General features: G+C 40.0%; 1 protein-coding gene across 4 annotated transcripts; it reads right to left on the bottom strand.

Moving 5' to 3' along the window:
• Positions 1-240: 240 nt before the first annotated feature.
• LOC140187099 (transmembrane channel-like protein 7) lies at positions 241-54,416 on the bottom strand. Of its 4 annotated transcripts, XM_072242047.1 has the most exons (18): positions 54,255-54,416; positions 46,830-47,082; positions 46,221-46,289; positions 42,193-42,341; positions 39,874-40,035; positions 38,123-38,217; positions 36,056-36,195; positions 33,460-33,607; positions 31,485-31,658; positions 27,731-27,894; positions 17,293-17,416; positions 15,537-15,634; positions 14,204-14,387; positions 13,452-13,582; positions 10,002-10,157; positions 3,534-3,612; positions 3,156-3,255; positions 241-798 (listed from the first exon to the last, which is right to left on the bottom strand). In XM_072242047.1, the coding sequence occupies exons 1-18, from the start codon at positions 54,292-54,294 to the stop codon at positions 743-745; spliced, it is 2,322 nt and encodes a 773-aa protein (XP_072098148.1). In that variant the 5' UTR covers positions 54,295-54,416; the 3' UTR covers positions 241-742. The 4 variants fall into 4 exon arrangements, with proteins under 4 accessions (XP_072098148.1, XP_072098149.1, XP_072098150.1 ...); XM_072242048.1 differs by lacking the exon at positions 46,221-46,289; XM_072242049.1 differs by lacking the exons at positions 46,221-46,289; positions 54,255-54,416 and adding an exon at positions 43,256-43,308 and having other exon boundaries at positions 46,830-46,903.
• Between the last annotated feature and the right edge of the window lie 246 nt (positions 54,417-54,662).

Below are 54,662 nucleotides of genomic sequence, written 5' to 3'. Positions count from 1 at the left end.
ATTCAGCACTGACATGGTGGGTCAAAAGACCTGTTCTTGTGCTGTGCTGTTCCATGTCAACTATATTGACTACTGATCCTGCTTTGCCTTAACTGGGGTTGTTACACCTTCCAACTCTATTTACCTGCATTAACTACTCAGGCCTCTAGATCAAAGCATCTTTCTGCACTAATCATGCCTTCCTCTGCTCAGTGACACAAGGTGTATGGTTTTTCTCAACCTAACCACTTCAAAAGTTCAAAGTTCGAAAGTACATTTATTATCAAAGTACGTATACATTATACAACCTAGAGATTTGGCTCCTTACAGGCAGCCACTAGACAAAGAAGACCAGAAGGACCCATAAAAAATGAGGACACCCAATGTTCAGAGAGAAAAAAAAATTGTGCAAACTATAAAAGTAAGCAAATAGTATTCAGAATGAGAGTGAGTCCACAGGCACAAAGCCCAGAGCAGGTCATGGCCTCTGTTCATTGCAGAGCTGAGTAAACATCACGGAGCAGCAAGCAAAACTTCCTGCTGCTTAAGTCGTCCAAGCACTGGTTTGTTCCTCGATCCAGGACCTGGGCCCTGTCGCTTTGATATGCTTTAGGCCTGGACCCTGCCGCCTGGTTTCCGCCCATTCCAGACCTTTCCAAATCAGCATGGCGCTTAGATCAACCAGGCCTCGGGTCTTTCCTCGCTCTCAGTTTTGGTGGACGGGCCTTGAACCTGCCTCGTCTCCGCTCAGCTCAACTCTGCCTCACACTTCCTCGCTCCTCGACTCTTCCTTGCCTCTGCTTGCTTCAGCCCTCGACTCTGCAGTGAGAGTTTATCAGAAGAAGTGTTATTAATAAAGCATTTATGTTGTATTCTTTGTTTTGTTTGCCACTGACAAGTTATTGCTGGGCTTCAGCAATCATTTTCTTGTCCGTGGGTCTTTCACCCTCCCCTTTCACATTGGTTATTTTAACAGGTTCTAATGTCTTCCATTATTAATGATAAATTAGTTGAAATGTTCACACACCACATTGTACAGATACTGTCCCTAACTTAATGAGTGGCTCCAGACTTCTCTGTTTCTATTAAAGAAATGAAATCAGCTAGTTACTTGTTTCAATAACACAAGAGGTTCTGCAGGTGCTGGAAGTCTTGAGCAACGTACACAAAATACTAGAGGAACTCAGCAAGTCAGGCAACATCTAAAGAAAGGAATAAACAGTCGATGTTTTAGCCGAGGCCCTTCATCAGGACATTAGTTACCTGACTCACAGAGTTCCTCCACCATTTTGTTTGTGGTGCTATTTATTTCAATTCTTTTCAGGGTATGACTTCAGTGAGTACAATTCAAAAGAAACCCTTTAGCTATATAATAGCTTTGGAGAGACCGTGGACATTCCAGACCTCTTTTAACAAGATACCTTCATATATTAACTTGAAGATTTAAAACCTTTAATTCTTAAGAAAAATTCTCGGAAAATCAGTCAGAAAGTATGATTATAAATTGCATTTTATTTCAGGAAGCCAATCACTTTAAACATAAATTAGATAGAAATGGAAAAAATTGACAAGTATTTAAAATAAGGTTCTAAATCAGGGGTTCCTAACCTTTTTTTATGCCATGGACCCCTACCATTAACTGAAGGGTCTGTGGACCTCAGGTTGGGAGCCCCTGCTCCAAATTTATATAAAAATGAAATACTTATTTTACATAAGAAAATTCATACTCCATAAAACAAAAGTAAAACTATACAGCAGAATCTGATAGATGAAAAGGGTTGGGAGGAGGATTTGGTTTTGACACTGCATGTTCTTGATGGCTGGGGAAGAAATAGAAAACAATACAGTGGTAGATCTCCAAATATTCATTTGCGATTGAAAGAAGTTGAGTAAGATGAATCTCCCCAGCAAAAGGTATTTAAGGATAAGGCCCTAATGCAGGTAAATGTGACTTGTGTAGCTGGGTAAAATGGTCAGCATTGATGTGATGCACCAAAGGGCCCATTTAGAGTCACAGAGTACTACAGCACAGAAGCAGGTCCTTCGGCCCATCTCGTCCATTCTCCTCGATCTACTACCTATACCTGCACCCAAACCCCTTTCATCCATGTACTTAACTAAACTTCTCTTAAATGTTACAATTGCGCCCACACCTACCACTTCCACTGGCAGCTCATTCCACATTCTCAACACCCTCTGAGTGATGACACTTCCCTTTAATTATTTCGTGTTTCACTTTAAACCTATGATCTGTAGTTCAGGTTTCACCCAACTTGAGGGGAAAATGTCAGCATGCATGCACCCTATCTATTAGACCTGCGGGGGCAGGCACCTTCCAGTCTCCAGCTAGCAAACAGGAGTCACCTGCCATTCGTTTCCAACTCATTACGTGCAGCCTATTCAAACTGAGCATCGGCAGTCCATGTTCACCCATCAAACCAGCGAGGCACAACCAGTTGTTCCTAGCTATCAGTTACCTAGTTGCTGGAGTCATGTTAAGTATCTGTTCTCTCTTGTTTTGTGGCCCCTTGTGGTTTGTTAATTTGCAGTTTATTATTAAAGTGTTTGCTCACCGCTAAATTGTTTCCACTGCTCTGCGTTTGGGTCAGGCCTACATTTCTTGACACGATCTATATGCCCCGTAATGTTGTACACCCCTATAAGATCTTCCCTCATTCTCCTGCACTCCAGAGAATAAAGTCCTAACCTAACCTGTGCAACCTTTCCTTATAACTCAAGTCCTCCAGTCCCAGCAAAACCCTTGGAAATTTTCTCTGAACTCTTTCAAACTTTCTGTACTGTACAACTCCATTTCATATCCAAAACAAGATTTCAGAAACACTTTTCATGAAATTCTGTTGTCACACATACTATTCTGGATTTATTTTTAAAATCCTGCTTCTCCCTAGTTTTTTGCTATCCAACTTTATTAACAAAATAGCACATAACGAAGAATAACAAAGGAAATATATTGTGCTTAATGATGTATAGAATATGCAAGGCTAATTTTTCAACAAAGGTAAATGTGTATCTGGCAAACATCATCATTCTTTAAGGAATAAGGAAGGACAGAGCAATTTTTTTCCTTCTCTCATTTATGCTCACAACAGATCATTAAGTGATTTGATCCTTGAAAGAATTCCATTGTGATAAGGTTTACGTGTAGTTGTTGGTACCTTGAGTGCTGTTGGAAGAACTGTCTTGAAAATGAACACGTCTTTGATGCTGAGAACGTGTGGATAGTTTTTTCACCAAATACTGCTTATCTTGTCTTGCCTAGAGGAACAAGTAGTTCACAATTAATGAATATTTGAAATAACATTAGAAGTTTTGTATCCTCTGTGTCTGTGCAAGTACTTTTCACTAAAGATGTTCGTAGTAAAATAAAACAAGCAGAATATTTAATGCAGCAGATCTGGCATTTAAAAGCATCTCTGATCTACTTCTAATTCATTCACATGCTTTCTCAAATAAGGAGAGCAATACAACACACAGCACTCCAGAAATGGTCTCACTAATGCAGCGTATGATTGAAGCACAACTTCTTCACTTACCAGACTTAAATGCCATTTCAGCTGGGTGATAGTCCTTCTGTTAGCTCGAACCAACACAACACATGTTGTCAGTACCACACTGTTAACAAGAAAGAATTTGAGAAATATGATTACATTGTTTATGTACAATAAATATATTATTATTATTCACATGTAATGCCCAAGAATGTTATTAGCTCTTAATGTACTGTGTATATATTGGTAAGTCCAATAGGGAAACACCCAAGAATGTAATGGAGAATGACTGAGCTCAGATCCTGTGGGACTTCTGAATATAGACTGATAAGCAGGTACTGGCCAACCAACAGACATAGTAATACTGGACAAGGAACAGAGGAAAGCAATAGCTGTGGCAATCCAGGATGACAGTAACATCAGGAAGAACGATTATGAGAAGCTGGAGAAATACCAGGGTTTGAAAGAGCAGATAGAAAGGATGTGGAAGGTTAAAGCCAGAGTAATCCCGGTGGTGAAAGGAGCACTCGAAGCTGTGACACCTGGACCGGGAGAGTGACTCCAACAAAATCTGAGATCTCAGTCCAGAAGACCACAGTACTAGGAACATCAAGGACACTGTGCCAAACCCTCACGCTCCCAGGCCTCTGGTAGAGGACCTGAGATTGAGGGAAAAATACTCTACATACCAACCATAAAGGTCGAGAAAAAAAAAATATATGTAAGCAAAGGGTTTGAAGACTGACATTTCAATATATCATTCAAATAATATTCATGAAGAAGAGGATATTGGAAACTACACGACCAATTCACTTCTTGCTCACAGAAAACATGGGAAGTATATGGCAATAGTGACACCGTTTTCAGTTTCCACCTCTACATTGAATTTAAAAATAAAAACCATACATATTTCTATTTTAAAAGGATTCATCATCTCACAAATAAACAGTTGTGGCAGATGCCATCAATAATTTAATTGCAACCACCTTTGTTCTAAAAGGTTTACACCATCTTTTCTCTATGATAGGCAAATAATTGTAAATGATACAGTTGCCTACGCCAACAGCAATAGAAATAATTAGAATAAAAGGTGAACTAAATGGGGCTTGGTCAGTCTTCGTTTCACAATTATTATGTTCCTTTAATTTCTACATCTGGTTTGTCCATGAGCAAAGCTACCAAAAGATACACTTAAGTGAGGAAAGAATGCTGTAATCTAAACTTAATTCTTAGCCAATGGTTCATGCAAGCAGTATTCTGCAAGTTCATTGTTTCTTTTTGTTTAAACATTCATAACAAATAATTCACACTAATTTGTGTGGTTTCCTCTAGGCAAACCTGTAAGCTTCAGTACCACCCTGTAACTGGCTCCTCGACTTCCTTATCAGGAGACAACAGTCAGTGCAGATTGGTAATAACATCTGCTTCTCACTGACAATCAATATAGGTGCACCTCGAGGAAGCATGCCTAGCCCACTGCTCTACTCTCCCTATACTCATAAGTGTCTGGTTAGGTCTATTAATTCACCGATGGTATCACTGTTAACAGAATTTCAGATGGCAATGAGCAGGCATGCAGCAGTGAAATAGATCAGCTGGAGGAATGGTTTTTGCAACCAGAACCTCACGCTCAGGATCAGCAAGACCAAGGAATTGATTGTGGACTTCATGAAGGTGGAGTCAGGCATACACTGACTCCTCCAGTCCTAATCAGTGGTGGAAAGGGTGAGCAGCTTCAAATTCCTGGGCATTAACATCTCAGAGGATGTAGCCTGGGCCCGACATACTGATTCAATCATGTAGAAGGCACACAAGTGGCTCTAGGAGTTTGAACAAACATTAGGAGTTTGCGGAAACTTGGTAGGTCACCAAAGATTTCTGAAATTGTTACAATGCACAGTGGAGAGCATTAGACTGGCTGCATCACAGCCTGGTACAGAGGCTCTAATGCACAGGATGGCAAGAAGCTCCAGAGGGCTGTAGACCCAGCCATCTCCATCAGGGGCACAAGCCTCCCCACCATCGAGGACATCTTTAACAGGTGGTACCTCAAGAAGGCGACATCCATCATTAAAGACTCTCACCATCTGGGATATGTCCTCTTCACATCACTACCATTGAGGAGGATGTACAGGAACCTGAAGACCCACAGACAATACTTTAGGAACAGCTTCTTCCTGTCTGCCATCAGGTTTCCCGAATAGACCACGAACTTATGAACACCACCTCGTTTGAAAGGGAGAAGCTATCCTGTGCAGTGTATATAGGGAGTTAGGGAAAAGGCTGAAGAGCAGGACCTATATGGTGATAATCTCTAGATTACTCCTGTGGCCATGTGTTAGTCCGGGCAGGAATGGGATGATAATACAGATGAATGAATGGCTGAGGAATTGGTGCAGGGGGTAGGGTTTCCAATTTCAGGATCATTGGGATCTCTTCTGGAGAAGATATGACCTGCACAAAGAGGACAGGTTACACCTGAACCCAATGGGGACCAATATCCTTGCCAGCAGGTTTGCTAGGTTGGTGAGGGTTTAAACTAATTTTTCAGGGGATGGGAACTGGAGTAAGGATGGAGTAGTTGGTATACAAGTCGATACAGTGTATAGTGAGACTGTGAGGAAGAACAGGCTTACGATAGGGTAAAATTGCCCTCAGTGGGTTGGGTTGAAGATTGAAAAGGGTGACATTTAAATGCACACGATATACGGAATAGGGTAGATGATCCTGCAGTGCAGTTAGAGATTGGCAAGTATGACATCGTGGGCGTCACTGAGTTGTGCTGTGGCTGAAAGAAGATCATAGTTACAAGTGTAACGTCCGAGGATACGCATTGTATCGATAGGACAGGCAGGTAGCAGAGGGGCTGGAGTGGTTCTTTGGGTAAAAAATGAAATCAAATTCTTGGAAAGACGTGACATAGGATCGGAACTCGGAAGATATAGAATTCTTGTGGGTAAAGTTAAGAAAACGCAAGGTTAACAAGACCCTGATGGGAGTTATATATAGGCCTCTGTGGGAGCCAGATGTGGGATACAAATTACAATGGAAAATAGAAAAGGCATGTAAAAAGGGCAATGTTATGATAGTCATGTGGCATTTCAATAGGTATGGTAGATTGGGAAAATCAAGTTAGAGCTGGATCCCAGAAGAGGGAATTTTTAGATTGTCTGCAAACACCCTTGGGAGACAGTGATCATAATATGATAGAATTCACCCTGCAGTTTGAGAAAGAGAAGATAAAGTCAGATTTATCATAATTAGAGTGAAGTAAGGGAATTTCAGAGGAGTGGACAAAGTTGATTGGAAGGGGACACTAGCAGAGATAATTGTAGAACAGCGTTGGCTAGAGCTTCTGGGGAGAATTCGGAAGGTACAGAATAGATACACCCCAAAGATAAAGAAGTATTCTCAAGGGATTATGATGCGACTGTGGCTGACGTAAAGGTGCATATATCACGATGCTCTCTATCAACTACAGCTTGGAATTCAATATTATCACCCCCTCAAAACTAATCAATAAGGTTCAAGATGTGGGTCTTAATACCTCCTTGTGCAATTGGATCCTCAATTTCCTCACTTGCAGATCCTCACTCATCTTCACCTGCCCCATGATTGGAATGTTCCCATAACCTGTGGACTGGCTTTCAAGGACTCTTCATCTCATATTCTCAATATTTATTGCACATTTATTTATTATTTCCTATTTTTAAAGTAGTATATGCACAGTTCATTTTCTTTTCTACACTGGTTGTCCACCCCACTGGGTGCAATCATTCTATGATTCTGTTATGGTTCTTGGATTCATTAAGTGTGTTGCAAGAAAATGAACCTCAGGGTTGATAAGAAATTTACTTTGAACTTTAAATAAGGTAAGTCAAAGACAGCATAAAACCAAAAAGAGGGCATAAATTATAGCAAAATCAGTTGGAAGTTAGAAGATTGAGAAACTTTTAAAAACCAACAGAAGGCAACTAAAAAAGCCATAAGGGGACAAAAGATAAAGTATTGCAGACATTTAAAGAGTAAAAGAGAGGAGAGAATGGATACTGGACTGCTGGAAAATGATGTTGGAGAGGTAGTAATGGGGGAACAAAGAAATGGCAGACAAAATGAGTAAGTATTTTATGTCAGTCATCACTGTGGAAGACACTAGCAGTATGCCAGAAATTTGAGAGTGCAAAGGGCAGAGGTGAGTGTTGTTGCTATTACTAAGGGGAAGACGCTTAGGAAGGTGTAAGGTCCGAAGTTAGATGTCACCAGGGCCAGATGGACTCAATCCCAGGATTATGAAAGAGGTAGCTGAAGAGATTGTGGAGGTATTAGCAATGATCCTTCAAGAATTTTAGATTCTGGAATGGTTCCTGAGAACTGGAAAATTGCAAATGTCACTTCACTTTTTAAGAAGGGAGGGAGGCTGAAGAAAGGAAGTTACAGCAGTTAGTTGACTGGTGGTTGACAAGGTGTTGGAGTCCATTATTAAAGATGAGGTTTTGGGGTACTTGGAGGTGCATGAAAAAGTAGGTCAAAGTCAGCACTGTTTCCCCAAGGAAAAACATTCCCTGACAACTCTGTTGGAATCCTTTGCAGGAATAAAAGGCAGGATAGACAAAGGAGAGTCAGGGCATGTTGTGTAATAGGATTTTCAGAAGGCCTTTGACAAGGTACCACACATGAGGCCTTTGACAAGGCCTTTGACAAGGTACCACACATGAGGCCTTTGACAAGGCCTTTGACAAGGTACCACACATGAGGCTGCTTATCAAGAGCCCATGGTATTACAGAAAGACTCTAGCTTGGGTAGAAGATTAGCTGACTAGCAGGAGGCAAAGAGTGGGGTAAAAGAGGCCTATTCTGTTTGGCTGCCTGGGACTAATGGTTCCACAGGGGTTGGTATTGGGACCGCTTCTTTTCATGTTAAATGTCAATGATTTGGATGACAGAATCGATGGCTTTGAGGCAAATTTTGTAGGTGATACAAAAATAGGTGAAGGGGCAGGTATCACTGAGGAAGCATAGACTCTACAAAATGATTTAAACAGATTGGGAGAATAGGCAAAAAGTGGCAGATGGAATATAGTGTAGGGAAGTTTATGGTCCTGCACTTTGGTAAAATGTATAAAGGCGTAGACTATTTTCTAAATGGGGTTCAAAGAGACTTGGGATTTTTTGTGCAGGATTTCCTAAAGGTTAACTTGCAAGTTGAGTCAATGGTAAGGAAGGCAAATGCAATGTTGGCATTTATTTCAGGAGGACTAGAATATAAGAGCAAGGATGTGATGCTGAGGCCACACTTGGAGTACTGTGAGCAGTTTAGGGCACATTATCAAAGAAAAGATGTGCTGTCATTGGAGAGGGTCCAGAGGAGGTGCACAAGAATGATTCTGGGAATGAAAGGGTTAATGTATGTGGAGCATTTGCTGTCTCCTAGCCTGTACTCGCTGGAGTTTAGAAAAATAAGGGGCGATCTCATTTAAACTTATTGAATATTGAAAAGCCTGCACAGGGTGGATCTAGAGAACCTGTTTCTTACAGTGGCTGAGTCTAGGACAAGAGGGCACAACCTCAGAATAGAGGGACATCCATCTAGAACAGGGGTGAGGAGGAGTTTCTTTGGCCAGAGGGTGGTGAATCTGTGGAATTCATTGTGTTGGGCGGCTGTGGAGGCCAAGTCATTGAATATATTTAAAGCAGAACTTGAAATGTTCCTTATGAGTCAGGGCATCAAAGATGATGGGGTGAAAGCAGGAGACTGGGGTTGAGAGGGATAATAAGTCAACCATGATGGAATGGTAGAGCAGAGTGGCCTAACTGTGTACCTATGTCTTCTGGTCTTACTAAATATATCCTTATTATTATTAATGTACCCTATTATCCCAAAGTAGGGAAATCACTTTCTCTTTTAGACCGGTCATTAAACCCTCCCACCATGAGCACAACTACAAGGAGCACTGTCGCAGGAAAGCAACATCCATCATCAGAGACCCCCACCATTCAGGCCATGGTCTTCTCTTGCTAATGCCATCAGGAAGGAGGTAAAGGAGCCTTAGGTCCTGCACCACCAGGTTCAGAAACAGTTGCTACCCAATTCTCAGGTTCCTGAACCTAGCATGGATAACTTCACTCACCCCCAACACTGAACTAATTCCACAACCTATGGATTCACTTTCAAGGACTCAACAACTCTTGATCTCAGTATTTGTTACTTAAGTATTTATTATTATTATTTTGATTTTTCTTTTTTTTTGTATTTGCACAATTTGTTGTCTTTTGCGCATTGACTGTCCACCTTTGTGTGCAGTTGTTTGTTGATTCTATTGTGTTTCTTTGATTTACTGTGACTGCCTGCAAGAAAATGAATCTCAGTGTAGTATATGGTAACATATGTATATGTAAGCAAATTAATAATAAACTTACCTTGAACTTTGAACTTTATTCTATTTAACATTTAAATGTCACACTGTTCGCCTTATTTCTCAATCCTAATTTTTGATCATCTGTTGCTATTCTTACCTTAAAAGAGTAATCAACATCAACAAGAAGACTTCGGACTTAATGTAGATAAAAAAGTTCTGTGCCTTCCGTGGAAGTCTTGCAACAACCTCTGGTACAATATCCCAAACTGAATTATAATATCGAAACGGACCACATGCTTTGGATGGATGAACCCTGAAGAGAAAACATTTGGAATTATCACTTGCATGATCTTACCCCAAGATTTGAACTAACATTATCTGCAGAAATAATTCATGTGAAAACCGATGAAAATAACATTAAACTCAATTAACCTTTCAACATACACATCAACATTCAAAGGATATACACAAAGGATAATAGCAGAGATAATGCAAAAAAGAACTGGTAACATATACATACACACACACACACACACACACATTTTGTATATATATACATAAACAGTACTGTGCAAAAGTCTATGTATAACGAGATACAGTACTACTCTCCTTATTTAAGAAAAGTTGCTGAGATGTTGGAAGAAGATTTACTTACACTTCAGAAAGGAAGATAGTGCTGAAAAATTGGAGAGCTCGGGCTTGCATCCACTGTAGTTCAGAAGAGCAGAGAGAAGAGAAGATTATCCCTTTCCCCTTATGGCATTCTCCCTCAAACAAAGGAAAGGATTTTGTAGAAAATAGCAGACAAACAATATCTGCTATTCACCTCCCCTTTAGCTACCTCCATTACAGCTTTTGAACAGAGACCTTCTCAAATCCAACACTTGATGCATTGCGGCACCCTTTACATTGTAGAGTGTAAGCAGACTAAACAGGCCATTGAATCCCCAAGCTGAAGAATCCTGTCTGAGCTATGCAGTTTGAATCAGGGAATATAAAGCAGGAAATCAGTACAGAAATAGTTAACTTGGAAAGAAAAATGGGATCACCCAAGTGCGATAAAAGATGCAAGCAGTGGAAGTAAAACATGTTTTAAATCTACTGCAATTATTAACTTCTGAAAGCTTGAATACAAGTCAAGTCACTTTTTATTGTCATTTCAACCATAACTGCTGGTACAGGACATAGTAAAAATGAGACAACGTTTTCCAGTACCATGGTGCTGCATGAAACAATACAAAAACGACACTGAACTACGTAAGAAAAAACACAAAAACTACACTGGACTACAGACCTATCCAGGACTGCATAAAGTGCACAAAACAGTGCAGGCATTACAATAAATAATAATAAATACATTTGATAGTAAATGATACTTACTATTAAAAATTCAGTTATCTTTGATTGAATTACCAATTTTGTTCAGACTCGTTTAGTAGTTAACTAGTGAGTTCCGTGCATTATCTTTAATTCATTTTTGAGGTATGGGCAACAATGCCATTTCTGACCCCTTATTTCCTTTAAGAAGCTGCTGTTGATCTACAGAGTGATAGGGGATGAAATTCTCAGACCCAGGAATGATGAAGGACAGCAATATGGGTCCAAATTAGAAAGGTGTGTAACTTGTTGGAGAAGCTATTAAAATATTCATCTTGTCACCCCTTGCCTGGGGAAATAACTGCACTGTATTCTAGGCTGCTTTATCCTGGGCGCCAGTGAGCTCCTTCAGAATTGTTGGTACTGCAATGATCCAGGCAAGTAGAGAGAATTCTACCACACCCCTGATTTCACGTTTACTGATGTTGGGGTGGTCTTGTCCTGTTAGGAGATGAGTTACTTCTCACAGGATACCCAGCCTCTCAACTCGATGATGTTGCAATTGTTACATACGAACATAAGAAATAGGAGCAGGAGTCGGCCATCTGGCCCATCGAACCTGCTTCGCCATTCAATAAGATAATGGCTGATCTGGCCATGGACTCATCTCCACCTGCCTGCCTTTTCCCCATAACCCTTAGTTCCCCTACTATGCAAAAATCTATCGAACCTTGTCTTAAATATATTTACTGAGGTAGCCTCCATTGCTTCAATGGGCAGAGAATTCCACAGATTCACCACTCTCTGGGAAAAGCAGTTCCTCCTCATCTCCATACTAAATCTACTCCCCTGAATCTTGAGGCTATGTCCCCTAGTTCTAGTCTCGCCTACCAGTGGAAACAACTTTCCTGCCTCTATCTTATCTATCCTTTTCATACTTTTATATGTTTCTATAAGATCTCCTCTCATTCTTCTGAATTCCGGCGCGTACAGTCCCAATCCTCATAGTCTAACGCCACCTCCCCCCCCCCCCCCATCTCTGGAATCAACCTGGTGAACCTCCTCTGTACCGCTTCCAAAGCCAGTATATCCAGCCTCAAGTAAGAGGACCAGAAATGCATGTAGTACTCCAGGTGCAGCCTCATCAGTACCCTGTACAGTTGCAACATAATCTCCCTGCTGTTAAATTCAAGCCTGCGAGCAATGAAGGCCAACATTCCATTTACCTTTTTGATAGCCTGCTGCAGCTGCAAACCAACATTTTGTGATTCATGCACAAGCACTCCCAAGTCTCTCTGCACAGCAGCATGCTGAAATTTTTTCATCAAGTAATAATGTGGTCTTCCATTTTTCCTTCCAAAGTGGATGACCTCGCATTTACCAACATTGTACTCCAACTGCCAGACCCTTGCCCACTCACTTAACCTATCTTTATCTCTCTGCAGACTCTCTGTATCTTCTGCACAATTTGCTTTTCCACTCAATTTGTTATCCTCAGCAAACTTAGATACACTACACTTGGTTCTCTCTGCCGAATCGTGAACAGTTGCAGGCTCAGCACCAGCCCCTGTAGCACACTGCTCACCACTGATTGCCAAACAGAGTAACACCCATGTATATCAGTTAACCAATCCTCTATACATCACCCCCGACTCTATGCATCCTTATTTTATGGATAAGTCTTTTATGCAGCACCTTATTGAACACCTTCTGGAAATCCAAGTAAATAACGTCCATCTGTTCTCCTCTGTCCACTGCATTCATTATATCCTAAAAAAAAACTCAGTAAGCCCATCAAATAGGACCTGCCTTTGCTGAATCCATGCTGCGTCTGCCTGATGGATCCGTTTCTTTCCAGATGCCTCACTATTTCTTCTTTCATGCCAAATCCATTGGTATAGAGCTTATAGCTGTCCTTGGGAGGTGTAAATGCAATTTCTGTATTTTTAGCAACACACATCAAAGTTGCTGGTGAAGGCAGCAGGCCAGGCAGCATCTCTACGAAGAGGTATAATCGACGTTACGGGCCGAGACCCAAGGGCCTGAAACGTCGACTGTACCTCTTCCTATAGATGCCGCCTGGCCTGCTGCCTACACCAGCAACTTTGACGTGTGTTGCTTGGAATTCCAGCATCTGCAGATTTCCTCGTGTTTGCATTTTGTATTTTTAGGTTTATCAGTGCACCGAAATTGCTATCTATCTCCTTGCAAGACCATGCAACTGCTTCCTGATGATTATTGATACAAAATCTAGTTGAATACGAGGCATCCTGCTAAGAATTATACTTACATAAATAGATTAACAGCAATCGGGATCAATGCTAAAGACAATCCAAACAATAGCGTCAACTGAAAGAAAATCTTCGAGCTGGATGCTCGAAACAACCTTCTAGCAGGACGGCAGTAATTATATAGACTGTGCTGTGGATAAGATCATATAAAAGAGAACATAAAAAGATAAGGCTTTAAAACAATTATCTTTTCATAATCAAATCGGCATTTTACGGCCATGCCAATTATAATCATTGAGACTATAAAGACAATAAAGTCTGCTGTTCACTAAATTAAAAAAATTTAAGTATTTATTCTGTCACCTGCAACCTAAAAATGCATAAACCCAACTCCCTATGGCTTTGGATAAAAAGTCCAAAATGACAATTAGTTTTTTCCACCGAGTCATGGCCAAAAAAAAACACACCGCAATCGTTATTGCTTGGTTCCCCTGCCATCATTTTCATCATGAATGGTATCATCTCAATCCTATTTCTGGTTGGGTCCCTGATTAGAATCAGTCTAGACTCCTGATATGATTGTGAATTTGTACATGAACTACTGGTTGGGCTGTGCTGTGAAGATCATCTTACAGTTGTGCACAGCTTTTCTGCAGGCAAGTTGTTGTCAACCAGAAAGTTTCCTTAGAATTACCAGAATCTTAATTTCACAGTTAGAAGATTGCTTTGAGGTCCGATCTACACAACTACTGGTGATTGTGTTTAACTTCAAACCAACTTTTAGCTGCAGTGACGATGTTCTTTCCTCTACCTTTCTCATGTAGAATGTGATTATGCATTTGATGGCATTGAAAACCGGCAGCAATGGAGAATAAAACATTCCAATCCAGACGATAGTTTGTCCATTAACAATATTTAGTATATTTTCCGTAATGATGAATGGCGGCCTTTGCAATATCTTGGGTAACTGAAAGGAAGCATGATCTTCCAGAAATCTAAACATTGAAGGAAAACTATGTGAATATTTTCTTGCAGAAACACTGTTCATTCATTTATTGAATGGATAGGCATGTAAACAAATTCATGAGCAACATACTTAATGAAATATAACATGCAAGGATATCAATCTGAACTGAGTAAATGCATACACTCAGTAGCCACTTTATTAGATACACCTGTAAACCTTTTTTTAATGAAAATATCTAATCAACCAATAATATGGCAGCAACTCAATATAGAAAAGCATGCAGGCATGGTCAAGAGGTTTAGTTCTTCAGACCAGACATCAGAATGGGGAGAAATGTGGTGTAATTGACTTTGTGCCAAACGGGGTGGTTTCAGCGTCTCAGAAACTGCCGATCTCCTGGGATTTTCATGCATGATAGAAGTTACAGAGAAGGGTGTGAGAAATAAAAAAAACATCCAGTGAGAGGCAGCTCTGTGGGTGAAAACACCTTGCTAATGAGAGAGGTCAGAGGAGAATGGCCAGACTGGTTCAAGCTGAGAGGAAGGTAATAGTAACTTAAATAACCCTGTGTTACAACAGTGATGTGCAGAAGAGCATCTCTAAACACACAACACATCAAACCTTGAGTGGATGGGCAGAAGATCATACTGGATTGCACTTCTGTACCTAATAAAGCGGTCTCTGAGTGTATATTAAATTGTAGATTGCATCAGTTTTGAATAAATCTGGAGGTATATCAGAACCTACTTTTACAAAAAGGAACATTTACCTATCATTTCAAATAAGCATGTCTTCCAAACGTGTTGCTCCTATCTCCTACATTCAGCCAAAATAAATCAGCATGAAGCTGAAATTTATAACCTTTTATATCATTTTATGGTGATAAAATTATAGATCAGATTTCTAATGGTTCATCCCAAACTTACAGCTTGCTTGCGTATTAAACTGCTTTATACATTATGGACAATTATACAATGTTACTGTTTGTACAAACTTCGATTAAAAGGAATATTTTAAAAAGTGAAAATAATCTTTTTGTGAATTCATTCTAATCTGAATCATCCAGTAGAAGTAATCTGTTATCTTTTTAAAGTACTCTTCTAATTTGAGAACATCTATTATGTCCCCCAATCTCAGTCTGAAAGCATATGAAATGTTCTTTTTTGAGATTGCTTACTTTCTTGGAAGTTCCAAACAAAATATGACACCAACACTGGCTAGAAAATCAAACAAAAAGAGCTTGTACATTTCTTGTCCAATCTTCGTCTCCCAACACTAGAGAATCAAACATAAATTATCTTAGTCAACTTGTTACAAAGCACTGTGAAATAAATGTCAGCTTGATGTTGAGAAATTGCACAAAAGGACAATCGATCCTTAAATTACACATATCATTTTAAAGCAAAATGTTTTTGTTTCAATCTTTCTGCTTCTGAATACTTTTTCAAGTATTGTTTTTGAACAAGGGTTCCAACAAGAGCTGGAACATTGCCTTGCAACTAAACGCAGCTTCAAGCAACTGAAGTTTGGCTTCGCTACAGTGCGCGAAATGCTCAAACTGAGATCGCAATTTTGATGCAATCCATTGACTCATCAAGAATAAATTCATTGTTACACCGGCACCCTACAATTCAGATTACTTCTCTACAGATTTCTTCTCACAGTCTATGTATGGGAATTTAAACTTGGAGAACTGCTTTGAACAGACACATACAGTATAACATGTGTGTTTATCAATGTGTGCGCCCGCAGTGAGTTCAGTGATTATTGGAGGGAAAGTGATACAGTGCATCTGAGATTCACTCAGAACAGATCAGCAACAAAATTGATTTATTTTGTATGCTGATGCAGAATTTTGACCCAAAATATTAGTTATTGCTTTTCTCCCACAGATACTGCTTGACCCTCCAAGCAGCTCCAGCAGATTGCTTGTTGCTTCAGATTGCAGCATCTGTAGTCTCTTGGTGAGGCCCTCTGTTGGTCAGGGTCAACCATGGATATTGTGTCCGAGCTGTCTACGTGATACGCAAGCCAGGCAGTACAATATGGAGGGCAAGCTGTTGCCCGTGCAGCAGGCTCCCCCTCGTTGTGCAGCTGCTGAACCCAAAGGAACACCAGAGACCGATACCGTTTGGCAGCAGCTGCGTTGCAGAAGTTGCCAGTCGGCATTGAACTCAACGTAGGACTGCTTTAGTGACTGCAGCTCCAGATTTTTCCTTGAGAATATCCTTTATTTTTATATAAAGGATATATCTTTTGTGGCCATTATTTGTCACCTTTCTACTGTTTCATCCCAAATGTATAGACTGGTTAGGTTGATTGTGGTCATGTCAATAATTCAGTTGATGGACCCTAAGATTTTTAGCACACAATCTAGAATAACGCATCAGTGCAGACTAAAGGAGCAGAATTATTGGACCTCATGCCTTTGAGGTAAAGGAGCACTTTATGCCTTTGAGGTAGTTTCACCCCCCCCCCCCCATTTCAGTGGGGGAAAAGCATCCAAAAACATCATTTAAAGAACAATGGAGTATTATCACACATAATAGACAGCAACTCCCTCTTAAGGAGTGCCCCCTTTATCCATCTCTGTTGCTTATGGGACAGTTGGTTAGCATGATAAAGGTAATTGATTCAAAATGGAATCATTCCTTACAAACCAATTTTGCATTTCTTGATGATGCGACATGATGATATGCCAAAGCAATTTATGCCTTAAACTCTCAGGTCAGTGGTAATGACCTTGATTCCACCAGTTCCACAAAAGAGTTTACCAGAGAGAATGAATGCCACATGTGAACTTTTACTTTCTGTCCACTACATCACTAATCAAATCAGAAATGTAAAGTGGACTTCGTCCAGGAGTGCCTGATCAGACCTGTAACGCACCACTAAATTCTCTATTAATTCACTATTCATGCCTTCTTATTCACCTGGTAATGTATGTTGTAACCACAGGCTTCACAATCCTTTTCACTTCTCCCATCTGAGCAGGTGACCTGCTGCCACAGAGAGAACACCAACATGCTCAGGTTGGTCAGCCTTAAAAATATACACCTAGAGGGAATAAAAGAATTAAAAGTTTCAACAAGGCAGAAGTTATCAGTTCCTTATTGGATGGCCATTTATTTTTGCCTTTCCTCTTGTGGTCCTGCTAAATACAATCTCCTGTTGCTGGGTAATATTATAAACCACTGGTCCGATATTAATGTAACAAGATGTTTTAAGTATAAAAGGGTGTTGGGGGTTTGATGTTGTTGTCACTGTTTTTTGTTGTAGGGCAGTGGGGTTCTAGCTGCCGTATTCCGGGTGAGTGATCTGTTGTTTTTTTGTGTGAGCGAGAAGGTTGGGGGCTCGGGGTTTGATGTTCTAGCTGCTGTTTTCCATATGGGTGATTTTTTTTGAGGGGGGGGGATTGGGGTGTGCGAATTTTGTTTCTTTTTCCTTTTCATATGGTGGAGGGGGAGGGGTTGATGTCTTTTCTTTCAACAGCACCTGTGGTTTTTCTGTAGTTCACGGCTATCTGGAAAAGACGAATACCAAAGTTGTATTGTACATGCATACTTTGAGGATAAAATAAACCTTTGAACCCTTAATGCTGTTAATATGTTGCAATCTGATAATTTATACCAGAGATTTTTATTGGATTTGTTTTGACATCTCATGCTAAAAAAAGGCATGTGTTATAATTCAGCACCGGTGTATTGGGAGTCGTATGGTAGCACAGCGGTTAGTGCAGTCACTTTACAGACAGAGCAATCCGGATTCTTTTCTTGCTCCTGTCTGTAAGGAATTTGTATGAACTGCCCATGACTGCGTGGGTTTCCTCCGGTTGCTCCGGTTTCCTCCCACATTCCAAAGATGTATGAGTTAGTAGTTTAATTAGTTACATGGGTGTAATTAGGCAGTGTGGGCTTGTTGAGCTGGAAAAGGCCTGTTACTGTGTTGCATCTCTAAATATACTGCACCAAAGTATCAGCCTAGGATTTTCATTTTCTAGAGTGGTCTTAAGACAGGAAGAAAAATTATCACCTACAAAAATTAATTAATAGATAATGAATTATAGAAATAGGAAAAAAGTTCCCAGAACGCATTTAGTTTTCCACTGGCTTTTAGAATGAAGGCCACCAAACAAAGCTATAAGCAATTTTACACAATTTTGCCGGTTCCATTTCTGATATTCCCAAGATTGCGATGGTGCAGGATAAAGATATTGCACCAAAATACTTAAGAACATATTGTCTAAAAGTTAGATGGTACATGGTTATAGATGGCAATAAGTATGGAGTGCAGGGTATAATGATCAGTAAATGCAAGAGCGGGCCGTGCATCCTCCTGCCATCGGGGGGGGGGGGGGGGGGGCACACACTCTCGTTCCAGCAGAGGGAGCTATACACTTGTACTTCCAATGTAGTGTACTACATTTGATACTTCGTGATGAGGAAATCAAACACAGGTTGAAAAATGTTATGTTTTGAAACTCCAAAACGTAAAACTAATTGAAAGGAAAGCAACCGGAGCTGAGAGGTGAGAGTCCTTGTTCGTTTTATACTTTAAATGAGACATGCGCGCATCACATGGTAGCGTCATGCGTAGACAATTCACTTATTTTAACATGTAACCCATAATGAATTATTTAAAACAGAGAAGAATATTTAATCAAACGATATATTTACAATATTACTCAGATACTACTGACATATTCAATACGCAATGCTCCTCCCTACTTAACTATAAACTCCAACTTAATATCGAATGCATCTCAGCTTATGCACATTGTATACCATAGAATACAACTACTATACAGATATCCACAGCATTGTAAGTTTTACATTGTCCCATTCAGGCTTAAAGATTTAATTGCTGTGCAGTCTGTCTTACTCTTGTGGGGTAATCTCTTTCCTGGCAAGGGCGGTCACTCTGTTTGACAGGTGAGACTTGTGGCTGTGAAACAATCTCAGGTCTGGGGCCTCCTCTGTGGTGGTTAGAGGGGTTGACTCTGAGACTGCAGGAAGTGGTTCTCACAGCTCTGGGCACCTTTCTTCTCTGGTCTCCTCAGCTGATCAATGTGTCGTTTCCAGATGACGTCCGACGCAATCTCCACTTTGGAGAAGAGTGGTCAGGTTCTGTTCTTAATCTTTCTGAGTACCCTCTTTGATCACCTCTGTAGTCCCTCGCCAGGACTACTTGTCCTGGAGTGAAACATCGCACCTCCTCGTTTGAGGAGCCCTCAATTTGTCTCAGCCTTTTGTCCTGCAAGCTCCTTCAGAGACTGGGTTTGAGAAGATCCAAGCGTGAGCGTAAGGGGTGACCCTGGAACAGCATGGAAGGTGAGTTGTTGGTTGCGTAGTGTGCTGCATTACAATATGCAAGGAGGAAATTGGCAAGCTTTTGGTTCAGTGTATAACTCCCGCTTCAGCTAGCGGCTTGATATAGGGAGTGATAGCCCCCAGCCCAGCCAAACTTAAGAAATCTCATTTGGGTGGATGTTGCGCGGTGTCCCATGTTAAAAATCAGTACCCCGAAAAAACAAACAGTACACAGCATGCGATTAAATGATTAAGTCCAAAAAGGGCCCAATCTTATGAAACAGTCTATTGCACAATGTTGGAGCTCACTGATAAGCCCGTCGTCCACCAACAACCTCCTTTGATCGTCGCCGCCCTTCGGACCCTCGCTCCAGGTCCACCCTGTCCAGCAGTCTACCAATTCTCTCCATTCGCGTCTTCTCTCCTCATCTCTCCCCAGCAAAAGATCGCGTAAGTCCCTCTTCCAGACTCACAAGAAAGAACAACAGCATTCCAAACCCCGTTATCTCTAGTCATAACCCAAACATTGCTGCCACAGAGAAACCATTACATCATCAGTGAAACAAGTGTGTTGTGTAGTGTGTTCAGCTGACATTGCTCACAGTACATTCTTTAGACTCTGGGAAAACCTTTCTGCTAAGCCATTCGTAGCTGGGTGATATGGTGCTGATGTAATACGTCTTATTCCATTCATTTTCAGGAATGACTGAAACTATTCCACCTCAAACTATGTTTCATTGTTACTGACTAAGAGTTCTGTAACCTCAGTCCTTATGAAGAGGCTGCCCAACACATCAACAGTATGCAAAGCTGTAATGGAAGTTATTGGGAACACTTCTGGCCAATTTGTAGCTGCATCCACTACTACCAAGAAATTTGTGTCCATGAATTATCGGGCAAAATCCACGTTTATTCTCAGCCAGGGCAATGTAGGCCAATCCCATGGATGGCATCTTCTGGATGTGTTGGCATCCCACACAGTGCATGGCAAGCTGCTCGATCTGCTGATCTATCACAGGCCACCAGACAAAGCTTTAAGACAATGCTTTCATTTTAACCATGCCCAGGTGACCGGCATGTAGGTCTTCCAACACTTTGGCTCTCAGCTTGGATGGTACAACAACTCTCAATCCCCACATAAGGCAACCACCATCAAAAGTGTTAATCTTGGCACTGGTAAGAATGGGGGAACTGGACTTTTTGTTGCACAATCCAGCCATTTTGGGTTGCCATGCAGACTTGAGACAGTGTGGGGTCTTTTCTGGTTTCCTTTTAGATCATCTCTGCCGTAATAGGGGAGGTTTTCAATTTGCATTAGTGAGAGTGCGTCTAAAGGAGCATCCTCTTTTGTAAATTTCTTCACGTATTTCCTTTTACAAAGATAAACAGAGCATTCCATCCACATTTTCATACTTAGCCATCGTCTTGAATTTGATCTTGTAATCGTGTCCTCCAAGAATCAGAGCCCACATGCTGCTGTTGTAGCTGGAACGTCCTTCTGTAGTTTGAAAATGTACGCTAGTGATTAATGACCAGTAATGAGGGTAAAATCTCCCCCATGGTTAAACCAGTTTACACGCCAAACCAGACTCAAGGCTTTTCTGTTAATCTTAGTGTATATATTTTTTTGCAGTATTAAGGGAATATGATGCAAAGGCTATGGGATGTTCACTTCCATGACTCATAACGTGTAATATGACTGCATCTACACCGAAGCAAGCTTCACAGAAATATATGGATCATAATCTGAGTACACTGTCTGATATCACCTTTATCTTTTTGAAAGCTACTTCACACTGCTTTGTTCATTGCTATTTCTTCCTGATCTATAGTAATGAGTTCGAGTGGTGGAGCACCGTAGCCAGGTTTGGCAGAAAACTGCTGTAGTAATTGACAAATCCTAGAGATGACCACAACTGTGGCATGTCCTTTGGTCTTGGGGCATCCACCACTGCTTGAATTTTCTCAGCACACTTGTGTAGCCTTTAGCATCAATGGTGTGACCTCAGTAAGTGATGTTTGATTTAAAGAATTCACAATTGTTGTGTCATGCTCTTGGCCCATAATCTTATAATCTTTTTAACATTGTCTTGAGACTTTGGAGATGATCCTTGTCATCCTCACCGGTAACACTGATGTCATCCAGGTAAACTTGCAAGACCATGGATCTGCGCCTGGAAAATCTTCACTCTCCAGGGCTCAGGCCTGGGCAAGGTTGTATGGAAGACCAGCAGTTGCCCATGCTGCAAGTCTCCCCTCTCCATGACACCGATGTTGTCCAAGGGAAGGGCAAGGGCTGATACAGCTTGGCACCAGTGTTGTCGCAGAGCACTGTGTGGTTAAGTGCCTTGCTCAAAGATACAACACGCTGCCTTGGCTGGGGCTCAAACTCATGACCTTCAGATCACTAGTCGAATGCCTTAGCCACTTGGCCACGTGCCCTCAGGTAAACTTATTATAGCAATAAAGCCTTTTGTGGGTGTTTATGGTGAGAAACACTTCGGACTCTTCTTCCATCTTCATCTATAGGCAGGCCTCAGCTAAGTCCACTTTGCTGAAGTGTTTCTGTCCAGAAGTGTTTGCAAAGATATCTTCCGTCCTGTGTATTGATCTACTTTCAGTACTGGATTGATAGTGACCTTAAAATCACCTCCGATACTGACGGATCAGTTAGGAACCATTTTTAAATACTTTCTTGTAGGATTCCACTAACTAAGCAATCTCTTAGTGCATCATTAAGTCTATTACTGAACTGACAATGCTAAGACAACTTCTCCTACCCTGACATGTACGCTGAAATGGACTCCCCCTTCCTAGTGATTTAACTTATGAAACCTAAAGAGTTCCGCAACCAACAATGGTTTTGGTTATAAATGCTCCTGCATTACTTTCACGATATCAACAGAGATCATTTCAGCTGGCTTTGTTGGAGTTGTCAAATTTCTAAGCAAACTGTATGCCTTATACTCAATGCACTCAGCAAAACAGGTACTCATTTCTCATTGGCTTCAAAATACTGCTCAATTAGTTCTGTGTACGAGCCAGTTATTCATTGACTAATCGAACATGTCTATCCTTCTGATGTAGCTAGACATTTTTGCTTTTTTTTAATGCATCTGGGAGCTGCTAAATGCAAGATGGTGCCTGTAAACCATAGTAACGTTCTGCAGGCTACGTACAGTACTTCTAGGTATACTGCTATTGAATACTCTCACTGCAATCTGCAGCATGTAGATTCCCTTTAAGCAATGCACTTTTAAATCAATTTAATGATCTTCAGATTTTAGATCTTCTGCATGACTTGGTGGACCAAGCATGTATGGGACCTTTAAATGGAGGAAGGCTGATTATCATAGCCAGTAGCGAGGCAAGGTGAACCAGGCTGAAATGCAGAGGGATGAGTCCCCCACTACCCAGCATCTTGTTAGTAAATGTGCAGTCACTGGAAAACAAAATTGAAGACCTGAGGGCAAGTTTGCTGTATTGGAGAGAAATGAGAGATTGTTATGTTCTATGTCTGAGCAAGATGTGGCTTTCTCCCAGCATGTCAGGCGTAGCAGTCAGACCGGAAGGCTTCTCAATTCACTGAACAGACCAAACTGCTGATCGGAAAAGGCAAAAGGTGGAGGTGCGTGACTCATGATAAACTCTTGGTGGTGCTCCAATGTGGCAGTTTTATTGAACCTGTGTTCCCCTGATGTTGAACACTTAATGGTCAAATGCTATCCATTCTTTTTACCTAGGGAGTTCTCCTCCATAATCGTGACTCCAGTTTACCTACCACCAATGGCCGACTATAATCAAGTGCTTGAGATACTGCATGATGCCATGTCCAAAAAAGAAACAGTCCATCCTGACATATTTCAAATCTCGATTGAAGAAAATCCTGCCCATTACCATCAGCATATAACCTATAGCACCAGAGCTCCCAATGCACTAGATCACTCTAATACTAAGATAAGGAATGCCTGCAGTTCCATGCCCCGATCGCATATCAGGAAAACTGATCTTTTGGCTGTCTTTCTCTGACCTGCACACAGGCAGAGGCTAAAGAGCAAGGCCCTAAAGATTAGGACAACAATGAGGTGGTCGTGGGAAGCAGAGGAGCGGCTATGGAATTGCTTTGAGTCGGTAGACTTGACCATGTTCAAGAACTCATCTGTGGATCTGAATGAATACAGCGTGGTTGTCCCAGACTTTATAAAATCAGTTGTAGATGAGTGTGTCCTCACAAAATCATTCAGTCTTCCCCATCCAGAACTATGAGATCTGCAATCTGTTGAGGGCTAGATCCGAGGCATTCAAATCCGGTAGCCAGGAAAGTTACAGAGGTCCAGGTATGATCTCTGAAAATCCATCTCACCAGCAAAGTGACAATTCCAAACTAAACTTAAATCAATGAAGGATGCTCAACAGTTGTGGCAGGGCTTGAACGCTGTCACTTCTTATAAAGTCAAGTGACAACAAGGCTTCATTTCCAGATGAGCTCAATGCCTTCTATGTATGGTTTGACCATCAAAATATGGAGGAACCATCACAAACTCCTACAGTCTCCAATGATCCTGTGATGTCCGTCTCCGAGGCCAAAGTGTGGGCATCTTTCAGGAGGGTGAACCCACAAAATACATCCAGCCCAGATGGGGCACTTGGGACAAGTATTAAAGACTTATGCTTTAATGTGTTCACCGAGATCTTTACCCTCTCGCTTTGGCAGACTGAGGTACCCAAATCCTTCAAGCAGGCTTCAAATTAGACCAGTGCCTAAGAAGAACATGGTAACCTGCCTCAATGCCTACCGTCCAGTCGCACTTGTATCCACAGTGATGAAGTGCTTTGGGAGGTTGGTGATGAAACATACCAACTCCTGCCTGAGAAGCAATTTGGATCCACTCCAAATTTGCCTACTGAGAAACAGGGCCCCCATCGGATGCCACCTCATTAGCCTTTCACTCAATCCTGGAACATCTGGAGAGCAAACATACATCAGGATGCTCTTTATTGACTACAGCTCGGCATTCAATACTATCATTCTCACAAAACTAATCATAAGCTTCAAGACCTTGGCCTCAATACCTCTTTGCGCAATTGGATCCTTGATTTCCTCACTTCCAGACCTCAGTAAGTTTGGATTGCTGACAACATTTTCTCCACAACCTTCCTCAGCCTAGGTATATCACAAGGCTATGTACTTAGCCCCCTGCTCTACCCGCTGTACTCTTATGACTGTGTGGCTAATCACAGCTTCAATGCCATTTTCAAGTTTGCGGATAACTTCAATGTTATTGGCCAATTCAGCGGTGATGACAAATCAGCAATAGGAGGGAGATTAAAAATCTGGCCGAGTGGTGCCACAACAACAACCTCATTACTTAATGTCGGAAAGACCAAGGAGCTGATTATTGACTTCAGGAGGAGGAAACCATAGGTCCATTAGCCAGTACTCTTCGGAGGTTTAGAGACAGAGCAGGTCAGCAGCATTAAATTCCTCAGTGTTATAATTTCAGAGGACCTGTCCTGGGCCCAGCACATAAGTGCAATTACAGAAAAAGTAAGGCAGTACCTCTACTTTCTCAGGAGTTTGTGAGGATTCAGCATGACATCTAAAACTTTATCAAACTTCTATAGATGTGTGGTGGAGACGATATTGACTGGCTGCATCACAGCCTGGTATGGAAACACCAATGCCCTTGAACTGATAAAAAAAAGTAATGAATTTGGACCAGTACATCACAGGTAAAGCCCTCCCCACTGTTGAGCACATCTACATGGAGCATTGTCACAGGAGAGCAGCATCCATCATCAGGGACCCCCACCACCCAGGTCATGCTCTCTTCACAGTGCTGTCATCAGGAAGAAGGCACAGTCATCTCAGGAATCACAACACCAGGTTCAGAAACAGTTATTACCGCTTAACCATCAGGCTCTTGAACCAAAAGGGACAACTTCACTCAACTTCACTTGCCTCAACACTGAAATGTTCCCACAACTTATGGACGCACTTTCAAGGACTCTTCATCAAATGTTCTCAATACTTATTGGCTATTTATTATTATTTATTTCTTTTTGTATTTGCACAGCTTGTTATTTTTTTCACACTGGTTGAACACCCAGTTGGTGCAGTCTTTTATTGATTTTATTGTGGCTATTATTCTATTATGGATTTATTATATATGCCTGCAAGAAAATGAACCAGGGCTGGAAATGATGAGATATATGTACTGTACTTTCATAATAAATTTACTTTGATAATAAAATTTTCTGTGATAATAAATCAGATTCTGGTTCCTTGTGTTACTCATGAGTCGATACCACCTTTTTAGCCAGTACCACCACAATTTGTATCATTGAATACCTCTTCCATTCCATCCAATTTCAGACCAACCCATTTGTTCATCAGGACTAGCTGAAGAGTTGCCCTTATTACCCCACCCAGGACTGAGTAACAGCATATGCAGAGGATCACACCCAGAACTTTCTCGGCCTAAAAGCCCTTTTATTCTGGCCAGCTAAAAGCTGGATATTCTTGAAATTTTTAATACTTATGTAATAATAATGTATTATTTTTGTTGATATTTTTTCTTCGCCTCATAACAACATTTTTAGAAATTTAAAAATCCAGGCAGACAGATCAGTGAATGATTTAGTGGGTGCTGAATTATTACACGTCACTTTCTGACATGAGATATTAAAACAAAAACCTCTTTACTGCTATCTGAACAGTAATACAATTCTTCCAGCATCTTCTTCAATATTTATCTAACAACTGCACTATTATAAGTTAATTGTTCTTCATGCTTATCAACATTATGGCACTAAATTACTTTCAAAATTAATTCATTAGTAATGAAGCATTTGAGAACATTCTGAGTGTATAAAATGCTCTGTGGAAAAATTATTTCCTTTCTGTTCAGTACTGTTGTGTTGCAGCTTCACTTAGGGACCACAGGGTTCACAGATCACAGAAAGTTTTGACACAGGAGAAGGCCATTCCTCCAAGTAGGTCCATACTATCCAAAAGTTGAGGTGTTGGTTACTCCCATTTCAAATCTGTCAATTATATCCTTATAGGTTCAGGCTCTTCAGTACATTTTAAATATGTGATTATTTCTACCATTCTCTCAGGCACGGAATTCTTTACCAAATTCTTTACCAGGCAGAGAATTTTTTCACTTTGGATGAAAAAGTTTCCTTAAATTCCCTCTGATCCTTTTACCAATTAATTTAAAGCTAATGAGCCTTCTTCTAAGAGTTTGTTCATTATGTGCCCATTGTATGACATGGCAATCATGGTCTTTCCATGACCATGATTATTCTTGGCAAATTTTTCTGCAGAAGTAGTTTGCCATTGCCTTTTTCTGGGCAGTGTCTTTACAAGATAGTTGATCCTAGCCATTATCAATCCTCTTTAGAGATTGTCTTGCCTGGTGTCAGTGGTCGCATAACCAGGACTTGTGATATGCTCCAGCCGCTCATATGACTTCACGTGACCCTGATCGAGGTGGGGGGGGGCAACATGGCTAAGCAGATACTACATCTTGCCCAAGGGGACCTTCAGGCAAGAAAAGGAGCGCCTTAGACCTCCTTTGGATCCATCACACCACCCACTTCCAAGAGTAAATAGGTAATTCCTGCTAATCCCATTTAGGTTTCACATAATTTCAGATTCCACAATTAACTTCCACCTATTCTGCTTCATTACAAGTGTTAACATGTTCCGAACCAAGTAGTTTAGACCACCATGGAAGCTAATGATATCTAAATTGTATCCAAAGTGAAATTAGTTGGATAATATTTGCACCAAAAAAAAACTGACTTGTTACAAACTCGGAAAGAATAGACCCAATATATAAAGTACAACACATTGTATTTTCAATTACTTTTAAGGTTCTGCCTAATGGGTCTCAGACTGACAATACTTTATTTTATTTATCCAGCTCAACAAGTCTATCCTGCCTAGTCACAACAATGTGACCAATTAACCTATTAACCCATAAGTCACATCATTAGTAAAATATATTTAATCACAGATTTAGTTGTCTAGAAAAGCAGGTAGAGGGTTTACCTGATTAATATCAAATTGATTTCAGTGTTTGGTGGATAATCTTCATATTGGATAATTATCCAAAATAAGTATGGCAGAAGAATGTTGTTAAAGGTGAGGATTAAGCATGGAAGATATTCCATGAAGAATTCCTTGACAAATGCAAATCTCCCCTGTTTATTCTCCTAGGAGAAAGAAAGATAATTTAATATATACATAGATACCTGGAGCCATAACTTTTCCCAGTGGTACTAGTCCTCCATGTTTCAAATCCTTACAGAAGATCACTTTGATTCAGAATTCCAATATTCTGAATGGCATAAACCCAATGGAAGAAGAATTTAAATTTCATTGGGAAAGGAATAGCCAATTCAGGCAAAGATTAAAGAAAATGAAGACTAAAAGACTAAAACGAAGACTGAAGCTGAAGCCACTGGGATGTGTCAACCCACCAGTGGCATTGGTATTGTAGCCAGACTGTGGGTTCGCTTGCCTTCCCTCATCTAAGTTCCAGAGCAAAAGAAACTACACACACTGGCCATTTGAGGTCTACAGGGCCACACGCCCAACTTTGAGAAATGGATCAAGACTTTCTTACAGCTATGGAATGAGCTACAATTGTTATTGGCAAAAAATAGTGTATTGTAGCTATTGGCTCCACGTCACTGCAGGTTTCTTTCTTTTGGATTCATACTGGGCGGTAACACTCCTTCTGACTTGCTATGACATTTGACCAATTTTGACAGCAGCTTTCAGATGGCCAGGACACCAGAGATTCTAGAATTTCTATGTACAAGTTCATTAATCCAACAAGTTGTTGCCTAAGGATCAAAGCATTTCAGGTATTTGCAGTTACATTTCTGATATTAAGTGCTCTTCCAACAAACAACTTCACTCAAGCTTTCCTTAGTGTTGTTGAAGACAAACTAATCTACTCACTTTATTAGATCTACCTGTACACCTGCTCTTTAATGCAGATATCTCATCAGCCAATCATGTGGCAGCGATTCATTGCATAAAGCACGCAGACATCATCAAGACGTTCAGTTATCGTACAGACAAAAATCAGAATAGGGAAGAAATGGGATCTAAGTGACATTGAGCATGGAATGATTGTTGGTGGCAGAAGTGTGGCTTAAGTATCTCAGAAACAGCTGATCTTCTGCGATTTTCATGCACTATGGTCTCCAGAGTTTACAGGGAACAGTGCAAAAACTAAAAGAAAAAAATCCAGTAATCTGATGGTGAAAGTGCCTTGTTAATGAGAGGAGAACGGCCAGACTGGTTCAAGTTGACAGGAAGGTGACAGTAGCTCAAATAATCACATGTTACATCATTGATGTGCAGAAGAGCATCTCTGAATGTGCAACACATTGAATCTTGACGTGGATGGGCTATAACTGTTGAAGACTGCAAAAATACAGTTAGCGGCCACTTTATTCAGTACTTCCTAATACCTAACAAAGTAGCTACTGAGTGTATATTTTCTCCTATATTCTACCTGTTCCATCTTCAGGGTGCTTATCTCACTTTCATTTCTTCCTATTTTTATTTCTCTATTGCTATTTTTGCCGATCAGGTGCCGGAGGATTGGAGGATAGTCGATCTTGTTCCGCTATTTAAGAAGGGTCTAAAAATAAATTATATGCCAGTGAACCTGACATCAGTAGTGGGAAAGTTGTTGGAAGATATTCTAAGGGACCAGATATGTGAGTATTTGAATAGAAATGGACTGATGAAGCACAGTCAGCATGACTTCATGCGTGGTAGGTCATGTCTAATTAATCTTAGAGAGTTTTTCAAAGAATTTACCAGGAAAATGGATTAAGGCAAGGCAATGGATGTTGGCTTCATGGACTTCAGCAAGGCATTTAAGAAGATCCTGCATGGGAGCTTGGTCAATGGTCAAGAAGGTGCAGTTGCCTGGCATTCAGGATGAGGTAGTAAATTGCATTAGACATTGGCTTTGTGGGTGAAGCCAGAGAGTGGTAGTAGATGGTTGCCTCTCTGATTGGAGGCCTGCGACTAGTGGTGCGCTGGAGGGATCGGTGCTGAGTCCATTGTAGTCCGTCATCTATATAAATGATCTGGATGATAATGTGGTTAACTGGATCAGCAAATTTGTGGATGACACAAAGATTGGAGGTGTAATGGACAGTGAGGAACACTACTATGGCTTGCAGTGGGATCTGGATCAGTTGGAAAAATGGGCTGAAAAATGGCAGGTGGAGCTTAATGCAGACAAGTGCGAAGTGTTGCACTTTGGTAGGACCATGCACGGAAGGTCTTACGCAGTGAATGGTAGGGCACCGAGGAGTGCGGTAGAACAAAGGGATCTGGGAATACAGGTCCATCATTGTGGCAAATTTGATTTCAAAGCTTAAGAGAAGTTTAGATAGGTACATGGATGATAAGGGTATGGAGAGGTGCTGATTGATGGGATTAGGCAGTTTAAGTGGCTCAGCAGGGGCTAGATGGGCTGAAGGTCCTGTTTCTGTGCTGTACTTTTCTATGACTCTATGAAAATATTTACACTGTGCTTTGAAGTTAATTCCCAAACTTAATATTGAATAGGGCAATTTTGAGCTTTTCATGACAGTTTAATTCATAAATTAACTAAAAGTTTTAATTATTTAAATTAATACATGTTTTAACAGCATTTAAGCATATTGAATCACCCAAATAAAATCATTAGTTATCTAGACATGTAAGAATCTAATTCTTTAGAGAATTATGCCCTTATACTTATTTTCTGATGACAACAGATTGCACCTTCCATTAAGGTTGTGGCCATTTCGATCTTTCTGGGTTATCTTGATGTATTTTGTAAACACAATGGATTTTTATCCCTTAATAAATTCAATAACATCCGTTTGATTTTGCACAATTGTCAAAAATTGAGTGGAGCATTATAACTACATTAAACTGAAGAGAAACAGTTGGACTGACCAATATCATATAGTTACGGTATTGGCTTAAGTGGAATGTGGATGAGATTCAGGAACTTTTAGGAAATATTAATAATAAGGCTCGTACACATTATTTGTCTACTTGCACTGCCCTTTCTCTGTAACAGTGACATAAAGTTCTCTATTCCATTTATCTTCTTACTCTCAGTATACCTGAATATGGAGTGAACTGTCTGGGAGCATTTCACTGTATCTCAGTATACATAACAATGGCAAACCAATAATAAGAATTTTTCTTTAGTTTATTCAAAAAGAAACACGGGTAAATTCTTAATTTTTGCAGGAGAAACGCTTAAAAAAGGATTGGGCTTGAACTTGCCACCAGATGGAGCTGGTGAAGCGACTGCCTTAGGAAAGACAGGTAAATTCACAAGGGAGAAAGGATTAAAGAAAAGGATTAAAGGATTAAAGTGTGATGAAGCATAAATGGTCTTGTTTTCAGGTGCTTATTCTTTTATATATTACAATACAGGTCAAGTCCATCCCAGCTATCAACAGGACAATCCTGTTTTGCTTCTTATTCCCTACTGTCCTTGCAATTTAATCTCTCACATACAAATCAACTATCTTATTTTAGAATTAATTTGTCATTTACCTACACTAAGGGTAAATTTACAGTAGTCAGTTAACTCATGAACATGTCTTTGTATTGTGTGAGGAAATTAACCCACATGTTTACAAATGAAATGTGGAAATCCCACCCTAATCTCACCCAATATCAGGAATGAATCTGGATCCTTGGGACTGTGGATTTATAGGCTTGTAACATAATCATTCCATGTTCTTTAACTTTATCTACTGCTTACCTGCTGCTGGAAATTTTGAGATAATTTTGTGGCTTGATAAATGACATAGAAAGCTCCAGTCAAAACAATCATGATAAACAAATTGAGCAAAAAGCGGATGAAGTAAAGAATTGCTCTCTCCCTTGTAGTTCGTTCTGCTTTTCTCCTCTTGTATGTTTGCTCTGCTAAGTCAATCTAGTTAAAACAAAAAAAATTACAAGGCATGGCACTCAATTAACTTTGAATATTTAAAGTTTAATCAGCAGTTTAAACATTATCTTAAATATGTCATTAGAGTGGAGTTACTGGCCAAAACATCTGTTGAAATCTGCTTTACTTTGAGAAACTGGAAAAGTTTCGTAACAGGATGAGAGTGCAATTATGAAGAAAGCACGTCAGTGCCTCTACTTCTTTAGCAGTTTGTGAAGATTCAGAATGAAATCGAGAACTTTGATGAAGTGGAGAGTATATTGACTGGCTGCATCACACCCACACCCATACCCTCGAATGGAAAATCTTACAAAAGGTAGTGGATATGGCCCAGTCCATCATGGGTAAATCTCTCCCCGCCATTGTCGCAGGAAAGCAGTGTCCATCGTCGGGACTTTCAACACCCAAGGTGTGTTCTCTTCTCGCAGCTGCCATCAGGAAGGAGGCACAGGAGCCTCAAGACTCACACCAATAGGTTCAGGAACAGTTATTACCCCTCAACCATCAGGGTCATGAAACAAAGTGGATAATGTCACTCAACTTCACTTGCCCCATCATTGAAATGTTCCCACAACCAATGGACCCAGTTTCAATGGCTCTTCATCTCATGTTCTCGATAGTTATTGCTTATTTATTTATTACTTTTTTTCTTTTTGTATCTGCAAAGTTTGTTGTCTTTTGAACAGTGGCTGAAGACCTAGTTGGTGCGGTCTTTCATTGATTCTGTTCTGGTTATTAGTCTATGAATTTAATTAGTATGCTTGAAAGCAAATGAATCTCAGCAGATAAATTTACCTTGAATTCCAAACAAACCAATTACTAATGGTCTTACAGAATCTGGTTAAACTTAACAACGAATAATATTTAATCGGTAGCTCAGGTCCCTGGATCCACTTCTGCTGTTATAAACATACATAGAAACATACATAGAAAAGTCCTTCATAAAGTCCTTCATTTGAGAATTATTAGTTGTATAAAACATTAGTGAATTGTTTGATTGAAAGCAAGTTTATACATCACTCATTTGGACGCAGTTCTGGGATTCATATGACAGAAAAGATGTCAAGGCTTTAAAGAGGGTACAAGGAGATTTCCTGGATCAATTACCAGGGATTTTGTACTTCAAGCGAATCTAAGGATATTCCCCTTAAAACAAAGGAAGGGGAATGCATTAAAAAATAGAAAAGGAATTTTGGGTGGCTTGGCCTTTGTTGGTTGCTACATGATTCCAACTGCATCATAGCAACAACAGCTTGTTGACATCATGTATTTAAGAGAACAATAGATAATATTAGTTATTCAATCACATTGCTGGAAAGAGCCTTGAATGATCTACACATTTCATCAGTAAAAGGTGACCCAGGTCATCACTGAGTTGACTATCTAATATTTATACCATCCCTTATGCTATAACTACCAAGAATTATTTATGGCATTGATTGTCTCTTTGAGTAACTTATGGATTAATTCATAAATGAATGATATCACAGGCAGAAACAGTGTAGTCTGTGATGTATAGGTTAATGACTCCAATAACAAATGGGATTAATGTAGTGTAAATGGGTAGTGTAACAGTCAGCACTGCCATGATGGCTAGAGAGCCTATTTTCATGCTGCAACTCTTCATACGTTAATGACTCTAAATGGCTACAAAACCAATGGAGAAGAGCACAATTTTGGAACAAAACAGTTTATACTTGTTCAAATGAACTCATAAACAACTCAAGAGTGTTCATTTAAAAGATTACAATGGTATGGTTGCATGTGACCTATAAGGTTCCAATACCTTCAGTTCATTCACAATGCAGTGGTGCTTCAATTCAGCCATGGTGTTTTCCTTTATACAAAAATCCCAGAGAGTGAAGATCTTGGCACTTTGTCTGGAATTGTAATTATCCTCGTGCATACTCTCTTGTTTAAATCTATTCACTGTCCTGCGAAGACAAGCCCATCACAGTTTTAAAGAGCACTTATTTTCACAGTGTACTATGTGTTTAAGCTCAAGACTACCACATCATTGTGTTCAATGATGTTCTGGTTTTCTTCTGAGTTTCCCATTGTTTATACATCTTCTTATTACTTTTAATGTACTTTTCATAAAGGTCACAACTGGAAAAGACCAGTAGAATACTAGCACCAGTAAATCTGCAGATGTTGGAAATCCAAAGCCACACACATAAAATGCTGGAGGAACTCAGCAGGTCAGGTAGCATCTATGGAAAAGAGTAAACAGTCAACATTTCTGGCTGTGATCTTTCATCATTTGAATACAACCACACATCTTTCAATTTCTCAAAAGTCCAATGAAATTGCATCTCAGGAGTAAGGTTGTGCTGAATGGAGTAAATGCCCCTTGGAGATCATTCCTAGAAGATGACAAACCATTGAATAACTTGTTCATTCCACATGACATTTTACCTCCTTTAAAATAAATCTGCCTCGGAGCATAGTAATAAATTCCACAGCTGTAGTCTAGGCATTTGAACCCAGGTTTCTGGATTGTTGGCACAAGCCCCTGGATAACTAGTCTAGTCATTAATTGCTTCACCACACTCTACCAATGAATCAAAGCTTTATCAACACTGATGGAATGAAGCCACCCCGGGGCATTACATGGATGTTCTGCTTTTTGCAATGAAATAATATAATGTTAACACCACCAAATCTGCTCAGAACTGCAACAACATGCTGTGACCATTTATCAGAAACATCCTAACTTTACAACGATTTAGAAGAGCTTTTCTACAGATTTTACAGTTAAATTGTGACATTGGTCTGTTCCAGGATTGGATTTGTTTCCCCCTTTCAAAAAAATGTTTCAGATCTTCCTAATTTATTTGACAATTTGTGTCTTAAAGACAACTGTAAGCTCACATGTGCTTAATAAATTATCTTTAAATGAACCTAGTATTTGTTTCCTCCTTAGAAAACTACCTTGACTTCCAAAGTTCTATCTTTGCCCATTCTCTTCAATGAAATTATAAATGGAACTTAATATTGGCCTCCTCTACTACCACAATGAGGCTGCACTCAGGATGAAGGAGCAACATCTCATGTTCCACCTGAGTAGCCCCCAACCTGACGACATGAACATTGATTTCTCTAAATTCCAGTAACATCTCCCACAACAGCCTTGCCCCTCTATTCTCCATTTTAGCTCTCCTCTTACCCCCTTCTCTTCTCCTCAGCTACTTATCACCTCCTTCTACTGCTGCCTCTCCTTCGCTTGCTCCAATGGTCCACTCACATCTCCTATCATTTTCCTTCTCCTTCTGCCCTTTTCCTTTTCCACCCATCACCTCCCACATTCTCACTTCACCCACCCCTCAACCCACTTACCTCTCTCTACACCTGGCTTCACCTATCACCTTCTAGCTTGTACTCATTCCACTACCCTCACCTTCTTATTCTGGCTTCTTCTCTCTTCCTTTCCAGTCCTGACGAAGGGTCGCAGCCTGAAATGTTGACTCTTTATTCCTCTCGTTGATGCTGTCTGACCTGCTGAGTTCCTCTGGCATTTTGTGTGTATTATTCTGGATTTTCGGTATCTGCAGAATCTCTTGTTTCTGAAAATTATTTTTACTATTTGAAAGGTTCTTCTGAAAGAAGAATGGTCTTGCTATGATATATGAATTGGTATATTGTGCATTTACAAGTAACAAATGGGCAATGGGATAAAGTTTGTTATCCCGCTATGTCTTTGTCTGAGCTTCATTTTCATGATTGCAAGGTTTACCTCATTTCTTAAGGGGTTTATGGGGTGTCAGGGAGGGGTAGCACCTCTGGTGGGAGAACATGTCGCGTCCTTTTCAAGGCGGTTAGTCCACCTTTGGTCCCCACCTGGCACTCAGCTCTGACCTGTGGCTCCATGTAGCTGTTTGCATGCGACAGCAGCCACACCTCGGGCAACAGCTTCAACAAGCCAGCTAAACCAGGTGAGGGTAGCCGACGGGTCTCAAACCCCTGGTGAGATAGGGAGTTGTCTATCCCAGCATGTGAAGACAGACTCCGGCAGATTGAGCGGACGAGACCAATGGAAGGTCCAACTGTCAAGAAGGCGGCCTCTGCAAGCGTCGTGGAACGTGTAGAGCATGACAAGGCACAGAAGACGTCCTGGTCATCCGCTGCGCCTAGTCCCATCTCCAGCTGTCTCGACTGTCTTGCCACTGGATCCAGATGGGAATTGGGAAGAGAGAGTGAGGCTGACGCTGCACAACTCTCCCTCACTTAAATCCAAATCACGCGCTAGTCTCACACCATCATTATGGTGTTGAGGTCCTCATCGACGTCGACGATGGACGAACACAATTTCTTTAAACTGTATTCATATTAAGTAACAAATTTAAAATCAGTACAGTATAAAGGGTAAAGGAAAATCAAACCTCTTTACAATCCAGCAAAGACAGAACAGGAAGTAGAAGACCATGGTGAGCAGATAAGCCAAAGAAGGGTTATAATTCAAGCTCTTGTACACACCAAATTTATAATGCCCATAAAACATATAGGAATCTTCCATGAATCCCTGAAAAAAAAAGAAAAATATTAATAATATTAAAAGGGAACAATTTAAAGACTCTTTTTCCTAATTTTAAAGGTTAAATTCTGATGCTGAATTGCTCTCTCAGACTGTACCTTGATATTTCAGTTAATAACTGAACTTCATGTCCTGGCTAATCATGGCAAGAACACCAACTGTACAGCTCCAACACCGACAAAACTATATCTTATGTTTGTATTTCCATCCACCTTCCTGATTGCTCACCCTACAAGTTATCAATTACCAAGTTCATTTTATTAATGTGCATTTCCTACCTCCTTCCTAACCACTACACCAATGCTGAAGGCGTTATCTAATCTAGAGGGACAATTTTCCAAAAGCTAGACATTTTTATTTGCCATCAAAGAAAATGCTTTATCTTAACAGTGGCTGAGCTGCATTCATCTCTCACTCCCATCCACTGGACCCTCTGCCCCCATACTCCCACTCAATATATCCTCTGTTCTCCTTTCACCTTTCTAGACTGTTCATGTCATCCTGATCTGCTCTCTAAGCACCCTGAATTACTCTTCACTTTCCCTTGGCACTCGTCAGCACAAATGTAGGTAACATAATTCTGTCCTTCACATCTCTCCCTTCCCAGCACATAACATTCCTCTTTCTAATGTATGTGTTCATCATTGAATTCGATAAAATGCTTATAATGACTTGCAGGGGCAGATTGGGTGACTATTTTGTGTAACATTGCTATTTGGCTCATAAGTATGGCGCTGCATTTTGGATGTCTTTTCACTTCAATTTCCACCCTGTTCTCAATCTGATATCTCTGTCCATCTCTACCAAACTGTTCCAATGAAGCTGAATGTTGGGTCACTGCTTCATCTTTCGTTTAGGTACATTACAATCTTCTGAACTCAACACTGAGGTCCATATTAGTGTAGTGGCAAGCATTAGAGACGTAAAGAATGAGGTCAAGAGGAGGTATGACAGAGAACAGTAGAATCAATTTTATTTATTTAGAGATACAACATGGGACAGGCCCTTACAATATGAATCAATGCTTTGGCCATTTGATCTCACCTGATGCTCATTTCATCTGATTTTCTCTCCATCATAAAATAGTCTTATCCACAGCTTTTTCCCCAGTTATGGTGACCTGTTTCTCTCCATATACAGTTTTCTTACTCAATTTCAAAATTCTGGCAGCTACAGTGCTTGCATAGTTTAGCTTTTTCACTTTTGACCTATCTTTAAAATTCGGGATTTCATTCATTTTCTGCAATCCAAGTTTGATTTTGTTCTGTGATCTTACATAGTAACTTTTCATTGTTTCATTTTTGTTAAGACACACATTAAGCCACTGGTCAATGGAGTGGCTCACAGCACCCTACACTTGTTCCATAGCAAGAAATGGGTATTTCCAGAGGGTAAAATGCATGAACTATTACATAATATTCCCATTCTGTTAAAATCTATTCCTTCATCAGTCAGGTTTTCTTCTATTTAGTCATTCAAGCTCTACAACCATGAATACAGAACAATTTGTTTTTAATTGGAATTGCTGTCCACACTAATTAGCTGACTTGCTTCATGAAACTATAGTTTACGAAATCATATAGAGAAATATCTTACAAGTCTCAATTAAAATCTACGTTTTAAATTAGAGGTGAGACCACAAAGTTTTAATCAGGATTTATGAGGCAGATATTTATGGATTCTGGGATTATATGGTATTCAAATTAGTGTTTTAATGCATATACTGCTAAACTTCTGCATGTGTTCAGTCTTGGCTGCACTGATGTCAGACGTGCAGAAGCCTTAACTTCATACAACACCGTGGCTGGTTACGAATACACCATTTGGAAGCTGGCAGCTACTTATCTCTTAAGTGAGCAACTGCTGAACCCAAGTGTATTTCATTTGAATCACATTTTAAATTTAAATAACTTACCGTTCCAGAGAACAGATCCAGGATTTTGTCATAAAAAGGAACTAAGCCCTTTGGATGTTGATCATATCTGAAGCACTCAGGTGCTGAAAGAGAAACTGGAAACACAGATCATTAATTAGATGTTTGCACCTAGTATTACTGAATGGACTCCAGCACCTTACTTGATTACAGTATATTTAAATGTAGACGTATATAGAGAAGAGAGCTTATAGATGTTTGAACCATTACAACCAATGTCCATTTGGATTAATTTGAGAATTCACATCAGATTAAAATTATTACAACATCGTGGCCGGAATAGCTTATTCCATGAAGTATCTCAATCAATCAATCATTCATTCACTCAATCAATCAATAAACAAATAAATCAATAAAGTCCGCCTTGAAGTCATTAGAAGAGAAACAATATAAGAGCCTGCACTTGGTACTGATCAGAAATTCCCTTGATCTTTTCAATCCTATGATTATAAAGATAAGCATTTTGACAATTCAGATAATGTCGTATTGTAGAAATCGTTAAAATATAAATAATGGGCAAGGCATTCTGTGAATGCCTGTAATTAAATATGAAGAAAAATCATCTTCTTAACTGAAGTACAGGTATTCCAACAATGCTTAGTAGATCATATGCTGCCTGGACCAAATCCACCACTAAAATTAGCAATGATGTAGTAAATGAGAAGGTGCTTGGTTTGAGACTAATATTTGCAGTTTAGTTGAAGATTCGTGGAACTGAGCTTCCAAAATATTGTACAGGTTATGTTCTTGAGGATGGCTTATGAATTGGAAATCCACAAAAGCAACATGGGAAAGCAGCTGTGATGGAAGAGAAAGCAGGCACCAAATAGCCTCACAAACTCACAGGTGAGTAACAAGTGGAATCTGCTCAACCTTCTCAGCTCTGTTCAGCTCAACCCAGCCCAAATGGGCGAAAGGGCATGCAGAAATGCCCCATCCCACACAGCAGAGGATGCCAGAATCACCACAACGGGCATCACATCCATCCTGCTGGTCTCCCATATGCTCACTTGTATTGTCCTTAAGTCAGGCATTCGTAACTTGGGGAGGATCTGACCAGCCACGTCCAGTAGTCAATGGGACTAGGAGGAATAATAGTTCAGCATGAACTAGATGGGCCAAAGGGTCTGCTTCTGAGCTGTAGTGCTCAATGACTCAATGTAAAGTTTAGAGAGTGAATAAAGAATGCTCCAATTATTAGGAAGAATTCTTGACTAACTCTTCATGGCAGCTTCATGGTTATCTCAGCTTTGAACCAGCAAGCAGGGCAATTGAAATAGAAATAACATGGACTAATGCCTCCGAAAGTATTCCCTTTGAATTAAAATAAAACAAATGGAAACCAGAGAGATATTTCAAAATAAACAATAGCACCATGAATTAACTTGATCAGAAGCAAAAGCCAATAAACACAATGAGAAAAAACGTATACATAAACAAAATCTCAGTTATATTTAATAACTTTGAAGTCCTCCATCACCTCAGATATTACTGCCAAATGATGGTTACACAAACCATTCCAAGAATAAATCTCTAAAATTATTGAATTCTGACAGCAATTTGTACATCCATTCATTTAGCAAGTGAAAGGAGTGGATAGTAATGCAGAGGCAAAGAAAATTAATCATTTTAATCTGTCACAGTTGAACAGTTTTTGCAATTGAACATGGACATGCATAGTATATTATTATGCATAATGATGGCATAAAATTTGACACATATCATAGACTCACTGTTCTTTAGGCGCTCCGTGTCTGTCTGAGTAAGGTCCATGTTGGTTATGTAGATAGAAGGCAGGAGCACAAAACCACTGACCAAAAGAAATGCCAAAAGATTCAGGAAAACCAAGAAACGAAGGAACGTGAAGTATGACTGGATGCCAGTCCCAAAGTGACCTAAGTCCAAAACACGTCGTGAAACAATAGATTAACGTAAGGTGCCATTCAAAATTATTTTGATTTTGAAAATTAAAGTGGACTCTTCAGTATAGTAGTTCTAACCAAAATATCTTTTACACCTTCAAGAAAGTGCTTCAACATACAATATGTTTTTCATTTATTCCTAGAACAAATGGAAAATTAAATCTGTCATTATGTTCAGCATTCAATTAAGCCATGTTCAACTTCGGACTTTATAGCAAGGTAGGAACTGAATTACTCCATTTCCATCATCTATTGAGATTGTGCTGATCAGTCCATGATGTTTTCTCAATCCCTTCAGTAAACAAAGTTCTAAAAGCCTCATATTAAATACTAATAACAAAGATTTTTCTTCCTCAGCATTTTTGTGTGTATCTTATGGATTTTGGACTGCTAATCATGAAAATAACCATTAAATTTCCCTATCACACACTAGTTTTTGAAAAATAGAGGTATTCCACAGGGGTTTCTGCTGGGACCGATTCTTTTTATGTTATATGTCAAAGATTCCCAAATTGAATGGCTTGTCATACAAAGAGTGTCTGATGGCTCTGGGCTTGTATTCACTGGAATTCAGAAGAATGAGGGGTGACATCATTGAAACCTATCGAATAGTGAAAGGCCTTGATAGAGTGGATGTGGAGAGGATGTTTCCTATGGTGGGAGAATCTAAGACCAGAGCCTCAGAATAGAGGGGTATCCTTTTAGAATGGAGATGAGGATGGATTTCTTTACCCAGAGAGTGGTGAATCTGTTGGATTAATTACCAAGGCAGCTGTGGAGACCAAGCTTTTATGTATATTTAAGGTAGAGGTTGATAGATTCTTGAATGGTCAGGGCATGAAGGGATACGGGCAGAAGGCAGGAGATTGGGGCTGGGAGGAAGATTGGATCGGCCATGATGAAATGGCGTAGCAGACTCGATGGGCCAAATGGCCTATTTCTGCTCCTATATCTTATGGGTCTTATGCTCCAATATCTGTTGGCATCTTCAGCTTAGTAATGAAAACCCTTGTTAGGATTTAGCCATCTTATCACACCTGCAGTAAGAGATGTATAAAGACAAAAAGCTTAAACACGTTAAACATTGCAACATTAAACTAAATCCAGTGCGTTAGTGGGAAAGAGCCATGAGCAGATTCCTTGTGTAAATGTTGAGGAACTGAAACAGACTTCTGCTTCCTTGTTGAACTTCAGGTGCAGCAGATAATTCCTGGTAGAGTCAGCCAACAAGATCAGGGCCTCCACATTCTCTTGGGAGTCCCACATTTGATGGTATTCATGTTATGTGCCAACTGTTCCATGCAAAGTTGCTGGCATTTCCCAGTTAGTTCCACTGGAATCGAGTCCTCCATGCTCATTTCTCAGCAATAAAGACAGAGAAAGCTAGACATGCAGCATTTCCATAGAGAAAAGTATAATTACATTTCAACTTTGTAATTATGCACAATAATATTTCAGATCATCGAATTGAAGCTTTACTCCACAGGTACTACCTGATCTGGTAAGAATTGCCTGTATCGTCTATTTTTAGATAAGATTTCCAGCAGCTGTCATTTTGTATTTTTCTGGTTGCAAAGCAGCTGCTTTAAATTTATTTCTAAGATCAATCTTGTTTGCCTTCATGTGTTGGGCCCAACAGTTGATACACTTAGGAAGCTACTTCCTTGATTATTGAATGCAAAGGTCACTAAAGGTGCTTAGTATTAATGGATAAATGACAATTATTTTCATAATTCATTCCTTTATTTTTATGAACAATTTCCTGATATATATTATTCTCTTCATTAATCAACTAACATTCTCAATAAAACTTTGCAGACATCCCTTAATAACTAAGTTCATCCTACAATTCATCTGAACCTCATCATGTGTTCAATAACAGATAACAAGGGTTGTCCATTATTCTCTGCATTAACAAAATATTTAAAAACCAATTGCACAAGAATGCTTTAAAAATAGTGCTCCCTTCTAACAGCTATATTCAGATACTGGGACTGAGTTGCAGTAATGATCGATTTTCTAAATTATTTCCTCTCATGTGATACATACTGAAACTCCATTTCCAGCTTCTGACACTTTGTTCCTGACTGTGCTAAGAATGCAATTCCGCATAGAAGAAGTCACTAATACCTTCTATTTCTTTCAGTGACCTCTTCCACAATTCTAACCAGGATATGGTGTTTCTCACTTCCTCCTGTAGCCTCCTCAGTGATTTCAGCTGGTTTTGCTTCCATATTTCCCAACTGCTGAGAACCTCTGAGACACATGTTCTCTTTTTCCTGAGCGAAAAGCAAAAGATCAATTCTTAGAACAAATAATGAGATTAAAACACACAAAGTGCCGGAGGAGCTCAGCAAAGTCAGGCAGTATCTATAGAGAGGAATAAATAGTTGACACTTCAGGCCAACACAGTTCATCAGGACTGAAATAATGAGATTGATTGCTACAGATTCATCTTTAATCAAGCCTGGAAAGGAAAAATGTGATCTGAAGCCCTCATTTATTGTAGGGGACTCTTTACCAGAGATTATTATGAACTACTTACAGCCCAAAAATGAAGGCATTGCTAAGGCATTGTTGGATCCTGAGGCTTTTGTGATCCAAAGTTCTTTAGAAGTCAAGAACATGGTATAAAACTTGTTACTTATGATCATTTTATTAAGCGTTAGGAGAACAAAGGAAATGAAGGGAAAGAAGACAGCAAAGAGCAAAGAGAACCTAATGGCGGGGAGAAGAACGAAGACAAGGGAGAACAAACCAACAAAGTTTGGCCCTCTTATATCAGACTGTTAATTGCACAAATTCCATCCAAATTCTATTGATTAAATTAATCAACAAGATAGCCACTATTCTAGTAATTCGATACCCACTGAAATGAAGAAGTTTCCAGAAAGATACAAGGAAACTGCAGCTACTAAAGAATACACTGAATAATTTCACGTATATAGGTAATTATATAAAAATACAAGCAAGCGTATGAAATTAAACTACAAGGAAAATAACAATTATATAGTCCAATCCAAAAGCATACTTGAGAGTTGTTAGTTACTAAAAGAAGTTAATTCAATACATTTTTCCAATCAATATTTTCAATCTGTGGTTTTAAGTGTTAAAAGAAGGTTAAAATGTTTTCTGAAACAGGCACAGACAGTGATCCTGAAATAGTCAGGAAGGAAAAAAAGGATTTGTTTACTTGATTATCTGCATGTCTGAACCAGAGCAAAACTTCATACCATGGTTACGAGTCTGTAAACAAGAGTGATAAACAGATCAGATTTCTGTGATAAAGGATTACACACACTCCTTCCTTGAAAGGATACACGTTATTTCATCATCATCATCATGTGTCGTGTCGTACGACGTGGAGGATCATGGTCTTATAACTATGATTGTTCTTGGCAAATTTTTCTACAGAAGTGGTTTGCCATCGTCTTCTTCTGGGCAGCATCTTTACAAAATGGGTGACCCTAGCCATTACCAATACTCTTCAGAAATGGTCTTCCTGGCATCAGTGGTTGCATAACCAGGAATTGTGATATGCACTACCTGCTCCCATGACTTCATGTGACCCTGAGCAGGGGGTGGGAGGCAGGGGGAAGCTAAGCAGGTACTACATCCGTAGGCTAGCAGGGGGAAGATGTGCCTTGTACCTCCTTTGGTAGAGACGTAACTCCACTCCTACACCCAGCAAGTTATTTACCTCAGTACAAAAATCATCGGGGACCTCAGACATGATAATAAATGATATCGTTTAGATTCCATTAATAATCTGAGCCATATGTTTGCAGATTTGTAGTACTAAAAACTTATGGTTAAGGCTTACAGATAAAATGATCAAGTCTATTAGTGGAATAACTGTGTTCCAGTTTAATGTTGCCAGAGATATTATGTAGGAGCATATCTGAATAAATGCAATGCCCTACAAATTTTATTTTACATACATAGATTTACATTTAAGCACAGTGGAACTTAAAACAACTGTCCTTTCAGTATTTATCTTCCTGACTAACTCCCAATCTCAACAAATCAATCATCTCCCCACTCATCCACTAATTGTCTCGGCATGAAATAATACCCCCATTATGCTAATCACGTTCTCTCCATTGTCCTGAAGCACAGGTCATATCATTTCACATACCAGCCTCAATTGGCCATGACAGGGGACTGCTGAAGAAAAACTGTAGTGGGAATTTACTAAGAGCAGAGATCATGGATAATTAGAGTGGATGGACAATTTGGGAGCCAAGGCATTCAAGTGCTGATGGATCAGTTGATGGCAGCACATGCGCTAAAATCTTTGGAATAATCCTGAAAATTTTGAAGACTGAGCCTCCCACCATCAACACCCAGGAAGAGTCATCATTAACTGGAAATATAATTGAATCAACCACAATCATACTATGACTGTGAGCACAGTTACAGGCTAGGTGCACGGTAATATGTGCTAAATGGCATGTCACTGCAAAGTGTTTCTAGTATCTACAAGGCATGACAGGGCATTGAGTACTGAACTATGTTGCAGTTGTATAAGTCACTAGTGAGGCTGCACTTGGAGTATCCTGTTTCAGTCACCCTGTCATGGGAAAGGTGTGGTTAAACTGGAGTGACTGCTGAAAATATTTAGGAGGTTGGTGCTTGGACTAGAGGGCCTGGGTCACCGGGAGAGATTGGCCAGGAAAGGTCTTTGTTCGTTGGAGCGTAGGGGAATGAGGGGCCTTTGCATGGAATGTTTGAAATTATGAGGATCATAGACAAGATGGGCATGGGTTTAGGGGGAGAGGGGAAGAATTTAATAGGGACTTGAGGGGCAACTTTTTCCACACAGAAGGTGATGAGTATACGGAATAAGCTACCAGAGAAGGTGGTTAAGGCAGATACAATAGTATCAGTTAAGAAGGAGATGGACAGGTATGTGGAAGGATGGGACTTAGAGGAATGCAGGACCTAATAGTTTTGGTGTGCATCACGGACAGCATGGACTAGATGGTCCAAAGGGCCTGTACGCGTGCTGTACTGCTTTATGCCAGGAGTGTGATGGAATTCACTCCGCTTGCTTGGATGAGTGTTGCTCCACAACACGCAAGAAGCTCAGTTCCTGCCAGAACCTCACCCATCACCCATCACCCTAAATATTCACTCCCATTGTTTTCAGAGCACTGTGCCTGCTTGGAGTACAAAATTTACAGTTACGGATACAAAATGCACTGCAGTAACTCACCAAAGCTTCTCCAACAGCACTTCCCTAAAGTGAAATCTGTTACATCTCGAACGACAAAGACAGCAAACTCATCAGACTGCCACCACCTCCAAATTCAGCCTCTGACTCACAGTTTCTAACTCTAGGTTTTGATTTCAATGATTCTAAACCCAGGTTCTAACCTCACTGGTTCTGAACCCAGGTTCTAACATCATAGTCCTAAACCCAGGTTCGGACCTCACGAGTTCTAACCCCAAGTCCTAACATCAACAGTCCTAGACCCAGTTTCTGACCTCACTGGTTCGAAACCCAGGTCCGACCTGACTGGTTCTAACCCCAGGTTCTAACACCAGTGGTTCTAAACACAGATTCTGACCTCACTGGTCTAACCCCAGGAGCCCTCTACCAAACAGCAGTATAGGAGCATCTTCACTGCAAGGACTACAGTGGTTGAAGATGGTATCTCAAGAGCAGTCAATAATACCAATTGACAACCATATTCCTTAAATCAGTTAGCTAAGAAGGTGAAGTAAACTGAGAAATAGTACCCAAATGAAATTGAGTTGCATAAACAACAATGCAGTACAGCTGGCTATCTTTCACCAAGTTGATTAACTATAAATATAATCATTACTTGTCCAATGAGGTAGGACTACTGTCCCATGGGGTAAGGAGGTGATTCAAATCCTGCCACAACAACAACCTCTTACTCAAGATCAGCAAGACCTAGGAGATGATTTTTGACTTCTTCAGGAGGAGGAAACCGTAGGTCCATGAGCCAGTCCTCACTGGGGGATCAGTGGTGGAGTTGGTCCGCAACTTTAAATTCCTCTGTGTTATCATTTCAAAGGACCTGTCCTGGTCCCAACACGTTAATGTGATTATGAAGAAGGCACGACAGCGCCTCTTCTTCCTTAGGAATTTGCAAAGATTTGGTATGACATCTAAAACTTTGACAAACCTGCTTAGATGTGTAGTGGAGAGTATATGGGGTGGCTGAATCACAGCCTGGCATGGAAACACCGAGGCCCTTGAATAGAAAAAAAAGTAGTGGATACATCTCAGTCCATCGTAGGTCAAGCCCTCCCCACCACTGAGGACATCTACATGCAGCACTGTGGCAGGAAAGTAGCATTCAGCATCAGGTACCCAATTCTTTCTCTCTCCTCACTGCTGCTATCAGGAAGAAACTATGAAGGCCTCAGGACTCACAGCACCAGGTTCATGGACAGTTATTGCCCTTCAACCACCAGGCTTTCGAACCAAAGGGGAAACTTCAGTCAACTTTACTTGCAGCATCACTGAAATGTTCCGACAATCTAAGGACTCAGTTTCAAAGACTCTTCATCTCATTTTCTCGATATTTATGTATGTATTTATTTATTTACTTATTTATTTATAATTTCTTCTTTCTTTTTGTATTTACCCAGCTTGTATGCCCAGTTAGTGCCATCATTCATTATTGGATTTATTGAGTATTCCCGCAAGAATTAAATCTTAGGGTTGTATATGGTGACATATATATCCTTTGATAATAAATTTACTTTGAACTTTGAACTTTAGAACTAACCTCTCTTTCTTTCTCTTTGCCATTGTGAAAGGAAGTTCTCTCAGAGCTTGCTTACAATCCACAAGTAGATCCTCCTCATCATATGTGAATTCGGAAGTTGAAAGCTCAGTTGAGTTCTCAATGGAGGACCGACGTTTATCTTGGGAAGTCACAGATTTTGATCTTCTTTTCACTGATTGGTTACTTGGAAGTTGCTGGTAGATGCTGGTTTCACAGTAGGATTGATTGGAAATATTCAATGAAGAGTTCCCATCTGTTAGGAAAAAGGCAAACACATATTCACTGACAAGAGAAAACCTGCAGATGCTGGATATTCACATATTCACTTATCAAGTAACCATCTGGTTAATACTTTGTCACTTTGTTGTTCTTTTCAAATCTTTTATTATTATTGTCCAAAATTAACACGAGTACATCGAAGTAAGCAACACTTACTTACTCTCAAGAAAAAAATTATTATTTTAAAGATTGAAAAATTTTTTGGTGATAATAAAAAAACCCTATTAAGCAGGAAAAGGTGGGGAAAAAACCCCATTAGGTGTTCAACCCTGGAGCCATGCGTCATACAAAAAGCTTCCAAAGATAAACATCAAACCGCCAGCAAGAAAAAAAAAAGTACCAAAAATTTACAATTATATCGTGGAGGAAATCTATCAATTAACTCAAATGATAATAACGAGCAAATGAACCCCATCTTTTCTCAAAATCAAATATAGGTTCAAAGGTTCAACTTCTAATTTTCCCCAGACTAAGACACAGCATCACTTGAGAGAACCATTGTGACAAAGTGGGAGCTGATGTATCCTTCCACTTCAACAAAATGGCCCTCCTAGCTATCAATGTAACAAATGCAATGACATGTTGGTCAGACACAGAGATACCACGGATATTTTGCGGCCAGGTGGTTAAGGCATTGGACTAGCGACCTGAAGGTTGTGAGTTTGCGCCCCAGCTGAGGCAACGTGTTGTGTCCTTGAGCAAGGCACTTAATCACTCATTGCTTTGCGACGACACTGGTGCCAAGCTGTATGGGTCCTAATGCCCTTCCGTTGGACAACATTGGTGTCGTGGAGAGGGGAGACTTACAGCATGGGCAACTGCTGGTCTTCCATACAACCTTGCCCAGGCCTGCGCCCTGGAGAGTGAAGGCTTTCCAGGTGCAGATCCATAGTCTCGCAAGACTAACAGATGCCTTTAATTAATTAATTAATTATTCCAAAAAGCACAGTTAATTTGTTAGATTGTAAATTAATTTTAAGTGCTTTAGAAATTGTCGAAAAAAAACTGATTTCCAGAACTGTTCCAGTATAGAACAAGACCAAAACATGTGTGTCAACGTAGCTGTCTCAGTTTTACACGTATCACAATAACTATCAACTACTTTGTCACTTTAAAACAAAAAAAATGCTCAGTCATTATTTGTGCAGATCAGAAAATCTACACTCAGTACCCACTTTATTAAATACATCTGTATACCTTCTCGTTAATGCATATATTTAATCAGCCAATCATGTGGCAGCAACTCAAAACATAAAAGCATGCAGGCATGGTCAAGAGGTGCTGTTGTTGTTCAGACCAAACATCAGAATGGGAAAGAATTGTGATATCAGTGACTTTGACTGTGGCAGAGTGGTTTGAGTATCTCAAAACCTGCTAGTCTCCTGGGATTTTCACACTCAGTCTCCAGAGTTTAGAGAGAATGACGTGAAAAACAAAAAAAAACGTCCAGTGAGTATCAGTTCTGTGGACAAGTGTTTTGTTAATGAGAAAGGTCAGAGGAGAATGACCAAATTGGTTCAAGCTGACAGGTAGGTGACACTAGGTCACATAACCAAGTGTTACCACAGCTGAATGCGTGTTTCTGCATGCATGTGTAGGAGAGCATCTCTGAGCACACAACACATCAAATGCTACAGCCTCGGAAGATCACAAACATACAGGAGGTACCTAATAAAGTTACAAATATATATTGGAGTCAGTGATTAATTGGAAGTTAATCATTGCATGGAGCCTGCTTCATTAGTTATCGTTCACTGCTATATATTGTATATATTGTATTCAACAAAAAAATGACCAACAATTGGTCATTTTAAAATTTTCCAAGGCATTCTACAGGACCATTATTATTCAAATCTTAACATGCCATTAAGAAAAGAGGGTAGTAGAGAGGGGAATTTACCAGTTTAGGACAAACACAGCTGATGTCTTGGCTGTCAAGGATGGAAACATTGAATGGAAGTATACCTGAATCTTGGAGGCAGTTACAGAGGTAGAGAGAGGTAAGACCATCAAGAGATTTAAACGTAAGAACTAACACATACTGGTCAGTGAATACAGAGATGTTTGGTGTTCAGCTGTAGCTCAAGTAAGTACCAATCCCTTATTAAAAAAAATAAAACTGCAAATGTTAGAAATCTGAAATGAAAACAGATAATGATGAAAATGCTCAGCAGATCAAGGAGCATCAGTGGAGACAAGAATAGAGTTAACATGTCAATTTATTGACCTTTTCTAAAGCGTTCTAAAGAAGTGTCATGGACTTAAAATGTTAACTCTGTTCCTCATACCACAGATGCAGACTGATTGCCTGGGTATTTTCAACATTTCCTGTTTTTATCAAAGCATCAAACTTCAGTCCCCTGACACTTTGGCTCCCAGACATAATATATTATCCAAGCCATGTGCTGCAGGGAATCTGGAAGTTGTGGTCAACATCTGAAACTGTTAATAATTTATGGTTGACAATTTGTGACTATAACAATGGTGTTCAAAATAATTATACAATGAAACTGAAATCAAAATGTATAAAACTCAGACATCCTGAGGTTGCTGTGGATGGAAGCCTTCTTCTAAACAAGATAGTCTGTTGAAGTCTTGCAAATGGTAATCATTTGCAATCACCAACTTGTCAAGAACTATAATAATGAATGCACTATTTTCTCTTAAAAATCCTCAATGAAACCAAGTTGAATGAGGCATTTTACTTAGACAGTAACCCACAATTATTCTTAACAAATGACTGGCCATAAAGAATTAATGTTACATATAAAGCTTTACTCCCTTAGGATAACTATTTCACAACTCAAAACTATCTTAAACTAATTAGTGCAAAGTTTTGTTATGGATGATTCAATTTTTATTTTAAAACCATATGGTTTAGGAGCAGAATTGGGCCATTTAGCCCATTGAGTCTGATCCATTTTTCCTCACAGCCTCAGTCTCCTGCCTTCTGCCTATATCCCTTCATGCCTGACCATTCAAGAATCTACCAAGCTCTGCCTTAGATATACATACAGACTTGTCCTCCACAGGTGCCTGTAGCAACAAATTCCACAGATTCACCATTCTTGGGCTAAAGAAATTCCTCCTCATCTCCATTCTAAAAGGACACCTCTCTATTCTGAGGCTGTGTCCCCTTCTCTTAGGCTTTCCCACCATAGGAAACATCTTCACCACATCCAATCTATTGAGGCCTTTCACCATTCGATAGGTTTCAATGAAGTCACCTTCATTCTTCTGAATTCCGGTGAATACAAGCCCATACCCATCAAATGCTCTTCATATGACAAGCTGTTCAAACCTGGAATCATTTTCATGAAGATGTCAATCTTATAATGCCATGATCCGAAAATTGTTTGGATTGACTCTAGCATTATAGTGTCATAGAACACTACAGTATTGAAACAGGCCCTTCAGCCCATCTAGTCCATGCCAAAGCATTAAGATCATGAGACATGGGAGCAGAATTAAGCCATTTGGCTCATCGAGTCTGCTCCGCCATTTCATCATGGCTGATCCATTTCCCTCTCAGCCCTAATCTCCTGCCTTCTCCCCGTATCCCGTCATGCCCTGACTAATTGAGAATCTATCAACCTCTGCCTTAAGTACGCATACCCAGTGAGTTGGCCTCCACAGCCACCTGTGGCAACAAATTCCACAGATTCACCACTCTCTGGGAAAAGAAATTCCTCCTCATCTCCATACTAAACTTGCTCCTCTATTCTGAGGCTGTGTTCTCAGTCTCAGACTCCCCCAACATGGAAAGCAAACTCTCCACATCCACTCTATCGAAGCCTTTCAACACTTGATAGGTTTAATGAAATCCCCACTTGTTCTGACTTCCAGTGAGTACAGGCCAAAAACCATCAAAAGCTCCTCATACGATAAACCTTCCATATCAAGGACTGGTGTACGCTTTGTCCGCCATAGAAAACAGGATCTCCCAGTGGCCACACATTTTAATTCCACGTCCCATTCACATTCTGATATGTCAATCCACGGCCTCCTCTACTGTCAAGATGAAGCCACACTCAGACTGGAGGAACAACACCTTATATTCTGCCTGGGTAGCCTCTAATCTGATGGCATGAACATTGACTTCTCTAACTTCCGTTAATGCCCCACCTCCCCTTCATACCCCATCTGTTATTTATTTATTTGTTTGTTTGTTTATTTCTCTCTCTCTCTCTCTCCTTTTTCTCCCTATGACCCCTCTCACTATACCCCTTGCCCATCCTCTGGGCTTCTCCCCTCCCCCTTTCTTTCTCCCTAGGCCCCCTGTCCCATGATCCTCCCATATCCCTTTTGCCAATCAACTTTCCAGCTCTTAGCTCCATCCTTCCCCCTCCTGTCTTCTCCTATCATTTTAGATCTCCCCCTCCCTGTCCCACTTTCAAATCTCTTACTACCTCTTCTTTCAGTTAGTCCTGACGAAGGGTCTCGGCCCGAAACATCGACTGTACCTCTTCCTAGAGATGCTGCCTGGCCTGCTGCATTCACCAACAATTTTTATGTGTGCTACTGGTGTTAATTTAAATATTTAAATTCTTTAAAAACTCTTTAAAAAGTTAACTTTAAATTAAGATTATTTGTTCTTGATTTGTTTTCTATGAGGATTCTTCATATTGACTGGCTTTTAGGCCACCTTCATATCATGATTACTATATGTCAGAAATCTCCTGTAACTGACATCAGAATACAATTCATGCCAGAAAAGGTGAAATCCATTGAACAGATATTTAGAACCTTGTGGGTGACTTTATTTAGGATCAGTGGTGAGTTCCATCACTCAGTGTGGCTGATAGAAAAGATTAAAGTTAAACATTAAAGATTAGCTTCATTTGTCATGTGTGCATCAAGACAGACAGTGAAATGCATGATTTGCATCAAAGACCAACACAGTTCAAGATGAGCTCAGGGCCACTCGCAAGTGTTGTTACGCTTCTGGAGTCAACAAAGCATATCCACAACTTAGTAACCATCACAGTATGTCTTTAGAAAGTGGGAGGAAATCGGAGCATTCAGTCTCAGAGTGAGTGTACAAACTCACTACAGATAGCAGCTACAATTGAACCTCAGTATTACAGCTGGCTCTGTAAAGCGATGTTCTAACCGCCACACTACCGTGCCGCCCAATTTGCATCACTGTCTCTTCCTTCTCAACTCAACGTCAAATCAACACCACCTGTAGTCCATGGAGCAGAGTGGTTGGAGACAGGCTTAATCCCAAAACATCACCTTCCAAATATTCTACCCTAAGGAGGAAAAGTCGGCTTTCTTATGTTTTGACAAAAAGAGATAAGCTATTTTTTATTTGTTCTAGATACAAGTGACCCCAGGGTTATGCCACTTCGGATAATGGAAATTTACCCTTTAAAAATCCACAAATCACTACCAAAAAGATCTGGGATACCAAATGAAAACTCACTCTTACTAAATTTATCTCAAAAAAGGAAAAGAAAGAAAGAATATCTTTCACCTTGCATTCCTTGACACACAGGCAGATGACACAGGGGTGTAGCTTCATATTAAGAAAAGTTCTGACATGAACCATTTTCTTGGAACACAAACCACTTCCCCCAACCTCCACAAATCTGTAACCTAGCGTTGCCTCTATGTGTGACAAAGTCTTCACTTCATCACAGTGTTACTCAGTCCAATTAGCCCACACATTCGCATTCTTGACTTTGAGACCAAATTGTTCATATTACAGACGATGGGGGGCACCAGCACTGATTGCCCATGCCTATTTGCCCTGAAATGAATGGTTTGGCAGGTCATTTAAAAGGACATTTGTTTTCATTCCTGATTTTTAACTTCTTACATTTAAATTCCATAGCTGCCATAGAGGAACTTGAATCATTCCTTTAGTTCAATAATCCTGACCACTAAAATATTATGTCTGTAATACAACTCACTTTTGACCTCTTTCATCCACCTTCCAATATGTAATTGCATTATTTTACAATTTTTGAGTGTTGTTTAGGTAAAGTATTTTAAATAACAAAGTAATAAAGTTTAAGAGAAATACTAAGAAGGGCAGCAAGATCATAGTAACAGCACAATCTGCATTGCCCTCCAAGGCCACACATCATCCTGACTTGGAAATACATTCAACGACCACTTTATTAGGTACCTTCTGAACCTAATAAAGAGGATGCTGAGTATATGCCTGTGCTCTTCTACTGCTCTCTGTAGCCCATCCACTTCAAAGTTCAATGTGTTGTATGCTCAACGATGCTCTTCTACACCATTCTCTGTAAACTGTCTGTGTGCGTGAAAATCTCAGGAGATTAGCAGTTTCTGAGATACTCAAACCACTCCATCTGGCACCAACTATCATTCCATGGTCAAAGTAACTTAGATCACATGTCTTCCTCATTCTGATATCTGGTTTGAACAACAACCGAACCTCTTGACCAATGTCTGGATGCTTTTGTGCATTGAGTTGCTGCCACATAATTGGCTGATTACATATTTGCTTTCATGAGCAGATACACAGGTGTAACTAATAAAGTGGCCACTAAGTTCCTTCATCATTGCTGGGTCAAAATCCTGGGATCTCCTTCTCTGTCAGCATTGTGGGTATAACCCCGTATGAAGCACTGTAATCCTTCAAGAAGGCAGGTCACTGCCATTTTCTCAAGAGAAATTAAGGGAGGGTGTTTAAATATTGGCTCAGCCTATGAAACCCACATTCCTTGAATAAATGAAGAGAAGTACTTGAGAACCAGTTTTCTCATCATTTTCTCTGTGGGAAAAAAAATAGATAGTAACCACAGAAAACAGAGGCAGAAAAACTGTAGAAAATTTGTCAATACAATGCCAGCTATGTGGCTTGCTCACACTTTGGGCTGTCAAGTACAAGGAGTAGTTGTAGTCAGTAAGTTGCTGGTGACTACGTTCGAGAGAAGTCGAGTGTGATAAAACATAATAATGGAATTCAATATTCTATTCTAATAAAGTAAAACCCGTGGCTTTTATGAAATTACCTTTTTAAAAAAATGTAAAGCCAATTGAGATTCAATTATGATTGTGCTAAATGTATTAGAGAAACCATACACTTTGAAAACAGCCCGTTTACTGTCTGATATCAGTATTGCATTACTTAAAGTTTCAGTTCAAGGTAGTAAATGTCCGACCCACCTGATTCTGCATCAAGTATGTCTTCAGTTCCTTGCTCCATGTTCCGAAACTATTCCTATGAGCGTTTGCAAATACTGAACAAGATCTTCTTTGGAGAGGCAACATTACCATTCAGCCATCACTCAAAACATAGCCATTCCTGGTAGTTCTATAAAGTCAGCAGCCAAATCATCATGTGACAGGAAACAGAAACACCACAGAACTTCCCCAAATAGAAAACAACTGTTGCATAAAATGCGGCTACCATGCAGAGTGATCTGCACAGGAACTTCTGAACTTAAAGGTTATAATTGAACTGCAAGTCATTTCCCTGTCCCATCCTTTGTTTGGCTTCCTGCATTTTCTAATACGGCGCAATAGAAGCTCATGTTTTGAGAACATTTTATAATTTCCAGCACTCAGTATTAA

Source organism: Mobula birostris, chromosome 24 (assembly GCF_030028105.1).
Source record: "Mobula birostris isolate sMobBir1 chromosome 24, sMobBir1.hap1, whole genome shotgun sequence".
NCBI classification, from domain to species: domain Eukaryota; kingdom Metazoa; phylum Chordata; class Chondrichthyes; order Myliobatiformes; family Myliobatidae; genus Mobula; species Mobula birostris.
The sequence above is the reverse complement of the archived record's forward strand: the minus strand, read 5'-3'. Positions and strand labels throughout refer to the sequence as shown.

Coding starts and splice junctions, on each gene's coding strand:
- LOC140187099 (XM_072242047.1), bottom strand. CDS start 54,294: ATGGAGCAAGGAACTGAAGACATACTTGATGCAGAATCAG. Junction 42,342..46,220: donor TCCACTACACATCTAAGCAG/GTTTGTCAAAGT, acceptor CTTTTCGCTCAG/GAAAAAGAGAACATGTGTCT. Junction 17,417..27,730: donor ATCAATTTGATATTAATCAG/GTAAACCCTCTA, acceptor TATTCCCTCTAG/GTGTATATTTTTAAGGCTGA.